We start from the raw sequence: 71,432 nt of genomic DNA on the forward strand, positions 1-71,432 counted from the left end.
TGCCACATTTACTCTCCAAGTGTATCAATAATATGAGTATATTTGTTCATTTTAGAGGCGACATATGTGGCAAACTCCTGCAGTGAACGTGGTCAGTGAGTGGATAAAATTTATAACGACAAATGTCGCTGGCCATTAGAAACCGCTGTGGAAGGGTGTTAATGATTATTCGAATAGCAACAGGAGCTGATGAATGGATGTAATAAAGTTTCAATTTTAATCAAAACTTGAAAATTCAAAATATTTCTCTAGCACTATTATATTTTTAAAGATGGATTACTTTGGAGATGGAATATGGATGAAATTTTAAATCTAATTGTTGAAACCATAAAGTAAAATAATTCCATACAAATAATAAAAACTACTGCAGAACTAAGCATATTAAATAATACTTGAAGAATAAATTAATAATATAAACATTGAAAAACATTACAAAACTTATACATATATTGAATACTATACATTTTTAAAAACTTGTATAAGTATAAAGTAATATATGTAAATAAAGATAAACAATTTAAAAATTCTTTACTCGTATATAAAAATTGTAAATTATTTAAATAAAACTCATACAAATAAATAAAAGGTATAGAGTACATATTAAAGGAAGTGCTAAAGTAATATAAGTAATAAATATTTCAAGAGTTAGTTATATGATAAATATATTAAAGACAGTATTAAATGAATGCAACTGACACAAATAAATAGTGAAAATAATATAAAGCACAATTTAAGTGATTTAAGTGATAAAATAAATATTTATTGACTTCTCTAATAATAATATAATATTATAATAATAAAATATAATAAAATATATAATAAACTATGATAATTATATGTGTGTACCCTACTCAATTATTCTGTTGTATAAGGAATGTGCATTTCAATTAATTTTTTACCGATCGCCCAAAAACCGTATTGATTTCACGTCCCTTAACTTTTTTCTGATCGACTATGCTTATCAAATACGAAATAACCTTGATGCATTTCAATTTGTCGACTTCAATGTGTAGAGCGATCGACTGCTGTAATCGAACACTCAATTAAATTGCATTACGGTAATATCGTAATGGCAAAATGCGAGAAACGCATATAATTTGAACATACGTCGCACACATGATGCATTCCCAGGATCAATAGGAGTGCATGCCCAGGGGTTGCGGGGATTGAGGGGAGTGCAATAACTGCGCAATATATCAAACAAATACACCTGGGACTACGCAGCCAACTGCACTCGGGGATGTTTGTCTCGTGCGCGTGAAGAACCAAATGGAAAAAAACAACAGGAGCGACAACAAAAATAACAACAACAACAGCGAAGGCAAAGAAAACAATGGGAAACTGCAAATGGAAAATGGAAAGAGAAAAATTTATTTATATGCGATTTGATGATGGAAATGCGAGGGTTGGGCGTATCAGCAAATAAAAATAATGGATTGAATCAAATTTTGGTAAAGAGTCAGTGGCCATCGACGAGATGAAATCGTAGACGCGACCAGAGAACGGAAGGAGATGGAAGAATGCGATGTTGCATCAGTGACGCGGGCGGGAAAAAACAACAAATGACAACAAATGGCAAGCAAACAGTGGCGAGCGACTCCCCAGGCAAACATTTTTGGCAAGTGGATTGTCCACTGAATTCTGAAAAAGTGAAAAAAATCGACCTTGTGAAATGTGAATGTCACTTTAGTCCAAAGTTTGCCTTAACCACTTCCGTGGAAGAGATTAAGCGCCAAGACGAAGCGGTAATACTCTAATATACTTGTTTTTGGACAGATGCATTAAACAGTAGAAGTATTCACTTAGCGACAAATATTTGTTAAATAAAGTTAAATAAAAACTATAAAATTTAACAATTTTTTATATATAGCATATCTAATACAAGCAAATCTCCATTTTAAAGAATTTGCATTTAATGACCACTATTTACTTATTATCAATATTCACTTAGCGGTATATTTTACGTATTTAAAGTCGTAAGAAATCTTTAGATGCATTTTACGAAATAGAAGTAAAACACTTAGTAGCTTTTCTTTTAATGCTCTATATGAATTTGCATTTAACGATCAAAATGTGCCCTTAATGATTACAATGCACTTAACGGTACATTTAAATTTAATGTCATAAAACACCTCAAAATATTATTGAAAAGAGAAAGTTTAAGTAATTTTATTTAAAATCATATTGTTTTTTGAATTTTTTCCATTTACATTGAGTCTTTTAAGCAAGTTATATGTTAGTTGTGTTAACCTTGTCACATTTTGAATGAAATAAGATACTTACCCTTAGTGAGAGTACATTGAGCATTATTGCTGTTGTTTCCAACGCCACCGTCACCGTCACCGTCATGCTAATCCGGTAACTGAGCCCTGGACTCTGAGGGTTCCTGAGTTGCCCTGTTGCCCTGCTGTTGGCACGCCTCGATGACTTTCGCCTGGCGCCCTTGGCTGGGATTAATTCCACACATTAGCCGGAAATTTTATATGTACGAACACTATGAATGGAGCTCTGCGTCTCACTCTCTCTTCTCTCTCTCTCTTTTCTCTCCTGACCGGTTGGTATTTCTATGAATATGCTGTGTGTTGGTTTTTTCTCTCCTTACAACGTGTGCCTAATGCTTGAAATCTTCTCGAGCTAAGCTGACATGACCAATGGCGGCCACTTGTTAATTTCCCATACTAATTTTCAGTTGGCAGCTCATTCAGTTGCTTTGGTTTCATCATTTTTTAAGGGGGGTTTTTTGTTTTTTTCTGTTTTTTTTTTTTGGGTTCTTTCCCCTTTCATTAATCACACTGATCGCTTTCCGAGCACGCACTACCGGGTATTCGCCATCATTTTTTAGGATTTGGCGCAATGTGAATTTCACTTCCACACGTCGCGACGTGTAGCTTCCCATGTGGCTCCTGAGGGAAATGCGACGCATTTTCACAGTTTCACTCAGAGCGAGAGTTTTTCGCTGTAATTGAAATTTGTGTGAGTGATAAATTCAGTTCTGCTGTGCGTTGTGTTAAGCGCATGATTAGCGCATTTTCCTCGTCAACTCACAAGTTTCCACAGCACACATAATTTTTGTTTTTCTTGTTTTTTTTTTTGTTGGCTACCCGTTGTGACTTAACCACAGAGCCATGGGAGGTTGTGAGGTTGGAAAGTGTGGCATATTCGTGCTTGGCCTGCCAACAATGGCTTTTAATTATTTATTGCCTAATGACCTAATGACTTTTCTTTTGCCCGGCCTGAGAAAGACCAAATCTCAATCAGTGTGAGCCAGCGACACCCAAAAACCGAACCAAAGTCACGAACCAAGACCAAAGAGTGGGCAAATGGCTAAAGGACATTGTACTAGCTTTAGGACTAGCCACAGAATAAATTACGGACTTTCCCACTCTCTCTCTACAGTTGTTCCTTAGTTAAATAGATTCTCTATGTAGACAATAATGAGAATGTTAAAACAGTTGTTATATTCGTATTCAAAATATCAGTGATTGTGCATAATTAAATAATATTTACTTTTAATTATAGAGACCTTTTGTTTTTCTGTACTACAAATTTTTTTTACAATTGCTGTTATAATGTCATTCATTTGCTTAATCAAAAATCAGTTAATTTTTTATTATGACATATTATTGAGTATTCTTTCGATCACTCGTTTATCTGTTTACATGGCAAATCGTAGCTGAGAATTTACATATTACTTGATCACAAAATGAGCGAAGATTATATTAGTCTAAAGTCATTTTTGTAGTTTATATATATACCATTTCAATCCAATTTTTAAAGAGAATTTAACATCAAATAATGTTATTAATTATCCAATTAATTATAACTTTTAAATATGTTTAATCTACTTTGATATTCTCCTCAAAAGTTTAGCTAAATGGTAAAAAATAATAATATTAAGATCCTAAAATGAGCAGTTAATTACAGTGAAATATGTTGAATATCTTAAACATATTGTATCGTTCATCTGCCCTGAATTTCATTATAATTCATAGCAAATAATTTCAAATACTATTCTTGCATATAAATACCCATTATGTCAGGTCAATATGGTCTGGGGCGTGCTACCTTTTTCGCAAACAATCTAATTGGCTCATAATCCCATTAGCACCTTCATTAGCTGTCCAGGCGAGCATGGACACAGCACTTTTCCCAAGTAACCCCAGAGTCGATAAAGCAACCTGTTTTAGTCCCACGCTCCACGCCCTACGCCCGCAATCAACTCAATTTGCAAATTGTGGCCTGCCATGTGCCACACTTGAAAGTATTTTAAAACCATTTATTTCAAATGACCCACACGCCGAACACGGCGAGCAAGACGATGTCGAGTTGAGCCGACAATTTTAAAACTCGAAACACGTAAAGGTAACTTGCAAGGAGCCTGGCACAGGAACTGAAACCGAAACTGAAAACTGAAACTGGGGCTGGAACTGGCACTGAAACTGCTGCAGCTGCGGTTTGGGGCTGATGCCATAAAAAATTCATTTGACTTAAAAACTTGCAGAGACAAAAAACCAAAGCGTTGGCCCAGGTACCACAGAAAAAAAAAAAACAAAAAAGAAGGAACTGAGGAGCACACGTCAGTTGAAACTAGAGATGAGACTGTGTGTTAAAAACACGAGTCAAAAAAGGAAAATAAAGAAGTAGAGAAGGGAAATATAAAAGTAGGAAGTCTTAAATTTAAATATTTAAAAATCTATAAAAAAAAATCATGTAAGTTGCATGACACATTATAAACTAAAAACACAAGCTGCACTCATCACTAGGAAAGTAGTGATGATAGAGAGTGCTGAGAGTATGAACACGATTGGAAAATTAAAAAATAAAGCAAATCAACTAAAGAAAATTTGATAAATACGGTGAAGACTTTATATAATACAAAATTGTATAGGCAAAAATCTTAATACGATGTAAAATTGAGTTTGCTACGTCGCACAATAAAAACCAATTTGTTGAAACTCTGAACTCGATTTATAAACAAACGAACAATAACAAAGGCAAAACTTTTGAAGACAAATAGTTTAGTACTTTAAAATGTTTAAATAAATGTTAATATTTAGTTGTCAAAAAGGAATCTGTTTTTTCAGCATGTTACGCTGCGTGACACGACAAAAAGAAGGTCTTGAATCTATAAACATGATTCCTAAACAACAGCAAAACTTTTGAAGAAAAGTAATAGAGTACTTTAAGAAGTTTAAATAAATGTTAATTTGTAGTTGACAAAAAATGAATATTTCTTTTCTTAACGCTGCGTGACACGAACTGCTCTCATCGCTAGCGGGAAATCGTCAGAAGAAATTGATATTAAGTCAGGTGGCGCGTGTCCATTACACGCAGTGCAGGCAGAAAGCAAAAGCCTCCCAGATCCACAGGTAGAACATAACAGAGACAGAGGCAGAGAAAGAGAAGGTGAAAGAGGCAAACGGAGTGCGAAAGAGAGATAGAGAGTGCGTAAACTGACAGTTTTGAAGCACGCACATCCCGTGCATGGCATAAACAAAACAATACTCAATGCTCGACTCAACTGAGAACTGAGAACTCAGATCTGGGCACACAAATTTGCTTAGCCAGCGCGGAAATTGTGGTCGGTTGCTCTATTGTCTTATTTAACTGCCGGTAAGCATAGGAAACGGAAGCGCGACCCGGCAACAACGAACTGAAGTGCTCTTTTGCCTTCCCCCGGTTTACCCGGCTTCCCTTTTGCCAACGCCATCGTTTCTACTGATTTGGTCAGTGTTCGTTCGGCGTTTTGTCAAAAGGCGCACGTGAACTATTAAAATCACTTAGATGCAATTCATGTCACGTTCTCATTGAGGGGGGCAACCCGAAACTTAGTAGCGATTGATATATGCGATGTCAGTCTATGCATTTGTATCTCTAGCTGTATCTCTAGCTGTGTATCTGTGCGATAAATGAACTGACAGACGACTGGGCAATCGCTGATAACTTTGAGCACTAAAGCAATTTACATGAATCGTTTTGGCCCCGTGCCCCACTGCATTTACATTATGTATACAGTATTCTGATATTTCTGTTGAGCAAGGTCAGTTCAATTCCAATTTGTAACGAAAGTTACATTTTATTTATTTGTTGCTGCATTTAATATTGAAGAATATCAAATAATATTATTGACATTATTTTTATTAAATACATCTCCATATTCAAATGCTTATTTTAATATTTGGAATGGCAGTATCATATATTATATATTTACATGACACAACGTTTATTTATATATTCAAGAACATTTTAACGCTTGGCGTGATTCCCATTCATATTTTTAATGAAAAATGTGCAGAGATGCATGTTTGCAACCAACAACACTGACAAAGAAGTATTATATTGGCCAAAATAAATTTGATCTAAGCTGATTATTTGCTTAGGCAGTCGCCAATGCAATTGACCCAATTCAATCATCAAAACTATTACCAATAAGCGCATATAAAATAAAACATTGGCATTGGACATAATTAAATATTTTTATTCATTTTACACCGTATATCGGCAAACAAAAAAATAAATGATGCCAACAATGTGCCGAAAACAATTAGTGCAGCAAAATCTTTCAAATTTTTAAAATTTCCAAGATCTTTACCAGGAATTTCATCTGTGTCGTGTCAATTAAATTCTATCGAAAATTGAATACCACAAGCCGCAGGTCTAATGAGTGATCGGGGCAGAGGGGAGAGACTGTTGTTTTCCACTTGACAGGTCGAACAACAAGAACAGAAATAATATTGCAGTTTTCTCTTGCTCTTCGTTTCGTCTCGTGCTTTTTCTGTTCCTCTGATTAATTACAGGCAAATAAATTTCCATTTTCCCTCCTCCTCACTTGCACACTTTTCGTGTCATGTGTGGAAATGATAAAAATACTTAGCACTGTTTTAGTCTATAGATTTCTTTTCTTTATAGAGTCTCTGCTTGTATTATTAATTACGCTGACACTTTGGAGCTGCGCTAATGAGCTCCGAAATAGAACTTTCCATAATTTGCCTGCCTTCTATATGGCATGAATCTTTAGTTGCCATGTATTCTTACCCATAGTTCTCGTTGTCATAGTTTTATATGTGTTCGAGGTTTTTCGCTCATGGTTCAAATTCATTACCCTTGCTCTGACGCCACAATTTAAGCAAATGATGTCGGTTGAGCAAACATAACCTTATTATACTTGTAATACATTGATCAACAAGGGTATTACAACATAGTGGAAAAGAAGACGTTCGTATTGCGAAATTTCGATTTAGAAAAGTTGAATTAGATAAGTATTTTATTTATATTATTGCCATCGTCAGACCTGTTTTTGTAACTAAATGTCATCTCGTCATAGGTGAATTTGTTCAGAAAAGTCCTGAAAATTGTTTAAGCTTAATCAATGATAAAATTCTACGTGATTAAAAAAGGTTATTCTTAACAGTATGGAAGTAGACACCGAAATAAGCTGTAGCATTTTAAGGATCCTTTATAGGATAAACCCCATTTCAAAAAATCCTCTACCAAAGGACTTCTCGGTTCTACCATAAATGTGTGAGCTTAACATAAGAAATAGAATTGAAGAAATGGAAAATTTTAAGATTTCTTGAATCCTTGAATTTATTTTGACAAGTCTTTTGCAAAAGAAATAAGATTCTATTACCTTAACTAAAAAATAAGCTCTATTACAACCATATTGTTAAGCATCTTAACATAACAAAAATAAATTAAATATAAATATAAATATAACTGAGCATAATGATCATTTAGGGATAGCGTATGTCCCAAAGTCGAGCACACCCGCTAGTGGTAGACACCGAAATAAGCTGTAGCATTTTAAGGATCCTATATAGGATAAACCCCATTTCAAAAAACCCTGTACGAAAGGACTTCTCGGTTCTACCATAAATGGCTGTGTGAGCTTAACATAAGAAACAGATGTGAAGAAATGGAAAATTTTAAGATTTCTTAAATCATTTATGGATAGCGGATGTCCCAAAGTCGAGCACACCCGCTAGTGGTTTTTAGCTTGTTTTACGTTGCCCCAGCTTTAGTTGGCATGTTGCACGCTAGATGTCGCTGCTGTTGTGTTGGATGCTGCCAGCTATTTTACCTGCTTGCACGTTCATGAAAAATGATTGCAAGTGGGTCACAGGATATGCAAATGTTTCTTTTTCACACTCAACCAGCGACAATGGTGAAGCAGCTGTTGTTTTTCTCTGCTCTCCCCAGTGCTGGGCATCAGGTGTTGGGCCACTCTTGAGTTATGGACATTGACTATATATATGCCAACGACTTCTTGCCAAGATATTGTGCAAATGCATTTGAAAGTTGGCCAAGAAAATAGCGAAAGTTTTTGCACTTTTGTACTTTATATCTGCCATTGCCGGAAGTTGAAACTTTAATTTCCAGCGCAGAGAGAGAGAGAAAACAGAGAACAGCAATGCATGCAACGGCAAGCACAGGAATTGGCCAAGGACAACAGCAACGAGCAGGACAAGAGGACAACAACGCCTAAAGTTACATTTGATTTAATTTTCTTTTTGCTGGTTTCAAGAGATTCAAGTTTGCAAAGCCAAACGCATAACGCATGAAAAACTAATCAAAATGGCACTTGTCCAGGGACCATCGAGCATATATTTCATAGTGAATGTTTGTTAACAAAATACCCTTCAATATGTTTTGTATGGAGGAGTTGGTTTGCACTTTTCATAATTCTGTATTTATTTAATATGTGTTTAATATACATAATAAAACACCTAAAAATGTAAACTCAAATAATGTTTTTTCTTAGCTCATATTTTCTAATAGGGTATCCCTAAGTCAAGCACTTTCCCAGCTCGTTCAATCATAGATGTTTTTTGTTTGTGACGCTGCCGGCCATTTGCGCTTTTCTCGTTTCTCCCTGACACATGCACATGTCCTGCGAATAGCCCCAGAGTGAGAGTTTATTCAGCTTTTTAGCTTCTTCTTCACAAGTCAAAAAGTTGAAAATGTGTCAGTAGTCCTTGTCATTTGTTTATTTCCTTTTTCCCGAAATTACATAAATAAATATAATATATATACTCTGCACTAACAATGTATGTAATGTATTTTGTATTTTATTTTTGTGGTTGGCTGTCGGTTGTTCGGAACTAGATGAGTCTTGTCTTCTGCTTTGGACATTGAATTTGAAATGTCATTAAGAATAAAACTTTGCGAAATAGTTTGGATGCGATTTGAAGACAGTAAAATTGAAATGTTGTTTTCAAGAAAATATTTTCTATATTGGGGACAAATAATACAAGTAAATTCAGTAAATAACGAGTGAGTATGCTGTAGATAAAAGGTGAATATAACTACCTAAGTATAGCTTGATAATAGCTTGATATTTGTTAAATGAAATAAAAGCAGTATGAAAATGATGTTCTTTAATATTAAAACAGCAAACAAATATCGGTCTAGCTCTGCAAGTAAAGAGTAAAATTAGTTCTCCTCCTTTTGATATATATTTTTAGTTTTGCTCCTTCTGAAAAAGTTGACTGTTAAAGACCACAAATCCTACATGATCAGCACACTGATGACCGCAACGAAGCCGGTTGCTCAGTGCACAAAGTTCACTCCACAGCTGCAAAGAGGGATTTTTTTCCTGGCGTTTACTTAAGCTGCTCAAATTTTGCTTAGTTTGGCAAAAACACGCAGCGACCATTTTTCATATTTTCATTTATAAATTTATTATAAAGCCAAAAGCAGCAGCAGCAGCAACAGCAACGAGAGCAAGAGCAACAGTTCCACTTGGATGGTGGAGAATGGATAGTGGATGGTGGATGGGGCCTAATAGCTCCCCATTTGACCCACTCTCAGGTTTGTGGCACAACTCTTGCCACTCTTTGGCAGAACTCTGGACTGCGGTTTAGAGCTTCGGCTACTTTGGCATTTATTTTAAATTATAGTTCGCAGTAATAACTAATGCTCAGAGAGTTAGGGAAAACACACAGAGTGAGAAAGAGAGAGAAAGGAATAGAAGTTGTTGTTGGTTGTTGTTGTCGCTGCCATGTACAGAAATTATAGACATTTTGGTCTGGGGCTTGTGTGTAGTTTTTAGCCGTTTAATGACAGTATTTGCGAGCAATGCAAAAGTTCTATGGCTGCTTGACATGAGAGATTCCGCATTTGCTGGCAGTCGAGGAGTGGAGGGACGATTTGACGAATTCAATTAAATTTACTGCAATATAAATGTGGATTAAACAGTTTGACAAGTCATCTGCATAATTATGAAAATTCCCAGAACCTAGAACTAGACTTTGACATTTTTCATGCACTAATTGAAAATTCCTCAAGTCAGCTTAAAGCTGGTAAAATTTGCCCAGCAATTTTCATCATTGAATTGCTTGGAACAAACAATGCCAATTGATGTTGTGAGAATGAATTTACACCATCATGGTAATCGAGTCCTTTCCGAGGGCTACAAAAGCAAGTTTTGGTGCCCCTAATGGCAGTGCACGCCCACTGTCACGCCCCCGTCCACACGTCAGTAAATATGAATGAGTTCGAGTTAATGAAATATTGAAATATGAATAGACAAACTCGCCTTCGCACACTCCAAAGCAATCATGTGTCCATCAAGTAAAACTTTTTCCTCAGCCTGTCAAAACCAAAGGCAAACTGGACGAGTAAACGAAAATGCAAAAGTACATAGACTAAAAGATACCCTAGGAAAAAAAGAATATATTTAAATATAGGCTTTTTCATTGCATGATTGAATTTAGTACTTAAAAATTAATATTAAAAATGTTTAAAAATTAAGTAAAAGTTCTCGTTTTTTTCAATTTTTTAGGGTATACAAAAATGGTAAAAATATTGTAATTGAGAAGTAAGGAACAGGCGCCCCCTAACCAAAAAAAAAAAAGTAACCCGTAACAAACAAAAATTACAACGCTTAATTATGAAAAGTGTTTTTTTCTCTTAGCCCACAGCCTTCAACCTCGTCGAGGAAAATGAGTAAAAATGTAGAAAACACACGAACGAGTTAATGAGCGAAATTATAATGAAGTTTTACTTCCAGAAAACAACCCTTATTGGGCATGCATTTGGGGCATGTGGGTCAGTGTTGTTACTTGAGGGGGCTGCTTTAATGGGGCTAATCAAATATTTGACATTTACTTTGGGTGGAGCGTTGCTTGAAGTGTTGTCTAGTGTAAAGCTCATTACAATCCGCTCTTCACTCTGGGCAACGCTTCGTTTCGAATAGGAGCAAGGACAAGGAAGGGGAGGCTCCTCGGTGTCTACAGTCCGACCAGTGAGACGTGCAGTATGCAATGAAATATTTCATTAAATCGCTTAACATTGCAACAGTTACCCAAGTAACCAGCCAACAACCAACAACCGACAACCAACATCAACAGCCACATTAACAATGACGCCAACAACGGCAGGAAAAAGGGAAGCGCCGAATGCCGTGATATGAGTATCCTCGTAATAAGAAGGACACGACGACAAGAGCTCTTGAATCCCCTACAAAGAGTTGAGCAATTGTGGTACTCACAACAAATTGCAATAATAAAGAAGTTATAGAATGAGGAAATGCATTGAAATGTTATCGATTCTAAGTAAGTTCGACATTTTTAAATTACTAAACCAGTTTTATAAGATTTATTACAATTTTCGACAGCTGTTATTTCGATTTATCTTTTGATATTCACTTAATAATGTAATTTAAATTCATTTGAATTAAATTCATGTCTCCATGTGCTCGATTTTGTAGAGCACAAAGGGAATAAATGTGTAAACGAGCTGAGCAAAATGAAAAGGACAAAAACGGAAGCGGAAATGTTTAATGCGGGCTTGTGCAGCACTGGCTGGATCGAAGAACGGAGCATCCTCCCGTGTTCAGGGCCGAGAACGAGAGTCCGACACCCGAGACCTGCCCAAGTGAGTTACGCGCTAACGAAAGCCGATAAATATTTATTTGCATGTATCTGCTTGTGTGAGTGTGTGAGTGCGTGCTTGTCTGCATATGTGTGTGTGTGTGTGTGTGTGTCTGTGTGTGTGTGTTAATTAAGAATTTGCAATGGGCTGGCAGACGATTAAATGTGTACGAAAATGTGCCGCCCTTGCCCCATGATGACCCCTTGGCTGCTTGGCCAATGCAATGTGGTAAACAACAGTCGATGGATGTGCTGGACACGCAGCGAATGACCATTAGTTCCGCCTAGCGGCAAGATGGGATAAGGGCAGCGAGCGATAATCGAATGAATTAATGGAACACGCAAATGAAATAAAAATCGCCACTGCCAGCGATTCATTTGGATAAATCTCTTTTCTCGCCAACACAAACAAATGTTTCTTCACAGCCCGATGTTGCTAATAGAACATTACGAGTAAATAAAAGAATAGCAACAAGATCTTTATACATGTACTGGCCCGCACTTTGATACAGCAAGGATTCTACCGTATTTATGAACAGCCCAAACGAGAAACAAGTAAGAAAGCTACAGTCGAGTGTGCTCGACTGTGAGATACCCGCAACCCAGTTTCAATAAAGGCAAAATATTGCGCTATCATTTGTGTATAAATACCAAAATTTTTAAAAAATTCTAAAAATATACCAAATTAGTATATTTGGTATAGTCGATATAGTACACCATCTTAAAAATATACCATAGACGGCATTCAGTGTAGAAGATTGTCTTTATAAGCAAATTTAGACCCTTTTGAAGTAGGCGCTTTTGATCTGCATACAAAAGGCAATTTCTTTAATAACAACACGAGCATAAAAAAATAAAAACCATTATTTTCAACTGAATCATAACTACTATTTGTCATTATTGTATACACCAAAATTCGCAACTCGTAGCTTTAATTGATTCTGTTTGTTATTCGATATTAAAATTTGCGGGGCGGACGTGGGCGTTGAAAAAATTTGAAACAAACTTGAATGGAATGCGTGCAATGGAACAAATGCTGTCGAAAAAAATTATAGCTCTGAGTCTCTTATAGTCTCTGAGATCCAGTGTTGATACGGACAGACGGACAGACACACATGACGGACAGACGGACATGGCTATATCGTCTCGGCTGTTGACGCTCATCAAGTAATATATACTTGTTAGGGTCGGAGATGACTCCTTCTGCCTGTTACATACTTTTCCTGCCGGCACAAAGTTATAATACCCTACCCTATGGGTAGCGGGTATAACTACAACACAACTTAGCTGTATAATAAAAAGAAAGAGTTTCAATATTCCTTTCTAATTACTCTAATTATCTTGTGTAGTTATTCAGTCAATAACGTAGTTAGTCAATTTTTTAGTCGGGCTAAAAAATCTTAAATAAATAGATCGGAAAACATTCATATAGAAATTTACTTATAAGATAGTTTTTGAATCGGGCTATCGATCTACAGAAAATAAGGCAATTTATTAAAATTAACAACACTAGCATGAAAAATAAAATACATTATTCTGAACTGAAACATAATTATATTTTTGTCATTGACTATTTTATAACATAACATTCTGTTAAGAAAACAAAATTATTCGTATTTGGGCGAATGATAAAAGTAAGGGTGTTTAAATTGATTCTCTTGTCATCAAACTCTTTTTGTAAAAGTTGCTAATTATTAATTTAATGTATTCACTATTGTACATAATTTGCTATATTAATTGGTTTTTAGTTTGTTGCTTTTAGTATTTTCATCCTTTTTTGATTTCCCTGTTAGCTTTCTGTAAACCAAACGTAAAATAAGCGCATTGACAAATACAACAACTATCAAAATAACAAATAATATGGCGAAAATGTCCAAGTTGTTCGCTGTTATGAAGCTCATATGTAGAAGAGGGCTCTGTAGATGAGGTGCGCCATGATAGCGTAGTACATATTCGACCCAGTAGAGCACTGTCTGCCTTGCAGATATCGGACGATCTCGAAACAGTTGGGAAAAGGCTTTAACATTTTGTGTATACTTTGGGTTCTCCAAGATTTCTAAAATGTTATCGCGGAAAGACTTCTCCTCCAGTGTTAACAAACTCATGCTGAGTCCGAATTCATCAAACACAACTTTATCAGCATTTGCGGGCTGATCTCCAAAGACCGGTAGAGATAACATTGGTTTTCCGTGATACTGTGACTCTGTAATGCCGCCACGTCCAGCATGGTTTATGAAGAGCACAATCTTGGGATGAGCCAGAATATCATCCTGAGGTAGCCACTTGGAGAACATAATATTCGCAGATTTGCCAGGAGTTTTGCTGAGATCCTCCCATTTCCAAATGATCCGTTGTTTGAGTTTCGATAAAACATTGAACATCTTCTGCACCGTTTCGGGCTTCAAAAATTTGCCCTGAATATTGGATCCCAAACTCAGAAGAATAGCGCCATCTGTTGCATTATCCAGGAATTCGCCGATGTCCTTTGGCAATGGATCAGGTTGTTCCTTAACTTAAATACCTCCAACTTCAATAACTCCCGGCATATTTGGCCTAATAGGACCTTCGCTAAGGCCGTGAGTGTTGAATAAAACGAGTGATACATTCTTGTTGATTTCTTCATATGGTGACATATTTGGATCGTCTCCATAAAGTTCACTGTAGAAATTAGAATCAATTAAATAATAGCAGGATAAGGCTGATCATGCATTGTAAATACATACATATGTGCATTCATTAAAATTATGGATCTAACATAATAATTAACAAAGAATGCAATTAACATAATACCACTAACCATACAATACATAGATGCGTCACTTCATACAACCAAAAGGCGCAGCATTATCTTTTTCCAGGAAATAGGTGAATACTCGTTGTATCGCAAATGAAATCAATCCGAAAACGCGCTGTGAAAATGTTAAAGTGCTGCCAATTTTACCAAATACTCCAATATTTGGCACGTATGCAATCTCTCTTGGATTGCCTAACGTACTGTAAAATATTTCCCATTGAAACATTGAAGATGCCAACACAACGGGCACCTTTAGTTTTTGTGCTATGCCGATCTGAAAGTTATTCAAGAAATATCCAATCATCACCAAGTCAAACTTGTTGTCCTTGTTCTCGTAGAGATCCTTTACACGTTGATCCTTCATGACATCCCTGTTCTTGTTAAACATGAATTCAAATTGTTGTCGCATTCGAAATAAGGCTGAAAATGTATCGGAGTTATCTCTTGCCGTCAGTTTGGCCATTGTGTCCTTCATTGATCGATTCTCTTCTTCGGTTAAATCCACTTGAATAATATGCATATTCTTATGCGTTACATGAGGCTTCAGAGATGTCACCACTGTCACGTTGTGCCCATTCTCAGCCAGCACCTTGGCCATTGAAATTTCCACTATCAGATGTGAGGGACTGGGGCAACTAAATACAGCAAGAATATTTGCACTCTGAGTACCATTAATTAACACGGCGGCGATGAACGCCAAGAACTGAAATTTCGACGACATCATGAAGGTTTGAAAGCTCGACGAAGACTGAAATTAGTTCTAATGGGACTATCGCTATAAATGCCGTATCAGCTTAGTTAAGCCCAATTTGATAAGAACTGATAAAAATAATCGTATAATACCAACATCTATTTATTCATTACATATAATTACTAAGCGAATAATAAATTAGGGAATCAAAACTACTAGATAAGCAAATTTCTTAGAGACAAAGTTACGATTTTATTAATATATAATAAAATCTAAAACAAACAGCAGCAAATTTAATAAAGACAAATCTTAATGTTCATCGAAAATGCAAAGTCACATACCTAATAATCATCGTGAGTTGCTGTTCTTAAAATCTAATATCATATGATGAAATAATAATTGATATTCAATTTAATAATTAGTATAATATAATAACCGTATGATCAATAGACACAATAATCATAAACTAAGATTTTTAAATATCGTGGAGAATTTAAATAATTACTACAAGAGATAGTTTGACAAAATTGTTAAGTCATCGTGATTTGTTATTAAACATAATACTATTTGTAGATAAGCGTCTGAAATCGGTCAGCAACTTGCTGCCGCACTATTGCTGGTTATCAATTGAGGTATAATTTCATGTTAATAATTTAATTAGCTTTTGTTTATATTATTATCTAATAAGCATTCCAACAATTGAGTGAAATTTGAGTCAATGCTGCAAATAGCCCAGTGGCGCCTATTCCAGCTCATATCAACAGAAAGTAAACGAGTAGGTAAGTAGAAATTAAACAACAGCAATAATAAATAAGATAGCTACATTCGAGTGTAATACCCTCTACGCATTTTTAATTAAAGCAAAACATTGAGGTATTATTTCTGAAATATACCAAGCTAATATACCAAAAATACTTAAATATACTGAAGTCTATATTTGGTATATCAAAATACATACATTACATTCAAATTATATCACAGAGTACAAAATATATCAGATTGTCAACCAAACCAAGCTACGAAGGCCACTGTTTTTCTTCCAAAAAAAATCTCAAAAGAAATGCGCGTGCAATTTTGAAGTTTAGCTAACAATAGTTATATTCTTATACTATGTTATATGAAAAAAATTATTTTTTAATACATCATAGACTTATTTTGAGTAGCAGATATCTTTCATGAAGATGAACGTCAAAATGTTTAATATTATTCTTGAATTTATGTTAATTCATTGTATATAAGTAAAATAATATAATATAATATAAAATACTAAAATCATAATCTTCTCGTAGAAAATTGTAATTCGTGCTAGATTCATTAATTTTAATTTGTCTTTTTAGCATTTGTGTTCTTCTTTGACTTTCCGGTTAATCTTCTATAGAGTAATTGTAAGACTATCTTATTTATAAATAGGATAACTACAAGAGCAACTAAAATCACAGCGTAGAGATCAATATTATGTGCTTCCACAAAGCTCAAGCGCAAGAGGGGAGATTGCAGATGAGGAGCTCCATGATGGCGAAGCACGTACTCAGTCCAGTAGAGCACAGTCTGACGAGCAGTCAATGGTCGATCTCTGAATAATTCAGAGAAGGCCTTAACCTTCTGAGTGTACTTCGGATTTTCGAGAAGTTCTATAACATTATCCCGGAAAGGCTTCTCCTCCAAAGCCAACAGCGACATGCTGAGGCCAAAGCCATCAGATACCATCTTATCTGCGTTTCCAGGTTGATCTCCAAAGACTGGAAGTGAGAGCATTGGTTTTCCGTGATACTGTGACTCCGTAATGCCACCACGTCCAGCATGGTTTATGAAGAGAACGATCTTTGGATGGGCCAGAATATCATCCTGAGGAAGCCACTTGGAGTACATAATATTCGCAGATTTTCCAGGAGTGCTGTCAATATCTTCCCACTTCCAAATAACTCGTTGTTTCAATTTTGACAAAACTTTGAACATCTTCTGAACAGTTTCTGGATTCAGAAATTTTCCTTGAATGTTTGATCCCAAGCTGAGCAGGATAGCACCGTCAGTTGCATTATTTAGGAATTCAGACATCGCTTGTGGCAAGGGATCTGGTGTATCTTTAATTTGAATACCTCCAACTTCAATAACTCCTGGCATATTTGGCCTAATGGGACCTTCGCTGATGCCATGTGAATTGAAGAGAACCAGCGAAACATTTCTATTTAGCTCTTCATAAGATGGCATATTAGAATCATTTCCATAGAGGTAACTGTAGAAGAAATATATAAAAAATTGTAAATTAATTGATGGTAATAAAATTGATTGTAATAATACTTACTAGTAAGCTTCGGCATTATCTTTTCGATAAGGTATACAAACAGCTTTTCGAAGCACGACGTTATAAAGTTGAAAAAGCGTTGTTTAAAATCCATTAAGCCATGTTCATTAACGTGCACGTTCACAGCCGGAACATAAGCGATGTCAGCTGGATTTCCAAGCATGCTATCGAACACTCCCCATTGGAACATGGAAGTTGCTATCACAATGGGTACCTTGAGTTTTTGAGCAATACCCATCTGGAAGTTATTCATGAAGTATCCAATCATAACCAAATCAAACTTATTATCCTTGTTCTCGTAGAGGTCTATCACTTGAGGATCTTCCATGACGTCACGATTCTTATCAAACATACTCTTCAATTGGCTGCGCATACGCAGTAGAGCTGTACCCGTATCGGTATTATCCGTCTGTATCATGGAACCCATAATCTTATTCCATGCATCCTGCTCCTCATCTGATGGTGGTAGTTCAATAACCTTAATGTTTTTATGGGTCACAACAGGTTTGAGAGTTGTAACCACTGTCACGTTGTGGCCATTCTCGGCTAAAACTTTTGCCATTGACATTTCTACAATCAAATGTGAGGGGCTAGGACAGCTAAATATGCCTAGTATATTAGCTCCATGAGCACCAGAGACAAGTATTGCCCCAATGAGCGTCAAGAATACCGCGTACGAAGACATTTGAACGGTTTGAAAGATTTTCGCAAACTGATCTGTGGTCACTATTAACAGACTTTATATACGATTGTGTAGCGTTATCAATTCATTATTTTATTAAGCCAATGATTGATAAAAGTTAGTTGACTTACATTATTTTATTTGATTTTCATCATGACTCTGCACTTTAGAAGGCCCTTATACCGAGATAATGTTTTAAAACTGCCGAACAACCGTTAAGCGTTGAAATTTTATCGGTGTCATACTCATTTCCTCGCTAATCAATATGCTCTGCGAAATATTTGAGGTCGAATTCATGCATTTGTATGGGTAAATTATAGTGTTGAGTGAACGTCGTTCACTTTTTTATCAGTGAGCGTACTGGTTCGATTTGTTCTTTCGATTTCGATTATGTTGTGTTATGTATTCTTTGGCTTATTTTTTTTACAATGTGATTTACTAAGGATAGCAGAATTATATTCCGAATCTTTTATAGAGGAGTATTTCTATTTAATTTTGATATCTTTCAATCCAAATAAACAACAAGAAAATTTAATAAAATCATATAAAGGTAATTAACAAACTTTCTGTATCACAATATATAGCTAAAAGTCAACGTTTATTTTAATAATAATTAAAGCGATAAAGAACATAATAATTAATACGAAAACATATAAATTTTTTAATATATTTAAAAGTATCTACATATGAATCCTAAATAAGTGAAGTGATTACATATATTTACATTAGATAATACATGATGATATTAAAAAAATACGGTGTAACACAATAAATAAAAAATAAGCTACTGTTAACAATGTTTTAAATATATCAGGAAATTAAAAGAAAAAAATTAAAGGAAAAATAACAGAAAATCACAGATACGTTTTGAAAATCGGGCAATACTTTTTGACGCATTTCTTGCAAGAAGCTTCAAGTAGCACAATGGAATAGCATAGCACCATAAGTAAAATGCTACGCAAGCACGAATTAAATGTCAAATACAAAAATATATTTACAATACGTGTTAATTACTTTAAATCTCGTCTTTTCTTTAAGCTTGTTTCTAGTTAATAATTAATTCTGTACGGCAAAAGATTCATATACTCAAATTATAATATCCTTTCAAAAAAAAAAAAATAAAGTAAGAAACCTAAAGTCGAGTGCACTCGACCGAAAGATATATTTCGCATATGCTTATATACACTACTACTAACAGACTGTTAATCCAATTAAAATAATTTTAAAATGATTTCTGACATTTATCTAATCTAATCGGAAACAAATTCTCAGAATTCATAAAGACTACATATATTATTGTGTGTCTAAAAATATTTTAAGTTCAGCAATTATTTCATATGCAATCACATTTTGTGATATTAGAAGGTTTTTGTATTCTCAATAAACGAATATCTTAAAAAAAGAAAGTTCGACTATAAGAAGAAAAATTTAACAAATTAAATTGTATTCTTGTGTATTCTTTAAATAAATTTATAAAGTATATGTATGTAATACTTAATTTATAATCTTCTTGTGGCTTATTTGAAGGTATGCTAGATCATTTTATTTTAATTTGTCTTTTTAGCATTTGTCTTCTTCTTTGAATTTCCTATTAGTTTTCTATAAAGCAATGTCAATAATATCTTATTTATAAATAGGATAACTACAAGAGCAACTATAATCACAGCGTAGAGATCAATATTATGTGCTTCCACAAAGTTCAGCCGCAAGAGGGGAGATTGCAGATGAGGAGCACCATGATGGCGAAGCACATACTCAGTCCAGTAGAGCACAGTCTGACGAGCAGTCAATGGTCGATCTCTGAATAATTCAGAGAAGGCCTTAACCTTCTGAGTGTACTTCGGATTTTCGAGAAGTTCAATAACATTATCCCGGAAAGGCTTCTCCTCCAAAGCCAACAGCGACATGCTGAGGCCAAAGCCATCAGATACCATCTTATCTGCGTTTCCAGGTTGATCTCCAAAGACTGGAAGTGAGAGCATTGGTTTTCCGTGATACTGTGACTCTGTAATGCCGCCACGTCCAGCATGGTTTATGAAGAGAACGATCTTTGGATGCGCCAGAATATCATCCTGAGGAAGCCACTTGGAGTACATAATATTCGCAGATTTTCCAGGAGTGTTGTCTATATCTTCCCACTTCCAAATAACTCGCTGTTTCAATTTTGACAAAACTTTGAACATCTTCTGAACAGTTTCTGGATTCAGAAATTTTCCTTGAATGTTTGATCCCAAGCTAAGCAGGATAGCACCGTCAGTTGCATTATTTAGGAATTCAGACATCGCTTGGGGCAAGGGATCTGGTGTATCTTTAATTTGAATGCCTCCAACTTCGATTACTCCTGGCACATTGGGTCTAATGGGACCTTCGCTGATGCCATGTGAATTGAAGAGAACTAATGACACATTCCTATTCAATTCATCATAAGTTGGCATATCAGGATCGTTACCATAGAGGTCACTGTATCAATGGATGAACAATTAATATTTGTAGACATATTATATTATAAGATAATACTTACTAGTAAACTTCGGCATTATCTTTTTCAATTAGGTAGACAAAAAGCTTCTCAAAAAGCGTTGAAATAAAGTTGGAAAAACGTTGTTTTAAATCTATTGGTCCCTTATTGAAATTGACGCCCATCGCCGGAACATAAGCGATGTCAGCTGGATTTGCAGTCATGCTGTCGAACACTCCCCATTGAAATGTGGATGATGCAATCACAACGGGAACTTTCAGTTTTTGAGCAATAGCCAATTGAAAGTTATTCAAGAAGTATCCAAGCATTACCAAATCGAACTTGTTGTCTTTGTTCTCGTAGAGATCTTTGACGCGTTGATCCTCCATGACTTCACGATTCTTATCAAACATGATCTTTAATTGGCTACGCATACGCAAAAAAGCTGTGCCTGTATCGCTATTATCTGTCTGTATAACGCTGGCCATCATCTTATTCACCCCTTCTTGTTGCTCCTTCGTCATAGGCACTAGAATGACCTTAATGTTTTTATGGGTCACAACAGGCTGGAGAGTTGTAACCACTGTCACGTTGTGTCCATTCTCGGCTAAGACTTTCGCCATTGACATTTCGATAATCAAATGTGATGGTGCGGGGCAACTAAATACGCCCAGTATATTGGCTCCATGAGCACCAGAGATAAGTATTGCTCCAAATAGCGCGAAGAAAACCCCGTACGAAGACATTTGAACGGTTTGAAAAATTTTCGTAAACTGACAGTGGTCTCTATTTCACACACTATATATACAAATGTGTAGCGTTATCAATTCACTATTTTATTAAGCTAATGATTGATTAAAATTCTCACTTGACTTACATTATTTTGTTCCATTTTCATGATGACTCTGTACTTTAAAAGTCCCTTATACCGAGATAATATTTTAAATTTGTCGAGCAACCGTTAAGCGTTGAAATTTTATCGGTGACGTACTCTTTGCTTCGCTAATCAATATGCTCTTCGAAATGTTTGAGGTCGAATTAATGGATTTGTATGGGTGACTAATAGTGTTGAGTGAAGGTCGTTCATTTTGATACCCGCTACCCATAGGGTAGAAGGGTATTATAACTTTGTGCCGGATGGATATGTATGTAACAGGTAGAAGGAGGCTTCTCCGATCCTATAAAGTATATACATTCTTGATCAGCGCCAACAGTCGAGACGATCTAGCCATATCCGTCTATCCGTCTGTCAGTCTGTGTGTCTGTCCGTATGAAACACTGGATCTCAGAGACTATAAGAGATAGAGCTATAATTTTTTTTGACAGCATTTTTTATGTTTGCACGCAGATCAAGTTTGTTACAAATTTTTGCCACGCCCACTAACAAGCGTAATATTCAAGCTACAGCTGCGAATTTTGTATAAAATAATAACTATAGTATTTATGATTTCTGAAAATTTGATTGCGATCAGATAAAAATTATGGAAGTTATTAAAGAAATACTCTTGTATGGGCAAAAACGCTTATTTACTAGGGGTCTTAGTTGCTTTGGCCGACAATCTGGTATATTGTGCCGTCTATGGTATATTTTGAATGTGGTACTATATCGATATAACAAATTTACCGTTTGGTATATTTTTAGTAGATTTGTATATTCGCGATATTTTGAAAAAATACCGCAATTTTTTGCTTTTACTTAAAATGGGTAGCGGGTATCACATTTGATTTATAAACGTTCTTTCTGTTCTTTTAATCAATGAAATACACAATTGTTTATCTAATAGGAATAAGAGAAAATATCAGGTTTAGTTATGATATCTTTCATAACTAATTAAGAAGAAAATTGAATAAAACTATATTTTGATTCAACAAATATTAATTTAAAATGAAATGAGGTTAGGGATATAATTAAAAGTCTCCTTGAACTCCTAAGTGATTACATATTTCACAATTCATATTGATTCTATTATATATAAGATAAAACCAGATGATATACAAATATAAAAGTAAATTTAAGAAAATAAAGAAAGGTTGAAACTTGTAGGGACAAATTTTTATAAGCTTGTGAAACCATCCAAAATGTACACTGCAAATAAAAAGTGATAGATAAGCCTTAATGTATAATTTCATTGTTAATAATTGGATTAGCTTTTGTTTATATTTTTATCTCTTAGCAAACCAACAAATCAGTGAAATACTAGTTAACTCTTCCAGTAGCATAATTGAATGGACTAAAAATAAAATACGAATTAAACATATAAATACACTGTGTTAATTACGATAAACCCCCTCTTTTCTTTCAGCTTATTTCTAGTATTACTTAGGGCTAACGATTCTGTCGTACTCAAAAATTTAAATTTCCTTAAAAAAATACAAATTGTTTTTCTAATGTTAAGTCTATTCAATATCCTGCACAATATGACGTTAATTGCGATCTCAGAAAATCTGCAAAATGGTCTAGTATTAATGTCAAAAAATACCAAGTCATTAAACCAAAAGCTATATTTAATTTAATTAATTAATTTTCAAATAACTTCTAATTCGTAAACAAATTTTTAGAATTCATAAATACTAGTCAATATTGTGTGTCTAAAAATATTTTAAGTTCAGCGTGTGTTTCTAATGCAAACACATTTTGTGACATTACAAAACATTTAATAATTAAAAAGGGAATATCTTAGAGAACAGAATGTTTGACTATAAGAAGAAAACACCAAATAAATTAAATTATATTCTTTAACGTATTCAAATAAATTTATTAAACATATGTATTGTTAAATTCAACATTTTTTTGTGGCTTTTTGAAAGAATGCTAGATCATTTCATTTTAATTTGTCTTTTTAGCATTTGTGTTCTTCTTTGACTTTCCGGTTAATTTTCTATAGAGTAATTGTAAAGCTATCTTATTTATAAATAGGATAACTACAAGAGCAACTAAAATCACAGCGTAGACATCAATATTATGTGCTTCCACAAAGCTCAGGCGCAACAGGGGAGATTGCAGATGAGGAGCTCCATGATGGCGAAGCACATACTCAGTCCAGTAGAGCACAGTCTGACGAGCAGTCAATGGTCGATCTCTGAATAATTCAGAGAAGGCCTTAACCTTCTGAGTGTACTTCGGATTTTCGAGAAGTTCAATAACATTATCCCGGAAAGGCTTCTCCTCCAAAGCCAACAGCGACATGCTGAGGCCAAAGCCATCAGATACCATCTTATCTGCGTTTCCAGGTTGATCTCCAAAGACTGGAAGTGAGAGCATTGGTTTTCCGTGATACTGTGACTCCGTAATGCCGCCACGTCCAGCATGGTTTATGAAGAGAACAATCTTGGGATGAGCCAGAATATCATCCTGAGGAAGCCACTTGGAGTAAAGAATGTTTGCAGATTTTCCAGGAGTGTTGTCAACATCTTCCCACTTCCAAATAACTCGCTGTTTCAATTTTGACAAAACTTTGAACATCTTCTGAACAGTTTCTGGATTCAGATATTTTCCTTGAATGTTTGATCCCAAGCTGAGCAGGATAGCACCGTCGGTTGCATTGTTTAGGAATTCAGACATCGCTTGTGGTAAGGGATCTGGTGTATCTTTAACCTGAATGCCTCCAACTTCGATTACTCCTGGCACATTGGGTCTAATGGGACCTTCGCTGATGCCATGTGAATTGAAGAGAACTAATGACACATTCCTATTCAATTCATCATAAGTTGGCATATCAGGATCGTTACCATAGAGGTCACTGTATCAATGGATGAACAATTAATATTTGTAGACATATTATATTATAAGATAATACTTACTAGTAAACTTCGGCATTATCTTTTTCAATTAGGTAGACAAAAAGCTTCTCAAAAAGCGTTGAAATAAAGTTGGAAAAACGTTGTTTTAAATCTATTGGGCCTTTATTGAAATTGACGCCCATCGCCGGAACATAAGCGATGTCAGCTGGATTTGCAGTCATGCTGTCGAACACTCCCCATTGAAATGTAGATGATGCAATCACTACGGGAACTTTCAGTTTTTGAGCAATAGCCAATTGAAAGTTATTCAAGAAGTATCCAAGCATTACCAAATCGAACTTGTTATCCTTGTTCTCGTAGAGATCCTTGACGCGTTGATCCTCCATGACTTCACGATTCTTATCAAACATGATCTTTAATTGGCTACGCATACGCAAAAAAGCTGTGCCTGTATCGCTATTATCTGTTTGCATAACGCTGGCCATCATCTTATTCAAACCTTCTTGTTGCTCCTTCGTCATAGGCACTAGAATAACCTTAATGTTTTTATGAGTGACAACTGGCTGGAGAGTTGTAACCACTGTCACGTTGTGTCCATTCTCGGCTAAGACTTTTGCCATTGACATTTCGATAATCAAATGTGATGGTGCGGGGCAACTAAATACGCCCAGTATATTGGCTCCATGAGCACCAGAGATAAGTATTGCTCCAAGAAGCGCTAATAATACCCCGTACGAAGACATTTGAACGGTTTGAAAAATTTTCGTAAACTGACAGTGGTCTCTATTTCACACACTATATATACAAATGTGTAGCGTTATCAATTCACTATTTTATTAAGCTAATGATTGATTAAAATTCTCACTTGACTTACATTATTTTGTTCCATTTTCATGATGACTCTGTACTTTAAAAGTCCCTTATACCGAGATAATATTTTAAATTTGTCGAGCAACCGTTAAGCGTTGAAATTTTATCGGTGACGTACTCTTTGCCTCGCTAATCAATATGCTCTGCGAAATGTTTGAGGTCGAATTAATGGATTTGTATGGGTGACTGATAGTGTTAAGTGAAGGTCGTTCATTTTGATACCCGCTACCCATAGGGTAGAAGGGTATTATAACTTTATGCCGGCAGGAAATGTATGTAATAGGTAGAAGGAGGCATCTCCGAACCTATAAAGAATATATATATTCTTGATCATAGTCAACAGCCGAGACGATCTAGCCATATCCGTCTATTCGTCTGTCAGTCTGTCCGTCTGTCCGTATGAAACACTGGATCTCAGAGACTATAAGAGATAGAGCTATAATTTTTTTCGACAGCATTTTTTATTTTTGCACGCAGATCAAGTTTGTTTAAAATTTTTGCCACGCCCACTAACAAGCGTAATATTAAAGCTACAGCTGCGAATTTTGTATACAATAATAACTATAATATTTATGATTTCTGAAAATTTGACTGCGATCAGATAAAAATTATGGAAGTTATTAAAGAAATACTTTAGTAAGGGCAAAAACGCCTACTTACTGGGGGTCTTAGTTGCTTTGGCCGACAATCTGGTATATTGTGCCGTCTATGGTATATTTTGAATGTGGTACTATATCGATATAACAAATATACCGTTTGGTATATTTTTAGTAGATTTGTATTTTCGGGATATTTTGAAAAAATACCGCAATATTTTGCTTTTATTTAAAATGGGTAGCGGGTATCACACAGTCGAGCACACTCGACTGTAACTTTCTTACTTGTTTTATCAGTGAACGTTCTGTTCTGTTCTTTTAATTTCGCTCATTTGGATGTAATCTCTGGCTTGTTACTTTATTATGTGAATAATAAATAAAATAGCAGAATAAGATACCAAATTTTGATTAGAAAATATAATCTGTTTAGTTATGATATCTTTCATTCCAAATAATTAAGAAGAAAAATTGAATAAAACCATATATTTTGATTCAACAAATATTAATATTTAAAGCAATGAAATGTCAGGTTAGGGATATAATTAAAAGTCTCCTTGAACTCCTAAGTGATTACATATATTCACAATTCATATTGATTCTATTATATATAAGATAATACCAGATGATATACAAATAAAAACATAAATTTAAGAAAATAAAGAATGGTTGAAAATTGTAGGGACAAATTTTATTAAACTTGTGAAACCATCCAGAATGTACACTGCAAATAAAAAGTGATAGATAAGTCTTCCAATGAATTAATGTATAATTTTATTGTTAATAATTAGATTAGCTTTTGTTTATATTCTTACCTTTTAGCAAACCAACAATTCAGTGAAATACTAGTGAATTATTCCAGGCTCACAATGGAAGCGAATAAAAATATAAGGCGAATTAAACATATAAATACACTGTGTTAATTACGTTCACACTCCTCTTTTCTTATAGTTTATTTCTAGTATTACTTAGGGCTAACGATGCTGTCATACTCAAAAATTTAAATTTCCTTAAAAAAATACAAATTGATTTTCTAATTTTAAATCTATTCAATATTTTGCACAATATGACGTTAATAACGATCCCAGAAAATCTGCAAAACAGTGCAGTATTAATGTCAAAAAATACCAAGTCATTATATGTATTTAATTAATTTTCAAATAACTTCTAATTCGTAAACAAATTTTCAGAAATCATAAATACTAGCCATTATTGTGTGTCTAAAAATATTTAAAGTTCAGCGTTTGTTTTAAATGCTCCATGACATTACAAAATGTTTTAATTCTTAAAAAGGGAATATCTTAAAGAACAGAATGTTTGACTATATGAAGAAAAAACCCAATAAATTAAATTATATTCTTGTACGTATTTAAATAAATTTATTAAACATATGTATTGTTAAATTCAACATTTTTTTGTGGCTTTTTGAAAGAATGCTAGATCATTTCATTTTAATTTGTCTTTTTAGCATTTGTGTTCTTCTTTGACTGACCAGTTATTTTTCTATAGACGAATTGCAGAATTATCTTATTTATAAATAGGATAACTACAAGAGCAACTAAAATCACAGCGTAGACATCAATATTATGTGCTTCCACAAAGCTCAGGCGCAACAGGGGAGATTGCAGATGAGGAGCTCCATGATGGCGAAGCACGTACTCAGTCCAGTAGAGCACAGTCTGACGAGCAGTTAATGGTCGATCTCTGAATAATTCAGAGAAGGCCTTAACCTTCTGAGTGTACTTCGGATTTTCGAGAAGTTCTATAACATTATCCCGGAAAGGCTTCTCCTCCAAAGCCAACAGCGACATGCTGAGGCCAAAGCCATCAGATACCATCTTATCTGCGTTTCCAGGTTGATCTCCAAAGACTGGAAGTGAGAGCATTGGTTTTCCGTGATACTGTGACTCTGTAATGCCGCCACGTCCAGCATGGTTTATGAAGAGAACGATCTTTGGATGGGCCAGAATATCATCCTGAGGAAGCCACTTGGAGTACATAATATTCGCAGATTTTCCAGGAGTGTTGTCAATATCTTCCCACTTCCAAATAACTCGCTGTTTCAATTTTGACAAAACTTTGAACATCTTCTGAACAGTTTCTGGATTCAGATATTTTCCTTGAATGTTTGATCCCAAGCTGAGCAGGATAGCACCGTCGGTTGCATTGTTTAGGAATTCAGACATCGCTTGTGGTAAGGGATCTGGTGTATCTTTAACCTGAATGCCTCCAACTTCGATTACTCCTGGCACATTGGGTCTAATGGGACCTTCGCTGATGCCATGTGAATTGAAGAGAACTAATGACACATTCCTATTCAATTCATCATAAGTTGGCATATCAGGATCGTTACCATAGAGGTCACTGTATCAGGGGATGAACAATTAATATTTGTAGACATATTATATTATAAGATATTACTTACTAGTAAGCCTCGGCATTATCTTTTTCAATTAGGTAGACAAAAAGCTTCTCAAAAAGCGTTGAAATAAAGTTGGAAAAACGTTGTTTTAAGTCGATTGGGCCTTTATTGAAATTGACGCCCATCGCCGGAACATAAGCGATGTCAGCTGGATTTGCAATCATGCTGTCGAACACTCCCCATTGAAATGTAGATGATGCAATCACTACGGGAACTTTTAGTTTTTGAGCAATAGCCAATTGAAAGTTATTCAAGAAGTATCCAATCATAACCAAGTCGAACTTGTTATCCTTGTTCTCGTAGAGATCTTTGACGCGTTGATCCTCCATGACTTCACGATTCTTATCAAACATGATCTTTAATTGGCTACGCATACGCAAAAAAGCTGTGCCTGTGTCGCTATTATCCGTTTGCATAACGCTGGACAACATCTTATTCAAACCTTCTTGTTGCTCCTTCGTCATAGGCACTATAATAACCTTAATGTTCTTATGAGTGACAACTGGTGGAATGGTTGTCACTACTGTCACGTTGTGTCCATTCTCGGCTAAGACTTTTGCCATTGACATTTCGATAATCAAATGTGAGGGGCCCGGGCAACTAAATAAGCCTAGTATATTCGCTCCATGAGCACCAGAGATAAGTATTGCTCCAAGAAGCGCTAATAATACCCCGTACGAAGACATTTGAACGGTTTGAAAAATTTTCGTAAACTGACAGTGGTCTCTATTTCACACACTATATATAAAAATGTTTAGCAAGCTATTTTTATAAACAATTATTGTTTACCCAAGAAAAGTTGATAATATTGCACTCAAATTCTATTTGTTCATTCTACTTTCATCGTGACTGTGAACTTTTTAAAGCGGCATGTCGCGATAATATTTTAAAATTGACCGACAATCATTACCAATCGCATTTTTATTGATGACGTATTCATTGATTTGCTTTGCTAATCAACGATGTCTATGAAATGTTTGAAGTCGAGATTGTGCACAAATTGTTACTTATATAAAGTATAAGTAATAAGATTAAGACTGAAACCTATTTCGTGAAATAGATTATTTAATCGTCATTAGCCGCTTTCTAAAGATTTAACTAATCTATTTAAAAGACGCCAGTCAGCATTCGTAGCCAGGCAATTTTCCATATACATTCTTGTCGTCAGCATGATAGTGAACTACTTTTATCAGTAGGTATTTCTTTATTTATCAACTTAGTGACTACATTTATACGGGATTGTCTAGCTACTGTTTTCGTCTTTTACTGATTGATCCTTTATCAGAAGAATAGTAATCAAAACAAAACGGATAATTGTTGAAAACAAAACAAACGAGTCAAAATTACTTTTCGAGTATCGGGTAATTGTGTGTGGTATTGTATTTTATATAATTTGATGGCGTATACATCAACAACAGAAAGAGTTGTGAAAGAAAGTGTGAAATATATATTTGACCATACTTAGTTAAGATCTATGTTCTTAGGTCACAATACACAATTCGATACTCTGCTATAAAAGGATATACAACTTTAAATTACTTAAGAGTTGTCTAAGAAATAAGTCGTAAGATTTAAAAAAAACCCTAAGACATTAAAAACTTTAAATAGGATTTTAAATCAGCTTAAGTTATCGACAGTATATAAAGAACTGACTGTATGGCTTAGCGGGCTGTCTAAAAAAAATGTTAAAGAAATCGCACCCAGTAAAAACTTCGCAAAAGAATCCTTGCCTAAACGATATTACTTAAAAGTGATTTCTATCATATTGGTATTTTTCATGTTATTTGCTTATTTACGTAATCTATTGTTCTTTATCATGTATAACCTGTTAAGCTATCAATTAGGTTGTACTAAACCAGTTACAGCAATACTTTAGTATAAAACAATAACCTATGTTTAGTCATGTTATCAACCATGTACGAGATAAGCCTTAGCAAAGGCTATATAAAGTAAGTAGACTACCTAGTTTGCAGTAGTCAGTGCAAATAGTTCGGTATATCAATATGGATCACAGCAGTAAAAGAACGGTGCTTCTCGCTCTACTGAGTGTTTTACTTATCAGTGGAAGTCAAGGTGGCAATATACTCGGAGTATTTCCTAGTCTAAGTCCCTCGCATTTAATTGTACAATTGGCGATGGCAAATGTTTTGGCCGAGAATGGTCATAATGTGACCGTAATAACGGCTTTGAAGCCTCCTGTCACTTATAAGAATATCACCGTTGTGCAGGTTCCCATGAGCGAAGAGGATCACAAACAAACAAGCGCAATATTTGCCCAATTTGCCAGTCAGGATAATAGCAACATATTCATGACCATGTACCGCTCAATGGGACAAATGAAATTTATGATGGACAAAATGCGGGATGTAATGAAAGATCAGCGTGTGAAGGATCTTTACGAAAATAAAGACAACAAGTTCGATCTGGTTATGTTGGGATACTTCCTCAACTCTTATCAACTGGGCATTGCGCATAAATTCAAAGCTCCCGTTGTTATAGCGGCATCAATGCCGCCCATGGAAATCTTTAACAATGTTGTTGGTAATCCTTCAGCTTCTTCCTTTGTGCCTGCAATGAATATGGCAGTCGAAAAAGGCCAAATTATGACATTTGTGCAACGAGTTCAAAACTTCCTTACAAATGTTGCTACTGAAGTATTTTTTGGATTTCTAGAAAACTATAATGCAAACACATACAAGTAAGTTCAAATCGTATTTCATCTAGAAAACTTGATTAATTCTTCTATTTTTATTACAGAGAAGTTTATGGCGATGATCCTAATATGCCCGCCTTTGAAGAGTTAGGCAAGAATGTGTCGCTTACTTTCTTTAGTTCGCATGCAATCAGCGAAGGACCCATTAGACCCAATGTTCCAGCAGTTATTGAAGTAGGTGGCATTCAGATTAAAGACAAACCGAATCCGTTGCCCAAACAACTTGCTGAGTTCCTAAGCAATGCTGACAATGGTGCTATTCTGCTCTCGTTGGGATCCAATGTGAAAAGCTCACATTTAAAATCCGACACAAACAACAAAATATTCAATGTGTTGTCGAAGCTGAAACAACGTATCATTTGGAAATGGGAAGACCTCGATAATACTCCCGGCAAATCGGAGAATATTTTATACTCGAAGTGGCTGCCTCAAGATGATATTTTGGCTCATCCTAACATTACACTCTTTATCACACATGCGGGAAAAGGCGGCATAACAGAGGCTCAGTATCATGGAAAACCAATGTTAGCGCTTCCCATATTTGGTGATCAACCTAGCAATGCTTTGAGAATGGTGAAAGATGGATTTGGTCTCAGTTTGAGTCTGCTGACTCTCGAAGAACAGCCCTTCAAAGAGAGTCTGACTGAACTCCTGGAGAATCCTCAATATTCACATAAAGTAAAGACTTTCTCGGCTTTATATAGGGACAGACCTATGTCTGCTCGAGAAAGTGTTCTTTACTGGTCCGAGTATGTGATGCGTCATCATGGAGCACCTCATCTGCAGAGTCCTTTGATGCAAATGAACTTTATTGCGTCAAACAACTTGGATGTGTTCGCCTTGCTTGTAACTGTTTTAATTGTTTTTATCTACATTAGCAAGTTCGTGTTGACTGCGATAATCAAAAAACTCAAGGGAAACCCGAAAAATACTGACAAAATAAAAAGACATTAATTTTAAATTATTACGAGCAACTAATAACATTGTATTGTAACTAACACATAACATAAATTTGTAATTATTAATAAATTTCATGTAAGATAAAATTCTTATAAATGAATGTGCATAATTCGCTTGGGAATGTAAGGTATATCTTTGCTGATACAAACGTATATTTTTGCTCGTCTGATTGCACCATATTCTAAAAATATAACAACTTAATACACCGAAAAAATACTAAAATATGCCAAAGCAAAATTTGGTATATCGATGCATTCAAAGCAAATTCCGTATAGAACAAAATATACCAGATTGCCAGCCAAAGCAAAAAAGACTCGACAGCAGCGGTCGCTTTTACAATACAAAATTATTTCTTAAATAATTAAATAAATCTTCTAATATTAATATTTAATTTGTAATTTATACCCACCTGATTAAAATATTTAATTTTCAGTCAAATTATATTGTTCATTCTACTTTCATCATGACTATGAGTTTTATTAAATCCACATGTCGAGATAACATTTTTAAATTTGACCGATAATCAGTAGCTGACGCAATATAATTTGTTATGTACATAGGTTGCTCAACTTTCATATCATGGTTTTCAACAAAATATTTGAGGTCAAAGTTCTGCAGGTTTTTCTTACTTACATATATAAAATATTAAAAGTCTTGCAAACAGATTAGCGCTGAAACTTATTTCATGATGTAGATTATTTAAACATTAGTTGCATTATAAGGATAAAGCCGCCAGTCAGCATTCGTAGCCAAACAGTCTTCGTCGTACTTTCCTATCGTCAATATGATAATGGAAAACCTATCAGCAGGTATTCCTATACTTATCAGCTAGTGACGACGATTAATACAATGAATTTGAGATTTTGCAGCCGCTACTCTCGCCTCTCTCAGACTGATAAAAGGCGAAGTGTGAGCAAAACAAACCGGATAATTGCAGATAACACAGCAAACGGGTTATCGATTGTTTTGCGAATTCGCTATCAGTTATAGACGGCTGATAGCGGTGTGATAATAATAGAATATACAATTCGATCGCACACTTTATAAGCTACTCAAACTACAAAAACAAATTCAAGGTACAATGCCAAATAACCACGTTCTCCAATTGAATCTAGTACAACAGTACAAAGTCTTATCATTTTTAATTATTAATGTTTATACTTAAAAGAACACATATTCCATTTAAAATTAGTTTCTATATAAACGAATCAAAAAAGATGTGGATTTTATATTATATATTTTTCTTAATTTATTTTTAAGGAAGCAATTACATTATACGCCAGCTGCATAACTTTAGAAAGATAACATATAATGGAACAAAATCATAACCCTGGTCACTACATAACTTGTTGTCCGTTTAACAAATTTCACCACCTGTTTCGAAACTTGCGTTGACGCATGTTATCAGTCAAGTACGCGATAAGTCTTATCAACGGCTATATAAAGAAAGCAGACTAACCAATTTGCAGTAGTCTTTGCAAATATTTTGAGACATCAACATGGATCGCGGCAGTAATCGAACAGTGCTACTCGCTCTACTGAGTGTTTTGCTTATCAGCGGCTGTCAAGGTGGAAATATACTCGGAGTATTTACGAGTCTAAGTCCCTCGCATTTGATTATACACATGTCGATGGCAAAGGTTCTGGCTGAAAATGGGCATAATGTGACCGTAATTACGGCTCTCAAACCCGTTGTAAATCACAAGGATATCACTGTAGTGCAGGTTCCTATGAGCGAAGAGGATCACAAACACATGAGTGCAACAATTGCCCAATTTGCCAGCCAGGACAATAGCAATATGGTTATTACCATGTTCCGTTCAATGGGACAAATGAAATTTATGATGGACAAGATGCGTGATATAATGAAAGATCAGCGTGTGAAGGATCTTTACGAGAACAAGGACAACAAGTTTGATCTCGTTATGTTGGGATACTTCCTTAACACATACCAATTGGGAATTGCGCATAAATTAAAAGCTCCCGTTGTTGTAGCAGCCTCAATGCCGCCCAATGAAATATTTAACACTGTTGTTGGCAATCCATCAGTTGCATCCTTTGTGCCGGCAATGAATATGGCAGTCGAAAGAGGTCAAATTATGACATTTGTGCAACGAGTTCAAAACTTTCTTACGAATATTGCAATGAAAGTATTTTTTGCAATTCTGGAGAACTATAATGCCAACTCATATAAGTAAGTTTTAGATATTTTTTAATCAGTGAACACACTAACGATTTAATTCTTCTCTGCAGAGAGGTATATGGCGACGATCCGACTATGCCCCCCTTTGAAGAGATTTGCAAGAATGTGTCGCTGGCCTTCTTCAGTTCTCATGCACTCAGTGAAGGACCCATCAGACCCAATGTTCCAGCAGTTATCGAAGTAGGTGGCATTCAGATAAAGGACAAGCCGAATCCGTTACCCAAACAACTTGCCGAGTTCCTAAGCAATGCTGACAATAGTGCTATTCTCCTTTCGTTGGGATCCAATGTGAAAAGCTCACATTTAAAATCCGACACAAACAACAAAATATTCCATGTGTTGTCGAAGCTGAAACAACGTATCATTTGGAAATGGGAAGACCTCGATAATACTCCCGGCAAATCGGATAATATTCTGTACTCGAAGTGGTTGCCTCAAGATGATATTTTGGCTCATCCCAACATTACACTCTTTATCACACATGCAGGAAAAGGAGGCATAACAGAGGCGCAGTATCATGGAAAACCAATGTTAGCGCTTCCCATATTTGGTGATCAACCTAGCAATGCTTTGAGAATGGTGAAAGATGGATTTGGTCTCAGCTTGAGTCTGCTGACTCTCGAAGAACAGCCTTTCAAAGAGAGTCTGACTGAACTGCTGGAAAATCCACAGTATACACATAAAGTAAAGACTTTCTCCGCTTTATATAGGGACAGACCTATGTCTGCTCGAGAAAGTGTTCTTTACTGGTCCGAGTATGTGATGCGTCATCATGGAGCACCTCATCTGCAGAGTCCTTTGATGCAAATGAACTTTATTGCGTCTAACAACTTGGATGTGTTCGCATTGCTTGTAACTGTATTAATTGTTTTTATCTACATTAGCAAGTTCGTGTTGACTGTGGTAATCAAAAAGTTAAAGGGAAAACCGAAAAATACTGATAAACTAAAAAAGCATTAGATTTAAGAGCCTATAAATTACGTTAAGTACGTGCAACTCATAACAACACGAAATAATTGAAAATTACACTTTTAATATCAATTTGTATGTCTGCTTTTTACATTTAGATTTCATAATTTCTTTAACATTACATTATTCTCTTATAATGCACTTATTAGATTGCACTTACATATATTGTTATCGCCAAAGCGCTTCTGCTTGAATTACTATTTCTTATTATGTACTCATATGAAATAATGGAAAATCAAACCAAATTTAATCTCTATTATACAAGACTTTTTATTTAACGACGACTACCCCAAAAATGGGTGTGGTATATACTGTATATCATACAACAATAGTATACAAAACTTTTTAAATTTGCAGTTTTGTTTTTGATTATATCCAGGTGATGCTAAAAAATTAATTTTTATTATCCGCCATAAAAAGCGAGTAATGGTGGTATCTTTTTAAATTCTCTAAGGTTTAGTAAATTATTTTTTTGGTCTTTTTATTAAAATTGAACAAATAGGTATCCCCAATTTAACAGAGTTTAACATTGAGATACTCAGTGACAAATTTTGTTATAATATTTTACATCTAATATTTACCTCCTACCCCAGTTTTACAAATTTGCTCCACTAACATATCTAACAACCTTGAAAAGCTGAGAAAACAACAAAAACACACATAATTTCAAAACTAGATTTCATAAAACTTAAGATAAGTTATACTAAGAATATTTTTATAGCGTTTTTTAGGATTTTGTACGTTGACAATATTATATATTTAATGTTATTTTTCAATATTACAAATATACCTTTGGTTTCCAATACAATAATCAGATAAATGTATTTTAATAGCGGTATTATTATTATTTTCAAGAAATGCTTTTGTATGGAAAAACGCCGTTTTACTCGTCTTGATTGCTTAGGCTGATATATTTTATACCTTATGGTATATTATTATTAATATTATATTAATGTAGCAAATATTGCCGGTATATTTAAGTATTTTTGCTGTATGTTAATTTGCTAAGCTATGTGAATAATACCTCTTTGTTTTGCTTTTATTCAAGATGAAATTTAACAAAATCAGTTTTAAATTATACAGTCAAGTACGCTTGATTGTGTTATTCCCGCTACTCAAAAAAAAGTTATATACCGAATAAAATACCGAAAAATACTAAAATATGTCGAAAGCTGTATTTTCGAAATATACTATTGAATTTAAAATATACCAGATTGTCAACCAAACTATTCTAGGCAGAAGCATTTTGTTGTGCCTCATAAAAGTATTTCTTAGACAACATTTAAAATTTTTATCAGATGGCACCAAAATTATAAGAATTCATATTTGCTGTTGTTATTGTGTGCTCTTGGGATTTCTTAACCCCGGTTACTAATATATCATGCCCGTTTAACAATTTCACCATTTATTTTGAAGTTTGCAGCGAATTATGTTATCAGTCAAGTACGCGATAACCTGTTCTCACTGACTATATAAAATAGGCAAATTGCGAAAATTGCAGTAGTCTTTACAAATATTCCAGACATCAATATGGATCGCAGCAGTCGTCAGACCGTAATACTCGCGCTAGTGAGTGTTTTGCTTATCAGTGGCAGTCAAGGTGGAAATATTCTCGGAGTGTTTACGAGCACAAGTCCCTCGCACTTAATCGTACAAATGTCGATGATAAAGGTTCTGGCTGAAAATGGGCATAATGTGACCGTAATAACGGCTCTGAAACCTGTAGTGACTCATAAGGATATTACTGTCATCCAAGTTCCTTTGAGCGAGGAGGATAATAAGCAGATGAGTGCCACTATTGCGCAATTTGCCAGCCAGGACAATAGCAATATGATTGCTACCATGTTCCGGTCAATGGGTCAAATGAAATTTATGATGGACAAGATGCGGGATATCATGAGAGATCAGCGTGTGAAGGATCTATATGAGAACAAGGACAACAAGTTCGACCTAGTTGTGTTGGGCTACTTCCTTAACACTTATCAATTGGGAATTGCACATAAATTCAAAGCTCCCGCTATAGTAGCGGCCTCAATGCCGCCAAATCAATTATTTGATGGTATAGTAGGTAATCCCTCATCGATTTCCTATCTGCCCTCAATAGGTATGGCTGTAGAGAGAGGTCAAGCGATGACGTTTGTGCAACGAATTCAAAATTTATTTGCAAATGCTGCCTTGGAAGTACTTTTTGCAATTCTGGAGATCTATAATGTTAACTCATACAAGTAAGTTTTTAGATCGATTTATTATTTTGTGTGAATTAAATATTTAATATTCTTTGCAGACTAGTTTATGGCGACGATCCGAGTATGCCCCCCTTTGAAGAGATTGGCAAGAATGTATCACTTGTTTTCTTCAGTTCTCATGCTCTTAGTGAAGGACCCATCAGACCCAATGTTCCATCAGTTATCGAAGTAGGTGGCATTCAGATTAAAGACAAACCGAATCCGTTACCCAAACAACTTGCGGAGTTCCTCAGTAAAGCTGACAATGGTGCTATTCTCCTCTCGTTGGGATCCAATGTAAAGAGCTCACACCTTAAACCGGAAACAAACATAAAAATATTCAATGTACTGTCGAAGCTGAAACAACGAGTTATTTGGAAATGGGAAGACCTCGATAATACTCCCGGCAAATCGGATAATATTCTCTACTCGAAGTGGCTGCCTCAAGATGATATTTTGGCTCATCCCAACATTACACTCTTTATCACACATGCTGGAAAAGGAGGCATAACAGAGGCCCAGTATCATGGAAAACCAATGTTGGCGCTTCCCATATTTGGTGACCAACATAGCAATGCTTTGAAAATGGTGAAAGATGGATTCGGTCTCAGTTTGAGTCTGCTGACTCTCGAAGAACAACCCTTCGAAGAGAGTCTGACTGAGCTTTTGGAAAATCCACAGTATAGTGAAAAAGTGAAGACCTTCTCTGCTTTATATAGAGACAGACCCATGTCTGCTAGACAGACTGTTCTTTACTGGTCCGAGTATGTGATGCGTCATCATGGAGCCCCTCATCTGCAGAGTCCTTTGAAGCAAATGAACTTCATTGCGTCCCATAACTTGGATGTGGTTGCCTTACTTGTAATAGTAGTAATTGTTTTTATCTATATAAGCAAGTTAACGATCACTGCAATTATCAGAAAGCTCAAGGGAAAGCCCGAAAGCATTGATAAAATCAAAAAACATTAGGCTTAAAAATAGATGTCTTTTAATAAATACGTGCTGCTGATGACATGACGAAACGTAATAACTTTAAATTTTTAATAAAATTACCAATTTTGAAGTGTGTCGATTCATTTTGTATTTCATAATTTATTTTTCATATTAATGGGAACAACTCAAGAGTATGGCTCATATCAGAATTATACTTTCGTGAAGCTTTTTTTAAGAATAATCACCTCAATTATTAAATTAGTATATGAAATAAAATTCAGAAAATCGTCAATTCAAATACAAAAGACGAGCATTACTTTTAAAGAACACCAAGTCGTTTGAAAATACTATATTGTCAACCAAAATAAAATGAGTTATGATAGCTGCAGCCAGTTCTTAAATATTTTTTATGTAGTCTATAATAGTTATAATTTAAGAATTGAAGAATAATTGCATAAGCTAGCATAACTTGATTATAATTGCAATATGATATCACTTTCCACAATTCAAAAGTTAAGAAAAATATTGTTAAAAGATTTGTTGGCTATATATACCAAATTTAGAATCTTGTGAAAATCTTAACCATTATAATTATTCTTTATATAAAAATATTACACAATTTGCTAAACAATCACCAGAATTATATAAATATATTAGAAATCATAACCCAGGTCAATGTATAATTTGTTATCCGTTAAACAATTTCACCACAGATTTTGGGACTTGCGTTGATTTATCTTATCGGTCACGTACGCGATAAGCTTTATCAAAGTTTATATAAACTTGGTGGACAGCCAAAATTGCAGTTGTGTTTGCAATTATTTTGGGACATCAACATGGATCGCAGCAGTCCCCAAACCGTTCTACTCGCTCTACTGAGTGTTTTGCTTATCGGCGGCTGTCAAGGTGGAAATATACTGGGAGTATTTACAAGTATAAGTCCCTCACATTTGATTATACACATGTCGATGGCAAAAGTTTTGGCTGAGAATGGTCATAATGTGACTGTTGTAACAGTTCTAAAACCTTCTGTCAATCACAAAGATATCACTGTTGTGCAGATTCCCATGACCGAGGAGGAGCATAAAATAATGAGTGCAACAATGTCACATCTTGCCAGCAAAGACAACGGCAATATGGTTATTTCCATGTTTCGTTCAATGGGTCGTATGCAATTTATGATGGACAAAATGCGGGATATCATGAAAGATCAGCGTGTGAAGGATCTTTATGAAAACAAGAACAATAAGTTCGATTTAGTATTGTTGGGCTACTTCCTCAATACTTATCAATTGGGAATTGCACACAAATTAAAAGCTCCCATTGTGATAGCTGCCTCTATGCCGCCCAATGAATTATTTAAAAGTATTGTTGGCAATCCCTCAGCAGCTTCATTTGTTCCGGCAATGAATATGGCAGTCGAAAGGGGTGAGGTAATGACGTTTGTGCAACGAATTCAAAACTTCTTCACAAATATTGCCATGGAAGTATTTATTGCAATTATTAAGAACTATAACGCCAACTCATACAAGTAAGTCGATATTCTTTTAAGTATAGTAAGCTTATCATATTAAATATTTTATATTAATTGCAGAGAGATCTATGGCGACGATCCAAATATGCCCGCCTTTGAAGAGTTGGGCAAAAATGTATCGCTCGCTTTTTTCACCTCACATGCACTCAGCGAGGGACCCATTAGACCCAATGTTCCAGCAGTTATTGAAGTGGGTGGTATTCAGATAACGGACAAACCGAATCCGTTACCCAAACAACTTGCCGAGTTCCTAAGCAATGCTGACAATGGTGCTATTCTCCTCTCGTTGGGATCCAATGTGAAAAGCTCACATTTAAAATCCGACACAAACAACAAAATATTCAATGTGTTGTCGAAGCTGAAACAACGTATCATTTGGAAATGGGAAGACCTCGATAATACTCCTGGCAAATCGGATAATATTCTATACTCGAAGTGGCTGCCTCAAGATGATATTTTGGCCCACCCTAATATTACACTCTTTATCACACATGCGGGAAAAGGAGGCATAACAGAGGCGCAGTATCATGGAAAACCAATGTTGGCGCTTCCCATATTTGCTGATCAACCTAGCAATGCTTTGAGAATGGTGAAATATGGATTCGGTCTCAGTTTGAGTCTGCTGACTCTTGAGGAAGAGCCCTTTAAAGAAAGTCTGACTGAACTCCTGGAGAATCCTCATTATACACATAAAGTAAAGACTTTCTCCGCTTTATATAGGGACAGACCTATTTCTGCACGAGAAAGTGTTCTTTTCTGGTGCGAGTATGTAATGCGTCATCATGGAGCCCCTCATCTTCAGAGTCCGTTGCTAAAAATGAATTACATAGAGGCCAACAACTTGGATGTTCTCGCATTGCTCGTTGTGATAATAATTGTTTTTATCTACATTAGCAAGTACGTGATATCTGCGATAATAAGAAAGCTCAAAGAAAAACCGAAAAATACTAATAAAATAAAAAAACATTAGATTTGCAAGTATTAGAATACATTTGTAGTTTGTAAATATAAAGTAAATATACACTTTGATTTAAATTTTGTTACATGTCGATTTATTTGTATATTTAATTTCTTTTTATAATTAATGGGAATAATAGTAAGGCCCATGCCAGAATTATACTTAACTTGCTATGCGAAGAGTTTTTTCTTAGAATATGACCAAATTAGTATATGAAATAAAATATAGAAATTGTATATAAGCGGTAAAATTATTGTTACAAGTTTATTTGACTCTATTTAGTTAATTTATTATGATTATGACAAAAGAAATTGAAACCTTAATCTCTACAATTGTTTTTATTTGACTGCTCAAAACTTAAATAATATTTTAATAATTAAAAATATTATTTCTATGAACCAGTTAACATTTCATTAAATAAGCTTCAGAGTTATACAAATAGATTCAAAATCATAACCCTCGTCAATGTATAATTTGTTATCTGTTGAACAGTTTCACCACAGATTTTAAAACTTGTGTTGATTTGTCTTAACAGTTAAAATCGCGATAAGCTTTATCAAAGTCTATATAAGGTATGTAAACTGCCAAAATATCAGTTGTCTTTACAAATGTTTTGTAACATCAACATGGATCGCGGCAGTCTCCAAATCGTTCTATTCGCTCTACTGAGTGTTTTGCTTATCAGCGGCTGTCAAGGTGGAAATATACTCGGAGTATTTACGAGTCTAAGTCCTTCGCATTTAATTATACACATGTCGATGGCAAAAGTTTTGGCTGAGAATGGTCATAATGTGACCGTAGTTACGGTTCTGAAACCTTCTGTCAATCACAAGGACATCACTGTAGTGCAGGTTCCCTTGAGCGAAGAGGATAACAAAAAAATGAGTGCAATGATAGCTCAATTTGCCAGCCAAGACCATAGCAATATGTTTATTTCCATGTTTCGATCATTGCGTCGTTTGCAATTCATGATGGTACAAATGCGAGCTATTATGAAAGATCAGCGTGTCAAGGATCTTTATGAGAACAAGGACAACAAATTTGATCTAGTTATATTGGGATACTTCCTCAACACATATCAATTGGGAATTGCACATAAATTAAAAGCTCCCGTTGTTATAGCTGCCACCATGCCGCCTAATGAATTGTTTAAAGGCGTTGTTGGCAATCCCTCAGCAGCTTCCTTTGTGCCGGCAATGAATATGGCAGTCGAAAGAGGTGAAACTATGACATTTGTGCAACGAATTCAAAACTTTCTTACAAACATTGGCATCGAAGTATTTTTAGGAATTCTGGAGAACAATAATGCAAACACATACAAGTAAGTTGAAATACCATTTGGTATGTTTTTTTTTTAAATTATTATTTATTGGATATTTATTACAGAGAGATATATGGCGACGATCCCACAATGCCAGCCTTTGGAGAGTTAGGCAAGAATGTATCGCTCACTTTCTTCATCTCTTATGCACTTAGCGAAGGACCCATAAGACCCAATGTTCCAGCAGTTATTGAAGTGGGTGGCATTCAGATTAAAGACAAACCGAATCCATTACCTAAACAAATTGCAGAATTCCTCAGTAAAGCTGACAATGGTGCTATTCTCCTCTCCTTGGGATCTAATGTAAAGAGCTCATATCTAAAATCTGACACAAACATCAAAATATTCAATGTACTGTCGAAGCTGAAACAACGAGTTATTTGGAAATGGGAAGACCTCGATAATACTCCCGGCAAATCGGATAATATTCTATACTCGAAGTGGCTGTCTCAGGATGATATTTTGGCTCATCCTAACATTACACTCTTTATCACACATGCGGGAAAAGGTGGCATAACAGAGGCCCAGTATCATGGAAAACCAATGTTGGCGCTTCCTATTTTTGGTGATCAGCCTAGCAATGCTTTGAAAATGGTGAAAGATGGATTTGGTCTCAGTTTGAGTCTGCTGACTCTCGAGGAAGAGCCCTTCAAAGAAAGTCTGACTGAACTCCTGGAGAATCCTCATTATACACATAAAGTAAAGACTTTCTCGGCTTTATATAGGGATAGACCTATGTCTGCTCGAGAAAGTGTTCTTTACTGGTGCGAGTATGTAATGCGTCATCATGGAGCCCCTCATCTTCAGAGTCCGTTGCTGAAAATGAATTACATAGAGGCCAACAACTTGGATGTTTTCGCATTGCTTGTGACGATAATAATAGTTGTTATCTACATTAGCAAATTTGTGTTGACTGCGATAGTTAGGAAGCTCAAGGGAAAACCGAAAAATACTGATAAAACAAAAAAACACTAGATTTCAAAAATTTTTTTTTTTAGAATAGACACTCAAATGACCAAATTAGTAATAAATACAGAATTTGTACATAAGCGTTATATAACGTTAGAATATATTAAACCTAATAACTTAGCAACAGAATACTAAAATATACCAAATGCTCACAACAGTCACAAAGCAGTTTAAAATATACCGACCGATAACCAAAGAAAAATTAAAATTATTGTTAAAAGTTTATTTGACTCTATTTAGGTTACTTATGATGATTATCACAAGAAAAATTTAAACCTTAATCTCTTCAATTGTTTTTAATTTTAATTCTCAAAATATAAATAATATTTTATATATTAAAAATATTATTTCCTTAAACCAGTTAACATTTCATTAAATAAACACGAGATTTATTCAAATAGATTAAAAATCATAACCCTAGTCAATGTATAATTTGTTATCCGTTGAACAATTTCACCACAGATTTTAAGACTTGCGTTGATTTATCTTATCAGTCAGGTACGCGATAAGCTTTATCAAAATTTATAAAAGGTAGGCGAACTGCCGAAAAAGCAGTTGTCTTTGCAAATATTTTGTAACATCAACATGTATCGCGGCAGTCCCCGAACAGTTCTACTGGCTCTGCTGAATATTTTGCTTATCAGCAGCTGTCAAGGTGGAAATATACTCGGAGTATTTACGAGTCTAAGTCCCTCACATTTGATTATACACATATCGATGGCAAAAGTTTTGGCTGAGAATGGTCATAATGTAACCGTAATTACGGCTCTTAAACCCGCCGTAAATCATAAAAATATCACTGTAGTGCAGGTTCCCTTGAGTGAGGAGGATCACAAACAAATGAGTGCAACAATGGCTCAATTTGCCAACCAAGACAATAGCAATATGTTTGGAGCCATGTTCGGTTTAATGGGTCGTTTGAAATTCATGATGGCGAAAATGCGGGATATAATGAAAGATCAGCGTGTCAAGGATCTATATGAAAACAAGGATAACAAGTTTGATCTAGTTATGTTGGGATACTTTTTCAACACTTATCAATTGGGAATTGCACACAAATTAAAAGCTCCCGTTGTAATAGCTGCCACCATGCCGCCTAATGAAATGTTTAATAGAGTTGTTGGCAATCCCTCAGCAGCTTCCTTTGTGCCGGCAATGAATATGGCAGTCGAAAGAGGTGAAACTATGACCTTTGTGCAACGAATTCAAAACTTCCTTACAAATATTGTAATTGAAGTATTTTCTAGAATTCTGGAGAGCAATAATGCGAACATATACAAGTAAGTTGAAATACCGTTTAGTCTGTTTTTTTTTTTTTAATTATTATTTATTGGATGTTCATTACAGAGATATATATGGCGACGATCCGACAATGCCAGCCCTTGGAGAGTTAGTCAAGAATGTATCGCTCACTTTCTTCACCTCTTATGCACTCAGCGAAGGACCTATTAGACCCAATGTTCCAGCAGTTATCGAAGTGGGTGGCATTCAGATTAAAGACAAACCGAATCCGTTACCCAAACAACTTGCCGAGTTTCTAAGCAATGCTATCAATGGGGCTATTCTGCTCTCCTTGGGATCTAATGTAAAGAGCTCACACTTAAAATCTAACACAAATATCAAAATATTCAATGTACTATCGAAGCTGAAACAACGTATAATTTGGAAATGGGAAGACCTCGATAATACTCCCGGAAAATCGGATAACATTCTATACTCGAAATGGTTGCCTCAAGATGATATTTTAGCCCATCCCAACATTACACTCTTTATCACACATGCGGGAAAAGGAGGCATAACAGAGGCTCAGTATCATGGAAAACCAATGTTGGCGCTTCCTATTTTTGGTGATCAGCCTAGCAATGCTTTGAAAATGGTGAAAGATGGATTTGGTCTCAGTTTGAGTCTGCTGACTCTCGAGGAAGAGCCCTTCAAAGAGAGCCTGACTGAACTCCTAGAGAATCCACAGTATACACATAAAGTGAAGACTTTCTCCGCTTTATATAGGGATAGACATATGTCTGCTCGAGAAAGTGTTCTTTACTGGTGCGAGTATGTAATGCGTCATCATGGTGCTGCTCATCTCCAGAGTCCGTTGCTGAAAATGAATTACATTGCGGCCAACAACTTGGATGTTTTCGCATTGCTTGTGACTATATTAATAGTTTTTATCTACATTAGCAAATTTGTGTTGACTGCGATAGTTAGAAAGCTAAAAGGAAAACCGAAAAATACTGATAAAATAAAAAACCATTAGGTCTAGTCATTGCCTATTAATTCATACGTGCAAGTGACAACATGATAATTTGTATTAAAAGTATTAACTTTGATTTATATTTTTGATTAATTTTGTATTTCATAATTTCTTTATAATATTTATAGTGGGTACATTTATGTCTATTATGAGACACTAGTGAAATTAATACTTAAATTGTTATTGTTAGAGTGGAAACCTCATTCACTTAGAGTTAAGGACTTCGACTGTTCATATGGACTCAAATAAACCAATTACTCAAAGCTCTTGAATATTTTCTGGCCAACAAGTGAAAAACAAAGTTGGCTCTCTCTCTGGCTCGATCTCTGTGTATGAATCGCTGGTGGAATACTTGGCAACTTTATTACAGAAATTCTCAAAATACTTTTGCACGTCGCAATTTTGTAGTCTAGGTTTATATATTTCCTACACACACACACACACACACACACTCGGGCATGATTGAAAAAAAAAAATACAAAAAAACGAACGTTGAAAATTCTTCAAACTACCCAACGAGAGCGCAGTGAGTACTGAGCACTAAGCACGGAGCAATGGAAACAAAATAACATTTAGCAATAAGCAAATTTCAATTGAAATAGCAAACGGAAAAGGCATGCGAAATACTTCCCTTTCCTCTTTCCACACGCCCGTCGAAACATTGGTTTTAGATACTTTTGCTTTGGTTTTTATTCGTTCGTTGAAAAGTATCTCAGAAATCTGCGCAATTGTTTTGTATCTTTTTAGTATGGAAATAACAATTGTACTAGAGTACTAGAGAGAACACCAATAAACTGAGCGAAAGTCTTGCAGCATCTAAAGTCTTTGTTTCTTCAAGAGTGCGTCCTCCGTTTTACATTTGCATTTTGATTTATGTAAAATATTTTGCAATTAATATGTTATGCTCAACGCTATTAATATTCCATTTTTATTCAAGTTTTTAAACGAATGTATTCAGTTTTGTATGAATAAAAACTATATTAAATATTTATAAATGAAAATGCGCTTTACACTTAGCTGAAAATTTTTCATTGCCAGTAGCAAACGGCAAACAATGTTGGGAAAAGGTGAAAAAATAAACATTAAATTTGCCAGCTCTGTAAACCCGCAAACAATTTTCGGTTCTTCAGAAAATTGCATTGAATATTAAATACCCTGTTTAACGCTTTAAGCAATAGAACAATACTATTTTTTTAATTTATTAAATGTATAAGTCAAATCTTTGATGTGAATTCTTTTTTACCCATGAGAAGATTCATTTTCTGTTTCTGATATTGATCGTCGTTGAATTCATTTTCATACAAATGCTCTCCAAATATTTATCTTTGCTTTAATTTACTTAATTGCATTATTCTCCTCTTTAGGATCATCTCATGCATATGAATTCCAGACGAGTCTAGTTTTTAACCCCCGAAAAACCAGTTTAACACAATAAGAATGTTCCCATTAATGTGTCGCCGTTAGCAGTTTGTTTAATTAAATGTGGAACAACAGGAGAGCAAAGATCCTGAGTTCCTCATTTCCATTGAATACCTTTTCAAGTGCTTGACAACAATGGCGATTGCACAAAAAAAATGCAGAATCAGGAATGCCTGTTTGAAATGAAAATAAAAAAATACTATAGAAACTTGCTGCGTCATGGGCATTGTCAAATGAAAACATTTTACGCAGTAGTCGAAGCATAATTCATAAAGCCGCAGGGGATACGACGATCCCCGTGCCACAGACCATTCCCCTTCCCCTTTCCCTTGTCATTACCCTTACCCTATCCCACACCCATTTCTCGTCCGATTCCCGGCCCGGTATGGGTTCATAATGTGCGTAACCTACCCTACATATAACCTCAACCTCAAGTGGCGGTGGCAACTGATATGTCTCAATCAGTAAAAGATTGTTCTCACTCTCTCTCTCTCTCACACAGTCACTTCTTGTCTCACTCTCTCTCCCGCGTTGTGCCTTATGTCTCCCTCTTCACTCCTTGTCGAGCAATTTGCACCCAGCACGTGTCCCGTGCAATTGCAATTACATCTCGGGCTCAACGTTTTAACGATGGGAAAACTGCATTGCGTGTCCAGTTCCCAGTTTTTCCCAAGTTCCAGTTCCCAATTTTCCGTTACGGAACTTTTTCGCGCACTTCGTTTAAATTCAATTTCGATAATATTCATCAAGGTTGCGTGGGAAAATCGTTTGCTGCGGTTTGTCTGTCAAAAATTACTCTTCGCTTCCTATTTGTAATCGTCCCAAGATCATTTCATTGTTGTTGCTGCTATTATTGTGGGCGTGGCTGGGTTCGAATTGTACAATTTTAAATTACTTGCATGTGTTCTGCGGTGAATTATGGCAACCAGACGATGCCAGAGTTGCCACCCTCTCTCCCACTATCTCGCTCTTTGGATATTTTTGCATAGTTTCCATTGGTTTCAGCATTTTGGGTTTTCATTTGTTTTGCGTTTTGATGCAAGGAGTTGGGAACTATGTTGTTGGGGAGTTTCTAGGTAATTCAAATTTGTTGTTGCGTAAATTGAAAAGCTGTGAAAAGGGCATAAACATTCCAATCAATTTGTTGGCAAATGAATTATGCATTGCGAATTGCATGCAGTTGGTTTACTCGGTGTGGACCAAATTCATTTTATTGATTGCGGCTGCTCGAATTCAAATAACAACATTTGCTTAAATTTCAAACAGGAAACATAGAACAGCAATCCAGTGTTGATGCACCAAAGCATTGAAAAATACAGCTACTTTATCCCTTCGAATATGAAAGTATGTTAAAAATGATTGGCCTAGTTGCTCCAGCTCTGTAATTTTTAAGCAAGTGCATTTTATGGAAAATAAGTTATTTTGGCAAAAGAAAACTGTTCCAATCTGTTCTATTTTATACGTTTTATTAAAAAATGTGAAAAATATCAATTGAAACATCACTAAATCAGTTTGTCGTAGTTTCCCTCATCGACCCTACACCTTGATCTCACAACCAGTTTAACATATATATTTACCTATACATTACTTTTTATAGGTCGAAATCCTCCATAAGCTGCTCTTCAATTTTGTTTTTAATTTCATAATAATACCAACATTAATTTTTTTTGAGACAGTAGCTTAAACCAAGCATACTGCTAAAGTGAGGCATTTCTCTAAAATCATATGTCAAATTTTATTATAATCAGTCTATAAATATAGATGTAGTTAATACCCAAATATATATATATACAATTTTAATCTAATATTTTGTATATTAAAAATCTTTTTTTTTTCAAAAGATTTAAGTTTTAATAGAGTGTCATTAAATACAACCTGAACTTATATTTTCCATAGACTTAAAATAATATTTAATTTTTTACCAACCAAGCAGAAATTGCATCCGGTGGCAGGATGTGCTGTTGTCCAGAATGTTTTTGATCACTTCTTCAATGCTAAGCTTTAGTTGAACATACTTAAAATGCTCTTGTCAACACTTATGCTGAAAGCCGAAAGTGGTTTTTCTATTCGGCTGAAATTAACACAGAAAAAAAACTGCACAAATCTGTTGGGCAAAAAAAGTGTCAAGCAAATAAAATCAATAATCCTTAAAAATACAATACTTTACGCATAAATAGCTTCCGTTATTTAATATGCTGTCCATCGAAAATCTGCAGCGGCGACAACAAAAACATTTAACCAACAAAAAAAAGAGTAAACATATAAAAAACCGGGCAGGATTTACTCGATGCGTTTTTTTTTGTCGCCTGCGTTTTCGAATTGTCGGTTGAACGCAACAACCAATTTGTAATCAAAGTAATTTTAATGCAAATTTTATATGTTGCTGCACGTAGTTGCAGCTGCAACAGACAATGTGGGCGTGGTCGGTTGCCCAGCAACTGCACTGAACTGAACGCTGGACTGGACTGGATGCGCTGTCTGTAATACAAAAGCGGTAAATAAATACAACAGTGCGAGAGATGCAAAAAGGGTCGCGAAATCCTGGTGCTTAACCTCTATCACGAGGCCCCTTTGCCCTCTTCCTCTCCCTCCCTCTCTCCGTCCCCATCCCATTTACCGAAGGGGCATCTGGACTGTGCAACGGTTTGTTTATTTAAATGATTTTATGACTTTTCCAAAAACCAAATGGTGACAACTTGTGGCGCTAAAAGTTGAAAGTTTTGTGGCCAAACAAAAATGGGTAATAAAACCGGATGCAGACTACGAAAAAGTTCTAAATGAATGTGATTCAAGTCGAAGTCTAGTTTCACTCTTTACTGTAATAAAATATTATCGAAAATAATGGATTTACATTCAATATGCATAAATTAATAATAATTTAAATTTAAAACTTAATACAAAAGATTTTTTAATCCGTCTTCCTTGTAGTGAATGAATAAAAATACATTTTATAATTGAAAGAAATATATTGAATATTATATGATTAATTATTTTAATCCATTTATGTAATATAATATCAAAAACTAATTATTTTATGCAGATATATTATACAAAATATTCCGACTTTTCTGCTAAGAATGTGTCGAAAGGGAGAAAATGATAGTTATAAGTAGGAATCTATTTTATAATTTTAATGTGTAATTTGTTTAATAAATTTTGAACAGCCTAACCTAACCCACTATTTAATTTAATATGAATATACAATATACATAAAGCAAATATTACAACACTTCCTGTGCATAAAATGTGAAAAATATAAATTTCAATTATAAAGAAGATATGTATTGTATGTTATGAGCATTTATATTTTATCTTAATCTCAAATGTTTGTAATAAATTCAAACATTTCACAAGTGAAGCAAACCAAATGGCATAATACATATGCCCTGTGGGAGAATATTAAAAAACAAAATGCGCTTTTTAAGGCCAGACAACACCTGTGGTCTCATCTCTAGCTACATTGGTGCAATCTACAAAGGCGCCGTTCAAACTATAAAATACCCATTCACAACGAAAAGAAAAAAAATATATTACAGAACCCAACCTGGGTCATCATTTAGTCGAAAGACAAATTTTTGATGCTTTCGGGCCGCATAAATTTTCCCAAACCTCGAAAAAGGTCGCATTAGGCATCATTAACTGACAGAGAATTGCGGTTAAGGTGCGGCCACTGACTAACTCAACTACCGTCACGGCAGCTCAGCCAGTTAGGGGCCCACACACATGGTCCACAAAAAAAGAAAAGAATAGGAAGAAATTGGGAAGAGAAGAAGGAAACATGTGTGAGAGTCTAAGACAAAGGACGAGTGGCTTCAGGTAGCGTTGACGGAGTTTTTCTTGGGAAATTGCATTGAAGTAATTATGTAATTGACTTTCAGTTCTGTGCGAGACAAGACGAAACGTTTCGAGCTGTTGCCCCGGGGCGCCATCAACAGTGGCAACATCAGAGTCAGCCGTGCATTGTCAGTCTGTCAGTCTGTCTGTCTGTCATTTTTCCTGGCATTGTCCTTTTTGTTGTTGTTGTTGTTGTTGGTGTGTGTAGGGTCTCGACTTTTTGCTTTTATTTTATTTTGTTGAATTGTGCGTTTGCCGTCGATTGTCAGCTTCCGTTTTCATTTGTTATTTGTGGCCAAGTAATTTTCGCTGCTTTTTTATATTTATTGCTCTCGTTTTTTCTATTATTCTTTGCCGTATTTTCTTTTCTTTTTTTTTGTTGGTGCGTGGCATCTGTCGCAGATTATGACATTGTGACGGCCATCAGGCAGCAGGTCAAGTAGCCTACAAAATGCCGTCGGAATTTCACTTGTCAGATGTCAGCTACGATTGCCTTGATGTGGGATGCATTAGTAATTATTTAAAGTTTGATTACATTGATTACACTATCTACTATCAAGAATGTGTTGCCAAATTGTCTAGTATTCGTAGCTAAAGACTTTGCTTTAAATTTTAATTAGTTTATCGCTAGCTCTTACGACTTATTTATTTGGCACATCGCAGTCAATTTTCCCAGATATGAAATTCTATTTTGAAAATTCAATTGACTATATACTTGGAACCCTACTCAAAGTAAAGCATGTGTGCTTTTTACCGTGACTTGAAAATTAAAGATGCAAACAGAGTTAAAAATATTACATATTGTGTTTTATTATTGCTCTATTATTCTTCATGCTTTTTTTCGCTCTTTTTCTTTTCCCATTCTGCTAAGAAACAAAACCTTAAGAGGTGTCGTATAATTTTGGGCAAAAATGTACCTTGCAAAGTATTTATTATCTGTGTCGTCAAAGCCTCAATAATATTTCTAACTGAATCAATTCGTTCACCACTAATAAATTCATGTATGTTTCATTAGTTCATTCCAAATTGTTCACAACTTATTGTTATGTCAAAACTTTTGATTTCACATTGTTAAGAAAATAGTTTTGCATCACATTTTAGTTGAGTTTGTCATGTTTTCTTAATGTGTGACATTAAAAAAATGTTTATATATTTATTGATTATATTTCTTTTTATTCATCAGCTAGGATACCACTGAGTTATCTGCGTCGCCAAAGTGTCATGTCTTCGTAAATAAATATTATGCTTTAATTATCAAGTAGCTCGTCGGTAACTCTTTTATCTTATTTAAATGTCATATGGCATTGAATTTTCTCAGCAAACAAATAAAATTTCGGCTGTACTTCCAATTTTTAATTTAAAATATTTATATCGATTAATGTAACATATCTACTACCTAAGATAACACTATGCTAGCTGCGTCGTCAAAGTGTCTTGTCTTCCCGGCTGAATACTTTGCTTCAATTATCAATTAGTGCTCCATAACTCCATAACAAACATGCTTGCTTGAATGCCATCTGGCATTGAATTTTACTCTCAACTCATTGGTAAGTCGATACTTTTGATCTGACAGCGAAAACAAGAGAACAAAATCGTTTTAAAGCACATTTCAGTTGCATTTGCCAAGTCGCCTTAATGTGGCATTTAAAATTTTTCAAATTTCATTCAAAAGCGGCAAATGTCAAAATGACTAACAACGACAACAACAAGAATTAAAGGTGTGAGTGTGTTGTTGTTGTTATTTTTGCTGTTGCTTGAACTCTTATTTAATTATGCGCTAAGCTGTCAACTGACATGGGTGCACTGCACTCCTCCACATTGCACCGTTCTCTCTCTCTGTCTCTTGCCCCCTGCAACAATTTGTGTAACCAAAACTCTTGTTACATTCAACATTCAAATGAGCAGCCCAACACACTGTCCACCTTATTTTCCCAACCCCTCGTTGCACTCTCGATTTACCCGAAATCCGATTGACATTGACGTCAACCAAATTGACACAGAAATTTGTTGTTGTTGTTGTTTCTTTGTTCGCCCCATTGCTGGGGTTAAGTTTCTTTTCTTGTTCCTACGTTTTTATTTTTTTCGGTGTTTTTTTTTCTTGACAGTTTCTAATTGCTTGGCAAGTGATTTTCGCTGCCTGTCAAAATACTCAACGCATCGCTTAGGGGGTTGGCTGTGTTGCACAGTGCGCAGGGGGCGGTGGTGGGGGGTGGGCGTGGCCGTGGTCAGGAGTGCACTTGCCAGTGAGCTAATTTGCAATTAGGCCAGCCGAAATGAAATCAATGCATTGCATTGCCTCAGGCGCAATGGCTTAATTGAAAACGGTGCAGGAGCAACTTTTAATGAACAACCAAACGCAAAGAACAAAACTCAAAATAAAAGGCTATCGAAATGTGACAGCAAACGAGGACGAACTGTAAATACTCTACAAATTAAATATTTAATTATTAAAAGAAAATTCTAAAATAAATTGTAATTGTTTGAAAGACTTTTTGTATACCAAATATTTTATCTTATATTTTCAATTAGTTTGAAATCGTCAACATTTTCTGCTATACCTTCAAAAGGTATTTTGAGTATTAACTAATACTCTTTACTTACAACTTTGTCGCCCTCTTTTATATATTTTTTTTTTGCAACTTGAGGAACTAGAAGTAAGACTCTCTTAGATGCCACAGAAAAGGTCAGCAAGAAGACGCGAAAATGCAAAATTTACTTCATTTGTTTGTTAACTTGTGCAAGTTGAAAGTTTTCAGTTTTGTACTTATATTTCTTCTTTATTTTTTTTTCTTTCGTTCTGTTCTGTTTTTTGGTTTGCATTGTTTAAGAACTCGATGCTCTTGCAAAATTTGGGTTAAGTGAAAGTGCAATTTGGCTAAATCTCTGCATAGTTTGTTGCCGTCAAGTGGACTGAGAGAGAGAAAGAGAGAGAGAGAGATTGGAGAGTCTCTCCTTTTGGGGGATTTGGGGTTAGTTGAGAAGTTGGTAAAGTTGCCATTAAAATGCCAAGTTGTTAACATGGCCACAACTATAATATGCCTAATGAGCCAATAAATTTTCGTTGAATGGCCAGAAAGAACAGAACTCGGACATATCCAGAATGCATTGGGCCATAAAACTGTTTCATGTTTCCAAGTAGCTACAACTCTTTGGCTGCATTTAAAGAGATCCTCACTTTTATGGCGTAGCCCTAACAAATTTTGTTTTGGTTTTTAATTAAGGCGCAGCATCAGCAGCAGCAACAAATAAAAATAACAACAAAAGGCAGTTCCATTGATCTTTTGTTTGTGCTTGGGAGTTTTTTACGACTGCATCTGCTTAGATTTGTGGCAGCTGTTGATATATGATAGGGTTTGGTCAACAATCTCCCAAGCATTGCATACTGATGAAGTTCCAGACCTTCGCGATCGTTTATGCAGTTGAAATTGTAAAGAACTTTTGGATAAATATTTTGATATTTTTATGAAGGCTTCTCGCGCTCAACAAGTGCAGCTGAAAGGGAAAAAGGAAGGTCAAATTAGGGTGAAATAATTAATATGACATCGTAAGAGTTTGCTTAGAAAATGTTGTGTACAATTACAAACACAAAATATAAAATTGTCAGACTTTCGTATTTTGTATTTGGTATTGTTTTTTTTATTACTTTGGATGTACGATTTTCAAACTACAGTCATAAATTTTAAATTTATTACCCAAAATTTGTAATAGTAATTATAATTTGATAAATAAAAAATTGAAGAAATATATAAATAAATTCGAATACAAATATTCTGAAAGTCATTGACAATTAGAAGGGATATATTTTATTTTCACGTGTCCAGAAGAATTTAGTAAATTTATTATCTATAATTACCTTACAATTACTAAGGATAAACTACTAAGCTTAAGCATGCATTTTGGCAATAATTGCAAATTGCAAGCTGGTCACACTTGAATTCTTGTTAAGCTTTGTTCTTCCCGAGTTTTGCTTTGTGCCCCATTTGCTTTTGATTGTCGCGACAAAATGAAACTTTATAATTTCACAACTAGCATATTTTTCTTGGTCACAAGTTAGCTCCAATAATTACCTTTTATTACGAAAATTTTATTTTAAATACACTTTAAATTTGGAATTAGATTAAAACATTTGTTTATCACTTATCAATAGAATAATAGAAAATCCTACCTGCATAACAAATGTTTTGTATTTTTGGTGGAATAAATGTTCTTTGCACTTCTTCAATTAAAGTCTCGGTGAAAGCACTTAAAGAGTTGTTCGATTCACCTCACATGGATTAATAATGGAAGTTTTGATTCTGCTGGCACATGAATTACTCATGGCCGAAGGGAAACTTTTGCATGTTGGGCCAAAATTGGAGCACAAAACGAGAATCAAATGCCGCAAAAACAGTTGCAAGTTTCCAAAGGCAACAAGCAACTGCTGTTGCTGCTGTTGAAGTTGTTGTTGTTGGGTGTTGGTGTTGGTAGCATGCCACCCACGTTTTAAGGCCCAGAGACTTGCAGTCAACACCCAGGCACACATACTCACACACTCGCACACTCACATATGGAGACGGTCATATGAGTAACAGCAACTCGTAGCAGCAGTTGGACAAGTTGCTGCTTTCTTTGATGCTCAATAACAGCGTTGCAGCAGTTTGTTCGTTTGCGTTTGTTGTTCTTGTTGTTGTTGTAAAATCATGCAACAGCAACAACAACAACTGGCAACCACTTCAGGACATTTTGGACACGCTCGTTTCGGGTGATTTGCGGCTAAAGTCATGCACCTCCCGCCAGGCAGCTCCTTTCTGACTTGCTAATGCTCGCAATGTGACTCCATCTTGTGCCGCATGCCTCATGCCTCATGCCACACACGCCACATGCAAAAATCAAACGTCAGGCATAACAAGTCACGTGATGGATGCATTTCTCGTGTTCCTGGCGCCGTTGGGTTGCAGCCATCGGGATTGTCCACCTGCTCTCTCTCTCCTCTCTCCCTCTCTCTCAGTCCTGCCTTTGGACGGGAAAAAGTGTAGAATGAAATTGGCAGCAAAGCCTCGAAGAAAAGCTGTCAGATTGCTGCACTTCCCCCAAAGCTATTTCCGTCCATACTTTACTCTCTCTTTCTCTCTCTTTAGCACACCCGTACACACACACATTTACTGTCTCTGTCAGTGGCGTAATTGATTTTGGCGATAATTGATTTGATTTTGAAACGAGAGAAAACGCTGATTTTTCAGTGTTTTTTTCAGCGCTCATAAACGTGCCACATCAGCATCCCATAAGGGGGACGACGACAAATTCATAGTCGTGTTTGCAACTGTGCTGCTGGCTGGAAACTTGCAACCATCGATGGCAGGCAGCATCACTGTCGCTTTATGGTCGTCCCCAATAGCAGAGCGAGAGTTATTGCAGCGAGTGAAAATGAAAAGTCAGCCAGCAAATTGGGTCAACGCCATGAAACTTGACACACAAAAGGGAAATGGATGCATAGCTGAGTCCTTCTGACCAAAAACCATCTCCACAGCCGTCTCTGCTATGGAAGTTGCAACTTTTACAGCTTGCCAATTTTTGCCATGTTGCCAAGTTGCAGCAGCACCAAGTCGCATCAATGACAGCAAATACAGAAGCCAAACTGTTTCCCCCCATTCACCTTGCCTCTCTCTTTCTCTGTGACTCACTGACTATCTCTTTCGCTTGCAGTTCTCTGCTATGTAATTGTTTTAAATTAATTTCTCAAATGCGAAACTTTTAATTGTTATCGAAACGAGAATTCAATGCGCATTGCTCAAGATAAAACTGGGAAAAGTGCGAAGAGTGGAATAAGGGGGAAGGCGAAGGGACGTCAGCTAATTGAAAACTTGAACTTTCCAAATGAATGTAACAATTGTAGCAAAAAGTCATAATTAGAAATCATTGCATAAACTTTGCATAGCATTGAAATTAGCTGGCAAATCCTATTTTCGCATCGATTAGCTTGGAATAATATCGGCGAAACAATTGCCAAAAAATTACTTGCCATTTAGTTTGCATAAAATTGTAATTATTTGAAATTAAAGACATTTTCGCTTTGCTTTAGGAATTTACTGTAAATAATGCGCAATTTGGTTATTCACATTTCTTTAATTTCCACTCGACTGCCATTTAGAATCGCAGCCCTTCAGGGGCCACATTTTAAATCTTTCAACACTGTTGCATCTGCCTGTCAACTGCAACTCACTTATTTTTGAGGCGATTCCCAGCTATGCAAACTTCAAAACTTCTGTCATGACCATAAGATTCGTTTCGATTACAAATCGCCAGACGTGACTGGCATATTGACTAGGTTCACATCCAACCAGCTGCTCATTCTCTTTCCCTTTGAATGATAACGAAAACGACAAAAAAAAAAACAGAAGAGGGGAATGAGAATGAGAAACTAAATAAGAAGTGCTCCCATTTGAGATTTGCATTTCAATTTCAATTTCGCGCGTAGCGACATTTTTAAATCGCGTGACCCGCGGTGTTTTAACAGATTTTCAGGCTCCTTTCACGTTCTGCACTTGATTTTCAATTGACTGTGATGAAATAGTTTTCAATTTCTTTTCTCTTAACATGGAAATTCATTTGTATTTGCAGAGAACAAAAATCCTTCAGATTACTTAAATAGATTAAATATAGCTTAAAGTCTAAGAAAATCATATAAATTCAAAAATAATAATATTTACATTATTTTTACTTCTGAATCATATAGTAAATAATATTATAGAATACAAAATAGAATATAAATTAAAATTGTATGAAGTTTTGCATACCTTCTTGGTATGGTATATTTGTATTTTGGTATATAAATTTGATATTTTTATGAATATGATTACACTGTTTAGAGTTAGAGAAAAAAAAGCTTTAGAAATAAGAATAATTCAAATGAAATAAGTTTAGATTCTTATCTTTTTTAAATATTGAAAACCCAACATACATAATTCAAATTTAATGTTATTAAATTTTTTTTCCTTTTGAGCTAGAAACTTTCAATTATATTTATTTAATAATACTATTAAAAATACTTTTAATTGAGTTTGCAGTTATTTCTTTTAAACGCTATAAATATTGATCATTTTCACGCTCTTTGCAACTTTTCTGCAGTTTTAGTCGCACACCTTTTTAATTGCTGACAATTGTTCTAAACTGTTCATTTCTTAGCAGCTCCTTAGCTTCAACACTTCTCTCCCTCGTAGCTCCCCTAGTTGCCTTTAAGTCCACTTTGCTGCTTATTAACTTCAATTGCGCTTCTCGTTTTGCACTCAATTAAAATTGGCATAGAAATGAGAGCTTTGCATTTGCAATGCTGCTTCTTTAAATCATTCTTGCTTGTGCTTCTTCTTTAACATCTAGTTGTCTAGTTCTTATTTTCATTTCTTTCACTTTTTGTACCTATTTCACAATTCCGTCTTTTCATCATTCTCATCTGTTATACAATTTGTGCGCTCATTCAACATTCGCTCGCGGCTTGAGCCTAAAAATGGCTTCCGCTTTTTCCGAGGCCCATGACGAGAAGAACTTTTTAGCTAATTTTGTGGAATTGTTTGGGCATCACTGAGGAAGTGGGTGAGTAGGGAGGTGGGGAGTGCGGAATGGAACTGGATCTGGGACTAGGCACAATACGGGACAAGCATCAGCTGCAGTTCAGTTGCAACTTTTACACATTCTATGCAATTTGCCGTGGCTCACATTTCATCCTCTAGCACCACCAACACAACACTATATATAACTATATAGTGTACTATACTACCACCATCAGGAGCAGCAGCAGCATCAGGAGCTTCCACCTTCCTCCCTCATCGTTGCTCTCTATCCCACTTGGCACTATCCGCTTTGCATTCATATTTAAAGCGCAGAGTGAGGGCCAGTTTCCCATTCAGCGCCGCTTTTCAAAACGTAAAATTTCTAATTTTATTTGCCCGAGCCCTGCTCTGTACAAAAGCATCCTGGCGTGCGCTTATTATCCTGTGCGTGTGCACTACCTCCTCCCACCCTTTTGAGTCATCCTCCTTTCTTCCCACTAGAGTTGCCCAGCTGGGCATTGTTCGGACCCTGGACATGGGCCCGCTGCTGGGCATTGCTTTTAATGCCTATTAAGCCTAGCAATTAGTAAAGTATTGGTTTTTGAATGGGTATATGGACATACGGATACCCAGGCGGCTCTCAAGTTTTGATTTATAGTTCTTAGTTATTGGCATAAAGTCGAGGGACCGTTCGACTCTTTAATATATTGCAAAGTGCGATTGGAAAGGGCAGCTAAGAAACTTGCGGAGAATGCTGAGAAAAATAAAGTTTATTCTAAAATCTATAGTTAGACTTTTAGAATGAAAGAAATTCAAAGAATTGAGTTTAAATAATTTATGTATATTATTATATTATTATGTATATTATTATTTAGGGTTTAATATTGCATATTGTTTTGTAATTTCTCTTATTTTTAATTGTCTAGTTTGCTTAACATTTATTAATCGTCGTTTGCTTGCAGTTGAAATTAATAAGCTCAAAATAAAATTAAACCGAAGATATTATTAAAAACGTTCGAATACAATTGACACATAAATAAAGCATATGTCACTTAAGCTTTTGCGGATTAATTTTCTTAGAAATCTTATTATTAAACTGTTCCTACAAAGGCCTAAGCTCAAAGAGTTGTTTAAGTCCCTATGTAAGCCTATGGTCAAAGAGTTATTTGATCATAATAAAAAATAAATTTAATGCGCCCATCATTTGCAAAGAGTAAGCGCAACTTTGGACAATGCTTGTAAAATTGTACGAATTTACTTCAGTTGCAACTTACGCCAAGTTTACCCCCAGCGATCGTTAAAGCCGAGTTCCCCCATATTGTTCTGCACATTCTTATAGACCTGTGCAGTTATTTCAGTAGGTGAAGATGGGGAGGGGTGAAGGGGTATGTGAGAGGGTGGTACAGTTGGGGCCAAAAAGGGCAAACGAGTTGCTGCTCTGTTGTTTCCATTGTTGTTGAATTTTTGGCATTTCGCATGCAACAGAGGCCACAGGGGCCCAACTCCTCCTCCTCATCCTCCTCCTGCTCCTGCTGCCGCCCTCATCTGCAGGCCGAAGAGGTTGCTGCATTTACGAAAAGGGGACTGTGGGCGGAGTATGGGGCGTGGCAGTACTGCATCAAAGCGACCACATCGAGGCAGAGGCAGAGGCAGGAGCAGGAGCAGCAACTGGAGCTGGAGCCACGCACGCTTCTTATTAAGTTTGTTTATTTTTTGATTAAGCGAATTTACGGTACCCGGAACACGGTCGCCGTTCATTCGTTCGTTCGTTCGACGTTTCCCTGGCTACTGAAACTGCCTGTAAAATATTTGAATGAATGAGAGCAAAAAAAATAAAACAGAAAGAAGCGATGTATAAATGAAAATTGAAGTTGAGCTGCACGCTTGAAAAATGATTTTTGGCAATTAGCCGGGCAGACGGCCAAGGAATAAATATTTTTCCTACTTCCCTGTTCGGCAGGACACGCGCGTGCTTTATTATCCTGGGCTGCAACCTGAGGGATTTCGTGCGCGAGTTTATAAATACGCGTATACATACATTTTGTACTGAATACATTTTTTTTTTTTTTGGAGTTGCATATTTCGTGGACCTTCCACCAGCTCGCTGTCAAGTTTGGCCGCGTGCTGGTGCGTGCGTCCACGCCCCTCGCAACATGTGACGCCCACTTACCACCCGAGCTGCATAATAATGTTATTAAATTAAATATTTGCTTTAGGGTATAAAATTTCATAATTTAATTAATTTTTCACATCAACTCAGTGGCGACGTCTTAAAAACACGAAAAAAATATTGAATTTTACGCTTGTTGTTTGATAAATGATTACCATGGTTGCGATCCGAGGGTTGGGTTCAATACCGCATCCCAGTAGCTGGTGCGCCACCTCATCCACCTCAACTCATCCACCCAACCCAATCCAACCACCCACCTCACCACACCAACTAAAATCTGTAGCAAAAGTGGTGGTGGCAATCAGAGCACAGCTGGCATTGACTTGCTGCCACTTCGAGAGCAGCGTGTGGCAGCAAATGCTAATGATGCAACAACCGAAAGTCTCACAAATCCCTTGCTTCTATGGCGACTTTGCTAGGTAAGTCAAAAAGGGCTCAGATTCTAATCATATTTATAATAGAAAATACATTGCCATCATTTTTTAGCTAAATCTCTAAGCAAAATACATTAATTACCATTTCGTTAGCAAAACTATTAATAATAAGCTTATACAAATATTTGTATCTGTTTAGCAAATAAAAAATACACTATGATTATCATATTTAAGAAGATATCTTAATAATGAATTTATGAATTAATCATTTCAGTGATTTGTGTTATATCAATTACTTCACATTCCAGTTCTTTCAGAATTACAACTTACTTTGAATAAATAAAAAATAGTGCTGTACTATTCTTAAAATATACCAAAAATATGTTGCAGAAATTCCGAAAATATACCGCAGACAATATTTTGTATATCGGAGTTCTATATTCGAAATGTATTTATTGCATTATAAAGTCTATTGCTAGAAGAGTATTGAGTAGTATATTTATAGTTAATTCTTTTTCAACTAATAAAATGTTGCTATTTAGTATTCATTTGTGTATAAATAATAAGAAAAGTCTATTTATATAAGTCAAACTTTATTCAATGAAAAAATAATATCTTAAAATTAATTTAACCGACTGATTTTCTTCTACTTTTTCGGATCTAAAATTTAACTGTAAGTTTTAAACTTAATAAAAGTTAATTTATGAGTTACAAATAAATATATTTAAAATGAATTGTTGCTTTTTTTTAATTAAGAAATGATTGACCAAATATCAGATCATATTTAGTAAACAAATAAAAAAATGATTTCGTCTTGTTTTTGTACTCTAAAATATATAAGAAAATAAAATCTAATTCGTAGTTTCTATAAGTACAAAATAAATCAAATGGTGAAACTGTATTAAGTGAAATGTAATAAATAATAAATAAATAAAATGGCGATACTGTATTAAGTAATAATTATATTAAAAATAATGGCTGAATACCACTGAAAATAAATTGCACCAAATGTAATTTAGACATTTGATTTTCTATATTCACCAAATAGAATTTAGACATTTTGTCTTTCTGTACTCATATGCCTGTCACCTTTTTTTCGATGAACTTGTTCTTTTCAGATTTGTTAAGCCGCCTTTTCATGTGTTTTGTGTTTTTGCCGTCAGTGATCAGCCATTCAATGGCTGTCAACTTGTGACATCATCTTGTCAGTCAGCTGCGCAGTCGAAGCATTGTTCCACTGGCTGCTGTAATCTTTTGAAGATCTCGGCGATCGATTTTAAGCTGATGTACTTAGAAATGCGGCTTAAAGAGCAAATCTGTTAAGACACACTTTGACATATGGATTTGAATGTGAATGGGAAAGCGATGCGAAGCCGATTTGAACAGCTAAGGGGCTGTCCATATATTACGTAATCACTTAGGGGGTGGGAGGTGGTCAAGGAAATGATTATGTTTGATTACATGGGGAGGGAGGGGTCTTGGACAATGATTACGTAATCATTTTATAAAAATTTTGTTGTTAAATGTATTTATTCAAAAATTAGTTTAGCGCCGATTACTCTGTCGATAGGTACCGAATGCAATATTTCTTATAAATGTAGCTGTAAGCTTCGATTGGAAATCAAAGAAACCCCTTTATCGTGTGGCTGGACGGCGATAGGGAGAATGCCTAGTAATTCAGTCATACGAAGGATTTGAAGACCTCGATTGGCTTGACGAGGACTATGTAGACGACGAAGATAATACCTGCGGATATAAAGAGATTTTGACAAGACAACTTCCAATAATAAAAATATTAAAGATTGGCTGGAATCTCCTTTTGAAAATAACGATTAAAAGAACAAATTTTCATATTTTTCTTTTTTTGTGATTACGTAATCATTGTTAGGGGGGAGGGTGCTCATCAATTGATTACTTTTGATTACCAGGGGGGGAGGGGGTCAAAAATCGCAGAAAACGTGATTACGTAATATATGGACAGCCCCTAAATGCAAATCATTTTCAATTAGCACCCATTCTGCAGTCAAGCCAATTAGGACATTGGCTGCCAGGCAGCAGGCAGTCAGGGAGGGAGGGAGGTAAATCCGGACTCGATGGGACGCACCTTTTGGCTGCTGCTGCTGCTCATGGCTGTGGCAAATGTGCCGGGGCAAAATGTAAACCATGCAAATCCTATAAAGAAACCAAACGCCGACTGCGACTGCAGCCAATTTCCGTTTGACGTTGCAAAATGTGTCAACTTTGGCAGGATTACAAAACGCACACACGCACATCAAGTACACAAACACACACATGCCACACACACACATACACACACACTGATAGACCTGCCCCTTTATTAGTTGCCTGTGTCCTGTCGCATATCCTGCGAGCCGGAAATTTTTCAACGCATATGCCAATTTTGCTGTCAAGTTTAGTGTGTGTGCAACTTGTCGATTCTTTGCGTCACAATTTCGAGTGCTCTACACAACCCTCTATGCACCCTGCCCCCCCCTCCACCCTTCCCTTTATGGTTGGTCTATGCTCAAAGCTTATGAAGTTGTCAATCGATGCATTTGCTGTGAAAACCCACAAAGGGTTAATTGCAATTTGATTGTGGCAACCGTCTGCAGTTGGCGTCTTAATTCTCAGCATTTAGGCTCTGCCTAGAAAACTGTGGCACATCTGGTCAAAATGTAGCTTATGGCTTTATAATTGCCATAGGGAAGGAGGAGGCAATCCATTGTGGTGGCTATGAATTATTCAAAGGCGACAATCGATCTATGCTAATGACGTCGCTTTCAACTCCAAGGAGAACGAATTTCCAAATAATAATTAATCAAGCGATCGATTGATCCAGCACTTCAATCAACATTCTTTATCAATTCAAAGTACACACAAATTAAAACACTAAAAAGAACTTAATAAACAACATCATCGCAACAACACTCGATGCTTGTCCCCTTCCCTTTCGAAGCTGCTTTTAATAATTTATGATTCAAATGCATTTCAAAAAGGGGGCAGAGAGAGGAGGCAAAGTGTTAAGTTCATAAATCAATTCAAGTTTCCGATTATGCTTGGGAAAATATGGCAAGCTAAACGTATTACTTTTGTAAAGAGGCAACTATTTATTAATGCAACTGGTTAAATATTTATGTGGCATTATGGAAATTTACAGCAAGACAAGGCAAATAAATCAATGTAATTTCTTGTTTTAATTGTGGCACCGGTTAAAACCGACAGACGCAGAAGAAGGAGAAGGGAAGGAGGGAAGTCAAACAATATTGTATATACATTTATATGGTATGTAGATGACAACACGGAAAGTGCATTAAGTAATGCCAATGCCCATGTAGATGTCACTGGTAATGCATATTTTAGTTTACGACTGACAATTTTACAGCTTTTTATGTCATTTTAACAGTTAACAAAGCAAACACTAACGAATTGCAGGTAAATGAAATGTGGAAGCAAAATACCCGTAATACTCTCTGATTCCACGACAAAAACTAAAAAACAAAAAGTAGTGGATACAATAAATACACAAACACACACGCAAACCTCTGTGCGACGAGTATGTCAAAACAATGGCCATGGATGTCGAGTTTTTACGATTATAGCAGTTGTATGACAATGTGTGCGCTTTTGTGTCGAGTCGCGTTGAGTCGAGGTTTGCCCTATGCCCACTTTGTGGCACTTTAAGCATGTTATCAACTTGGATTAGCCAATGGAGTGCATGTCTCCTGATTGTCTATTGTGGCTAATAGAGAAGCTTACCGTGCAATCACGCTGCTGGTGCTGCTGCTGCTGTTGTAAAACATAATCAACTTGTCGTAAATAACTGCGGGAACTTTTTCCTAGATGAAATGAATGCATAAAAAAATAAATTAATGCAACATAGGCATTAAAAATCAGCTTTGGCTAGAGCGAAGTTTCTATTTAGACCGAATGATATTAACATTAAACTAAACTTTTTTTAAATTATATTAAATCTTAAAACAATTAAAATAAGTATTGTAATAAAATAACATTTGTGGTTCTTTTTTATTATTGTTCACAATATTTTGTAAAAGTTTACAAAATTTCTATATACAATTTTTATTTATTTTATTTGATTTTATTTTTTATTTTGAATATTTATAATATACAAAAGTATTTTTTTTTTCGTTTTTTTAAGAACACTTTAGTTTGTAAATATGTACATTTTAAAAGTGGATTGGTATTAGAAATGACTTGACATTTTCTCCGCTCAATGATTAAGTTATTTTTTTATTTTAAATTATCAATTATCCTTATTGATGACTTCTATTAATAACACTTCTCAAAGAGTGCAGGTAAAACTAATAATTTTTACTTAAGCAGATTAATATAGAAACTAAAGAAAGACAGTGATAGATTATAGAAAAAAATATTGATAAGGAAAATTATTGTAAAATAGAATAAATTATTGTAAATAAAAAAATGTCTTAGGCCTGCAAATGAAGACTGTAAATTTGTCTAAGCTTGTAACGATCAACTCATTTATTTTAATTAATTGTATAATTTTATAATTGCACAGTTATTTATTGTTATATTTAAGAGAACTGACTGAAATGGCCTTCGGCTTGAGTGTATTCTCGAAATTTGATGCCCATTAATTTGAGTATTTTACTAGAGAGAGCATTAAGCATACGACCTGTCGAAATCTGCAAGTTTCTTTCATTTGAAGCTGCAGTTATATTGAGTTATTTTGCTATACATTTTTAGCTTTTTGTGTCTTTTTTTTATTTCCCTGGGTGTTCTATGTTCTCGAAATTTATGACACACGCCAGCAATTTGTGTGTGCTGCACATCGAAAGAGGAGCAACATACAGAAAAAACCAAAACAAACGAATTTGTTGCTATCGCGTGGCAGCAATGCAACAAATTCCCCTCACAACTTCGCTCCCTGTGCTCTACCTAGAGGGTACTCGGATATCTAGTAGGATATCTGGTATTTGCGGGGTGACGACTAGACACCAAGCATTATTAAAAGGTAAATATTGCCCAAGCAAACAACAATAAAACCCAAAAAAAAAAGATGGAATAGGAAACTGAGTTTCAAAAAAATGTTCGACAACAACTGAACAATTTTTATGCGCTTTTTTCATAGTTCTTCGTTTTTTTCGCAGACGACGATTTTTGGATTTTTGTGAGATTTACGAGACAGTCGAGGGGCAGCACATAAATTCCAGTGAACCATAACACACACTCACACACACACAGACACACAGACCCACACATCGCCACTCGAAATGTTGCTGCTGTTGTCGAAGCATTCTCAAGTGCATTTAATTAGAGCATCGTCTTTCCTAGAGCAGCAGCGCATTTTCTTATACTATACATATTTTTCTCTCTCATTTTCTTTGTGTTTGGCATATTTTCCATGTCTCCAATTAAAATGAATGCGTTCATTGATCCGCCTTAACTCGGATGAGGTTGGAGGGGTCTCTGAGCATTCAGCATTCAGCATTTGAGGTCTGTGGTCTGTGTCCAAGAGTCTTTCTCTCTCTCTCTGTCTGTGTGTCTTTCTGTGTGTGTGTGTATTTTGGGGCTGTTGCTTATCGGGCGCTATAAATCTTGATACGCTGTCATGTTCTGTCTAATTAGCAATATGTCAATAAACTTAATTTAATTTTTCTTCTGTTTGGTTTTGCCTTCTGTGTGGCATGTGGCTGCCTGAAGGCGTGTTGCACGTTGTGGCTGCGATTCGGAGGGGACAGCGAGAGGTGATTGTTGTCTCTGCTGCAAGTGGCCAATAGTAAATACTTTAAATTCGTTGCATTCTTGCATTTGCTTTGGCATTCAATCTCATATTTTCTTAGTCACATTGTTTTCATTTTTCATATTAAACAATTAAAAAGTAGTGTGAGAGCTTTAAGCTCCAATGACAAATTAAAACAAATAACGCTTAGGTAAACAGCTTAAATATGTAAACAATCACTTTTAAAGAAAAATATGAATAATGTATTTTTTAACCCACTCGCAAAGAATATTAAATCCTAAAGTTGTCATCGAAAACTAATATAATTGTACCCGCTGCCCAAGGGCATTATGCCTTTTTGTCTCCAGAAAATGCATATAACATGCAGCAGAATTATTTTCAACCCTATAAAGCATATTTTCTTTATCAGAGTCAGCAACCTAGACGACATAGTCATGTCCGTCTGTCTGTCTGTCAATATGAACACCTAGATCTCAGAGACTACAAGAGATAAAGTTATTCTTTTTTTAACAAATCTTGCTATTGCTGCAAACAGCCCTAGCTTGTATTATTGTCAAGGTCACTTCTGCTCCACAAATTTAATAAACTGAATAGTAAGCAAAATTTTGTCACGATTTTGATTTTATGATTTATTTGTTTGCGAGAAATAATTGTATATGGCAAAAAAAAGGTTTGGTATTATCGAATATTAATTGCTTGGCTGACAATCTGGTATATTCTATATATTTTCTTAGTTGTTTTTGGCTGACATTCTGGTGTATTCTGTACATTATGGTATATTTTAAACTGATATTAAAAATATCGCTATATCAAGTATCGCCTTCGGTATATTTTACTGTTTTATCAGAATATTATTTCGGTATATTTATGAAATATCGATATACCAAGAATCGCCTTCGGTATATTTTAGTGTTTTATCAGAATATTATTTCGGTATATTTATAAAATATGGATATACCAAATATCGCCTTCGGTATGTGTTATTATTTTGTCAGAATATTTCGGTATATTTATAAAATATCGATATACCAAATATCGCTTTCGGTATATTTTATTGTGTCATCAGAATATTATTTCGGGATATTATATATATATTTATAAAATATCTATATACCAAATATCGCCTTCGGTATATTTTACTACTATGTCAAAATAGTATTTCGGTATATTTATAGTATGTTTATAAAATATGGATATACCAAATATCACTTTCGGTATATTTTAGTATTTTGTCAGAATATCGCACTGTGTCGCTTTTATAGAAAATGGATAGCGGGTATCTCACAGTCGATCACACTCGACTATATCTTTGATTAGTTGTATATTAAACTTTGCTTACTTTCATTGCACATCCTAAATTATTAAGTGAATGCTATGGTGGCTCGATTACCTCTAATTTATGTGCATATACACCTAGTAATTTCGACAATTGTTTTCCATCCATGAATATCCATGAATATGTGGAACATTCCGTTTTTGTATCGTGATGCGCTTGGCTGCAAAAATGGGAAATCCGAAAAACCTCTGAATGCCATCAAAATGCATCATCAAATTGCGGCAGTTTGCACCTTTTATATAATTTCCTTTAATCAATTATGTGTAACGGCAGCTACAACAACAATAACACCAATAGACAGTTATAACAACAACAACAACAACAATAACGAATATCGACAACTGCCAGCAATAATAATGGCAAATTCAACAAATTTACGACTCGAAATGCGCGTCGACTGTCAACATGTTGAAAATAAATTACAAAACATTATTAGCATAGCTCCGAGGGATGATCGATGGGTGGTTACAACTGAGAGGCGTTGCCACAACCATGTCCAAATCAAATAAATTACCAACAACAAGTTTCATTTTGCCAAAAATTTTTGGATGCATGCTCAACTACCGAATGACCTGTGGGGGATGGTCGAAACTATTGATAGTTGTCAACATTAGTATTGATAGTTGGTAATCAATCTGCTGGAGAAGTTAACGCATTTAAATGGCTTGCATTGATGGCACTGAAAATACTGCACACAGAAGTTATGTAAATTCAATACTATAATATAATATAATCTTCGAGTATTATAATATAATCTTCGAGTAAACTACTTTCTCCATTATTCTTAAACTTTTAACATAAGCATTTTTATGGGCTTTATTATACTGGTCCGCAAAGATTTTAGACATGTATACGTAAGTAACATTGATAGATATATAAGATATATGTTACCTTCCTATATAGCATTATAATGATAATGTGATAGAAATGCATCGGAGTTAAAACAAATAATTTTTAGTTGAATGTTAGAATTAGAAAGCATAAAAATTTTATTGGTCTTACTATGTTGCACTGCTAAAATATAAAATATTTATTTTAAAACTATTTTTTTTTATTTTATTCAATCTATTTTGAGTATTAGAAATCATTATAATTTGAATTATTTGACACATTTTTTTGATTTTATTTCTAACTTTATTATTGCATAAGAATACTTCATTCAAAGTGTTTCCCTTTCTGCCCCATTCTTTACAGGGTATAGTATTGACCACAGAAAATGAAAAATAAATACCATGTCTGATAGAGAGAGAGAGAGAGAGGAAGAGTGAGAGAGAGAGAGAGAGAGAAAGAGAGAGAGCGGAGAAGAGATTGGCATAAAATGAAATTTATTGTTTAGTTTCAGGATTTTTGCGAGCTTGTCAGATGCGAAATGGATCAATGTTTGACCTGGAGACGGCTTCCGTTTACAAGGACTACACACACACACTCACGCACAAACACACACACATACACACACACATCGCTCACGTACGGTGGTCTTGCTTGTATTTAATTAAACTGGATGTGAACACATTAAAAGTGCCATGTTTAATCATTGTTTGATAATTTGTCAAGCCTCAGAGAATCGGTCGACCGTAAATGAAAATGAAAATTAATTGATAAACGCTGATAAATACGTTTAATTTGCAACCAAAAATCACATTAATTGCATTACACACAGCACACACACACACACACACACACACAGGCAGACATATGGAGTAGATCAAAAGGCAAAAAACTCAACAGCTAATGGTCAATCGCAGACCAAAGCCGCATCTCTCGGTATATGGGCGAGGGTGAGGGTGAGGGCGAGGGCGAGGGCTGCAAAAGTGGGGGGTGTGGCAAGGACCAGCAGAACCAACAAAACCATCAGACAACAGGGACAGCAACCACCAGTCAACAGCAGCTCGACGGGTAACCCACACACATACACACACAACAGAGACTGCCAGACAGACAGAAGTCGCAGGTATCTTTCATATTGTGCACAATTAGTGACACTGAGAGAGAGAGAGAGAGAGACCCAAGTGGACAGTTCTCTCTAGCTGGAGGGGAAACTCATACGTTACAGGAGTGCACACACAGTTCATCTGAGTATTTGTTCATTGAACATCTTCTGGTCGCTCTGTCTTGTTGTCAACAATATGCGAAATTAAAGCTGCTCTCCTCTCTCCTCTCCGCTCCACTCATTGGATTCATTGTCCTGCACGTAGTTTGATGGTTTGTCGATTGGCACACATCTGTGCAAATCGAATTAATGTTCACGCATGATTTGTATCTGTTGGATACGAGTATCTGGGCTGGGCTCGAATTGGAATGAACAGCTCTACGGCGTGCCGTGCTGGTCTCTGGTTTCTGCTGCTTAGTAACGCCTGCAGCAAAGTGTAGAAAAATTAATTAATCAGCTTGTTATGAGCTGACGAACATGTCCTAAGTAGTTGCTCTACAAACGGGGAAAGCCGATTGTTCCACAAGAGAACTTGAACTATGCATTTTCCAATTTCAATTGCATTGAGGACTTGCTATAATACTGATATATGTAAAGTTTATGAGGCGGAACATCTGGAACACAGAGAAAATGTCATTTCAAATTAAATTTTTTCTATAAAACCGAATTTTTTCAAAACAATTATAAAGAGCCTTCATAGTTTTTTAACATATCTAACAAAGTAAGTGCTATTTTTATACCAGCTACCCATAGGGTAGAAGGGTATTATAACTTTGTGCCGGCAGGAAATGTATGTAACAGGTAGAAGGAGGCATCTCCGACCCTATAAAGTATATATATTCTTGATCAGCGTCAACAGCCGAGACGATCTAGCCATGTCCGTCTGTCCGTCCGTCCGTCTGTCCGTATGAACACCTAGATCTCAGAAACTATAAGAGATAGAGCTATAATTTTTCGACAGCTTTTGTTATGTTTGCACGCAGATAAAGTTTGTTTCAAATTTTTGCCACGCCCACTTCCGCTCCCGCAAATCAAATCAAAATCAAAAAATCGAATAACAAGCCTAATTTAAAAGCTAAAGTTACGAATTTCGGCATATACAATAACTACTGTAGTAGTTATGAATCCTGAAAATTTGGTTGCGATCAGATAAAAATTGTGGAAGTTATTAAAGAAATACTTTTGTATGGGCAAAAACGCCTACTTACTGGGGGTCTTAGTTGCTTTGGCCGACAATCTGGTACATTGTGCCGTCTATGGTATATTTTGAATGGTATACTATATCAATATACTAAACATACCATTTGGTATATTTTTATTATTTTTTTAGTATTTTCGGTATATTTTGAAAATGATACTGCAATATTTTGCCCTTATTAAAAATGGGTAGCGGGTATCTCACAGTCGAGCACACTCGACTGTAACTTTCTTACTTGTTTTATAGTGCAATTGGAAATTTTTATTGTAAGAAAAATTGTATGGAATTCACAAATAACTATTATTGGCAAAATATTGAAAACATATATTCAAAGTCACATCATATATAATACAACAACAAATTTATCTTTTATAATTGCAAATCGAAGCATTAAACTCCCATCTTAAAACCATGTTTATAATTTTCCCATGTTATTTATTGAATCAGATCAAACATATTAT

The 71,432-nt window shown here is 35.4% G+C and overlaps 8 protein-coding genes and 1 pseudogene across 11 annotated transcripts; 4 read left to right on the top strand and 5 right to left on the bottom strand.

Annotated features, from left to right (window-relative positions):
- Window positions 1–13,606: 13,606 nt before the first annotated feature.
- LOC117563744 (UDP-glucosyltransferase 2-like) lies at window positions 13,607–15,388 on the bottom strand (annotated as a pseudogene).
- A 1,265-nt stretch (window positions 15,389–16,653) lies between these two features.
- On the bottom strand, window positions 16,654–18,345 carry LOC117563746 (UDP-glucosyltransferase 2-like). Its single transcript, XM_052002280.1, has 2 exons — window positions 17,657–18,345; window positions 16,654–17,591 (listed from the first exon to the last, which is right to left on the bottom strand). The coding sequence occupies exons 1-2, from the start codon at window positions 18,343–18,345 to the stop codon at window positions 16,679–16,681; spliced, it is 1,602 nt and encodes a 533-aa protein (XP_051858240.1). The 3' UTR covers window positions 16,654–16,678.
- Window positions 18,346–19,863: 1,518 nt separating this feature from the next.
- Window positions 19,864–21,546, bottom strand: LOC127565117 (UDP-glycosyltransferase UGT5-like). Its single transcript, XM_052002281.1, has 2 exons — window positions 20,864–21,546; window positions 19,864–20,802 (listed from the first exon to the last, which is right to left on the bottom strand). The coding sequence occupies exons 1-2, from the start codon at window positions 21,544–21,546 to the stop codon at window positions 19,890–19,892; spliced, it is 1,596 nt and encodes a 531-aa protein (XP_051858241.1). The 3' UTR covers window positions 19,864–19,889.
- A 2,081-nt stretch (window positions 21,547–23,627) lies between these two features.
- Window positions 23,628–25,284, bottom strand: LOC117563747 (UDP-glycosyltransferase UGT5-like). Its single transcript, XM_034242228.2, has 2 exons — window positions 24,602–25,284; window positions 23,628–24,540 (listed from the first exon to the last, which is right to left on the bottom strand). The coding sequence occupies exons 1-2, from the start codon at window positions 25,282–25,284 to the stop codon at window positions 23,628–23,630; spliced, it is 1,596 nt and encodes a 531-aa protein (XP_034098119.2).
- Window positions 25,285–27,429: 2,145 nt separating this feature from the next.
- LOC117564744 (UDP-glycosyltransferase UGT5-like) lies at window positions 27,430–29,112 on the bottom strand. Its single transcript, XM_052002284.1, has 2 exons — window positions 28,430–29,112; window positions 27,430–28,368 (listed from the first exon to the last, which is right to left on the bottom strand). Exons 1-2 carry the CDS (start codon window positions 29,110–29,112, stop codon window positions 27,456–27,458), a joined length of 1,596 nt encoding a protein of 531 aa, XP_051858244.1. The 3' UTR covers window positions 27,430–27,455.
- Window positions 29,113–30,414: 1,302 nt separating this feature from the next.
- Window positions 30,415–38,572, top strand: LOC117563748 (UDP-glucosyltransferase 2-like). 4 transcript variants are annotated; one of them, XM_052002804.1, is made up of 4 exons: window positions 30,415–31,124; window positions 31,184–31,317; window positions 34,487–34,861; window positions 38,065–38,572. In XM_052002804.1, exons 1-4 carry the CDS (start codon window positions 30,430–30,432, stop codon window positions 38,463–38,465), a joined length of 1,605 nt encoding a protein of 534 aa, XP_051858764.1. In that variant the 5' UTR covers window positions 30,415–30,429; the 3' UTR covers window positions 38,466–38,572. The 4 variants fall into 4 exon arrangements, with proteins under 4 accessions (XP_051858764.1, XP_051858763.1, XP_051858762.1 ...); XM_052002803.1 differs by lacking the exons at window positions 30,415–31,124; window positions 31,184–31,317 and adding an exon at window positions 33,583–34,293 and having other exon boundaries at window positions 34,353–34,861; XM_052002802.1 differs by lacking the exons at window positions 30,415–31,124; window positions 31,184–31,317; window positions 38,065–38,572 and adding an exon at window positions 33,583–34,293 and having other exon boundaries at window positions 34,353–35,311.
- Window positions 38,573–39,131: 559 nt separating this feature from the next.
- LOC117564745 (UDP-glucosyltransferase 2-like) lies at window positions 39,132–40,933 on the top strand. Its single transcript, XM_034243634.2, has 2 exons — window positions 39,132–39,960; window positions 40,024–40,933. Exons 1-2 carry the CDS (start codon window positions 39,266–39,268, stop codon window positions 40,931–40,933), a joined length of 1,605 nt encoding a protein of 534 aa, XP_034099525.2. The 5' UTR covers window positions 39,132–39,265.
- Window positions 40,934–41,658: 725 nt separating this feature from the next.
- On the top strand, window positions 41,659–43,230 carry LOC117564746 (UDP-glycosyltransferase UGT5-like). Its single transcript, XM_034243635.2, has 2 exons — window positions 41,659–42,242; window positions 42,308–43,230. The coding sequence occupies exons 1-2, from the start codon at window positions 41,674–41,676 to the stop codon at window positions 43,215–43,217; spliced, it is 1,479 nt and encodes a 492-aa protein (XP_034099526.1). The 5' UTR covers window positions 41,659–41,673; the 3' UTR covers window positions 43,218–43,230.
- Window positions 43,231–43,796: 566 nt separating this feature from the next.
- Window positions 43,797–45,505, top strand: LOC117563749 (UDP-glucosyltransferase 2-like). The gene is made up of 2 exons (XM_034242230.2): window positions 43,797–44,491; window positions 44,559–45,505. The coding sequence occupies exons 1-2, from the start codon at window positions 43,797–43,799 to the stop codon at window positions 45,466–45,468; spliced, it is 1,605 nt and encodes a 534-aa protein (XP_034098121.2). The 3' UTR covers window positions 45,469–45,505.
- Window positions 45,506–71,432: the final 25,927 nt, after the last annotated feature.

Source organism: Drosophila albomicans, chromosome 2L, assembly GCF_009650485.2.
Source record: "Drosophila albomicans strain 15112-1751.03 chromosome 2L, ASM965048v2, whole genome shotgun sequence".
NCBI lineage: Eukaryota > Metazoa > Arthropoda > Insecta > Diptera > Drosophilidae > Drosophila > Drosophila albomicans.

Bases quoted from the DNA above. Each gene is read 5' to 3' on its own strand.
- LOC117563746 (XM_052002280.1), bottom strand. From the start codon at position 18,345: ATGTCTTCGTACGCGGTATTCTTGACGCTCATTGGGGCAATACTTGTC. The intron at 17,592-17,656 runs GTATTATTACAA...TTTCTTCTACAG, and splicing joins ATGCCGAAGCTTACTAGTAA to TTACCTCTATGGAAATGATT.
- LOC127565117 (XM_052002281.1), bottom strand. From the start codon at position 21,546: ATGTCTTCGTACGGGGTTTTCTTCGCGCTATTTGGAGCAATACTTATC. The intron at 20,803-20,863 runs GTAAGTATTATC...CCATTGATACAG, and splicing joins GATAATGCCGAAGTTTACTA to TGACCTCTATGGTAACGATC.
- LOC117563747 (XM_034242228.2), bottom strand. From the start codon at position 25,284: ATGTCTTCGTACGGGGTATTATTAGCGCTTCTTGGAGCAATACTTATC. The intron at 24,541-24,601 runs GTAAGTATTATC...CCATTGATACAG, and splicing joins GATAATGCCGAAGTTTACTA to TGACCTCTATGGTAACGATC.
- LOC117564744 (XM_052002284.1), bottom strand. From the start codon at position 29,112: ATGTCTTCGTACGGGGTATTATTAGCGCTTCTTGGAGCAATACTTATC. The intron at 28,369-28,429 runs GTAAGTAATATC...CCCCTGATACAG, and splicing joins GATAATGCCGAGGCTTACTA to TGACCTCTATGGTAACGATC.
- LOC117563748 (XM_052002804.1), top strand. From the start codon at position 30,430: ATGGATCACAGCAGTAAAAGAACGGTGCTTCTCGCTCTACTGAGTGTT. The intron at 31,318-34,486 runs GTGGCATTCAGA...TTATCGAAGTAG, and splicing joins TCCAGCAGTTATTGAAGTAG to GTGGCATTCAGATAAAGGAC. The intron at 34,862-38,064 runs CTAGCAATGCTT...TTGGTGACCAAC, and splicing joins TCCCATATTTGGTGATCAAC to ATAGCAATGCTTTGAAAATG.
- LOC117564745 (XM_034243634.2), top strand. From the start codon at position 39,266: ATGGATCGCAGCAGTCCCCAAACCGTTCTACTCGCTCTACTGAGTGTT. The intron at 39,961-40,023 runs GTAAGTCGATAT...TATTAATTGCAG, and splicing joins TATAACGCCAACTCATACAA to AGAGATCTATGGCGACGATC.
- LOC117564746 (XM_034243635.2), top strand. From the start codon at position 41,674: ATGTCGATGGCAAAAGTTTTGGCTGAGAATGGTCATAATGTGACCGTA. The intron at 42,243-42,307 runs GTAAGTTGAAAT...TATTTATTACAG, and splicing joins AATAATGCAAACACATACAA to AGAGATATATGGCGACGATC.
- LOC117563749 (XM_034242230.2), top strand. From the start codon at position 43,797: ATGTATCGCGGCAGTCCCCGAACAGTTCTACTGGCTCTGCTGAATATT. The intron at 44,492-44,558 runs GTAAGTTGAAAT...TGTTCATTACAG, and splicing joins AATAATGCGAACATATACAA to AGATATATATGGCGACGATC.